At 30.8% G+C, this 71,530-nt stretch overlaps 7 protein-coding genes and 1 long non-coding RNA gene across 8 annotated transcripts; 6 read left to right on the top strand and 2 right to left on the bottom strand.

Moving 5' to 3' along the window:
- The first annotated feature begins 1,087 nt into the window (after nt 1-1,087).
- Nucleotides 1,088-3,378, top strand: LOC129886153 (40S ribosomal protein S10-1-like). The gene is made up of 5 exons (XM_055960709.1): nt 1,088-1,193; nt 1,279-1,327; nt 1,412-1,691; nt 1,811-1,946; nt 2,999-3,378. The coding sequence occupies exons 1-5, from the start codon at nt 1,191-1,193 to the stop codon at nt 3,077-3,079; spliced, it is 549 nt and encodes a 182-aa protein (XP_055816684.1). The 5' UTR covers nt 1,088-1,190; the 3' UTR covers nt 3,080-3,378.
- Nucleotides 3,379-3,900: 522 nt separating this feature from the next.
- Nucleotides 3,901-7,687, bottom strand: LOC129886154 (luminal-binding protein 5-like). Its single transcript, XM_055960710.1, has 7 exons — nt 7,354-7,687; nt 6,352-6,628; nt 6,019-6,233; nt 5,159-5,881; nt 4,897-5,051; nt 4,690-4,772; nt 3,901-4,581 (listed from the first exon to the last, which is right to left on the bottom strand). The coding sequence occupies exons 1-7, from the start codon at nt 7,418-7,420 to the stop codon at nt 4,092-4,094; spliced, it is 2,010 nt and encodes a 669-aa protein (XP_055816685.1). The 5' UTR covers nt 7,421-7,687; the 3' UTR covers nt 3,901-4,091.
- Nucleotides 7,688-10,060: 2,373 nt separating this feature from the next.
- Nucleotides 10,061-14,088, top strand: LOC129886156 (uncharacterized). Its single transcript, XR_008766183.1, has 2 exons — nt 10,061-10,212; nt 13,112-14,088. It is a non-coding gene; the product is annotated as an uncharacterized LOC129886156 (long non-coding RNA).
- Nucleotides 10,777-13,822, bottom strand: LOC129886155 (formin-like protein 11). The gene is made up of 4 exons (XM_055960711.1): nt 12,322-13,822; nt 12,034-12,224; nt 11,684-11,919; nt 10,777-11,604 (listed from the first exon to the last, which is right to left on the bottom strand). Exons 1-4 carry the CDS (start codon nt 13,815-13,817, stop codon nt 10,876-10,878), a joined length of 2,652 nt encoding a protein of 883 aa, XP_055816686.1. The 5' UTR covers nt 13,818-13,822; the 3' UTR covers nt 10,777-10,875.
- A 4,878-nt stretch (nt 14,089-18,966) lies between the features above and the next one.
- On the top strand, nt 18,967-30,571 carry LOC129886158 (uncharacterized). Its single transcript, XM_055960713.1, has 21 exons — nt 18,967-19,064; nt 19,135-19,438; nt 20,689-21,044; nt 21,925-22,116; nt 24,942-25,173; nt 26,091-26,210; nt 26,785-26,880; nt 27,072-27,114; nt 27,249-27,317; nt 27,433-27,489; nt 27,632-27,690; nt 27,961-28,055; nt 28,166-28,215; nt 28,331-28,387; nt 28,532-28,590; nt 28,862-28,944; nt 29,055-29,104; nt 29,220-29,276; nt 29,433-29,491; nt 29,768-29,863; nt 29,984-30,571. Coding segments are annotated over exons 5-21 (1,074 nt in total). The 5' UTR covers nt 18,967-19,064; nt 19,135-19,438; nt 20,689-21,044; nt 21,925-22,116; nt 24,942-25,171; the 3' UTR covers nt 30,006-30,571.
- A 10,930-nt stretch (nt 30,572-41,501) lies between these two features.
- On the top strand, nt 41,502-44,473 carry LOC129886159 (probable xyloglucan endotransglucosylase/hydrolase 1). Its single transcript, XM_055960714.1, has 4 exons — nt 41,502-41,921; nt 42,151-42,251; nt 42,732-42,925; nt 43,787-44,473. Exons 1-4 carry the CDS (start codon nt 41,732-41,734, stop codon nt 44,190-44,192), a joined length of 891 nt encoding a protein of 296 aa, XP_055816689.1. The 5' UTR covers nt 41,502-41,731; the 3' UTR covers nt 44,193-44,473.
- A 4,433-nt stretch (nt 44,474-48,906) lies between these two features.
- Nucleotides 48,907-53,564, top strand: LOC129886160 (respiratory burst oxidase homolog protein B). The gene is made up of 12 exons (XM_055960715.1): nt 48,907-49,645; nt 49,874-50,033; nt 50,407-50,455; nt 50,545-50,658; nt 50,770-51,198; nt 51,288-51,674; nt 51,788-51,883; nt 51,974-52,089; nt 52,178-52,280; nt 52,383-52,456; nt 52,546-53,060; nt 53,285-53,564. The coding sequence occupies exons 1-12, from the start codon at nt 49,177-49,179 to the stop codon at nt 53,392-53,394; spliced, it is 2,622 nt and encodes an 873-aa protein (XP_055816690.1). The 5' UTR covers nt 48,907-49,176; the 3' UTR covers nt 53,395-53,564.
- A 10,171-nt stretch (nt 53,565-63,735) lies between these two features.
- On the top strand, nt 63,736-65,547 carry LOC129886161 (heavy metal-associated isoprenylated plant protein 35-like). Its single transcript, XM_055960717.1, has 3 exons — nt 63,736-63,957; nt 64,045-64,120; nt 64,255-65,547. Exons 1-3 carry the CDS (start codon nt 63,907-63,909, stop codon nt 65,241-65,243), a joined length of 1,116 nt encoding a protein of 371 aa, XP_055816692.1. The 5' UTR covers nt 63,736-63,906; the 3' UTR covers nt 65,244-65,547.
- Nucleotides 65,548-71,530: the final 5,983 nt, after the last annotated feature.

A 71,530-nucleotide genomic window follows, 5' to 3' on the forward strand; every position in this document is an offset into this window, starting at 1 on the left:
GGATTAGAAAAATATGTGTTTTGTTGATTTCTTTTGGAATTTATCTATTTTTAAAAGAATCCTTAGAAAATTGTACAACAAAGTCTCCAACTATATTTCAATATATTGGGTATAAGAAGGGATAAGCCATCCGGCCCAGGGGCTTTTAATGGTTGGAATGAATTAACGATTTCTTCAAGGTTGGATAGTACTAGTTAGGATTTCGTTCGTAGTTGGAACTTCCTTTTGGAGAATTCATTAACACATTAATGACGACAATTTCGTTTCTTGAGAGTAGTTTTTGACAAGTTTGTTCTTGTTTATTTTGATGATATGCTTGTTTTAGACATTCCTTAAATGATCATCTTCTTAATGTATAAACTGTTTTTGAAATGTTTAAGACGGAGAAATTTGTAATACTATTAATATTAGTCACAACTCACAAACATATGATTTTTTTTAGGTTCTAATAGTAGCTAGCAACTTACAACTTGATTGGATGGTTGTTTATTTATTGTATTACACATAATTGTTATTATTGTTTGTTATTTAAATTTTATTATATCATATTATTAAGTGTCTTGTTAAGTAGTGATGAAAGTATTATTTTATGTAACGATCGATTGGATGTGATCACATTGTTACCTTTTTTCCTTCTCAATTTTCCTAAATATTAATAATTGTGTTTTATTCTCTAACTGTCTTTCTTTAGATAACTTTATCTTGTATTCTAATGTTTTTTTTGTAATATTATAAGCTTATTCTTTATATTATTGGTGTGTGACATTATTCTTTTTATCAGGCATGTTTAAGGAAAAACTATTTGACTCTGATTATAAACAGTGAGATATAATCTATTCAAATATTATATTTATTAAAATAATATAGTGCAATACAATATCATAAATTATAAAGCGTAGTGTAACGAACAACCAAACAAGTTATTAGTAGTTGTTTGGTAGCTGATTTGAAGGTGAATTATTGTGTACTTTTGTATTCAGGATCCACCAAGTATGACGGGCCAACATAATCCACCTTCTTCTATGGGCCGTTTAAGGCTTCAGCTCGAACTAAGAAAAGCCCACTAAGATTCCAAACCTAATATATAAAACCTCGCAATCTAGGGTTCAAGCAAAGATACTTTGCTGCTGAAATCGCCGGAGGCAACAGTGTGATTTCTCTAACTACTCTGCATTCTTCTTCCAGCAGCCATGGTATTTTCTCTTCCTCCATCTGAATCCATGGAGGACTTCTGTTTTATATCGAACTTTCTAATTCGAATTTGTCAATTTCTTTCAGATTATTTCAGAGAAGAACCGTAGAGAGATCTCCAAATACCTCTTCCAAGGTCAGTTTCTTTATCTTCATATCTTTCTCTGTACGTCATTCCGTAAGTTTCATTTTCTGATGTGATTTTTTGGTGTTGTTGTAGAGGGAGTGTGCTATGCAAAGAAGGATTACAACTTGGCCAAGCATCCGTTAATCGATGTGCCAAATCTACAGGTTATCAAGCTGATGCAGAGCTTCAAATCTAAGGAGTATGTTCGCGAGACATTCGCTTGGATGCACTACTACTGGTACCTTACAAATGACGGCATTGAGTTCCTCAGGACTTACCTTAACCTTCCATCTGAGATTGTACCTGCGACCCTGAAAAAGTCTGCTAAGCCCCTTGGTCGCCCCATGGGTGGCCCTCCAGGCGATCGTCCTCGGTAATTTACCTTTTCATTTTGATTGAGTAGTTTGAAATTGAGATTTTTTCGAGTTTTAATTGACTTTCCCTGTGTATTTGTTCAAAAAAACAATTACGATGCGTTAACTGGTTTTGCAGTGGACCACCAAGGTTTGAGGGTGATAGGCCAAGGTTCGGCGATAGGGATGGTTACCGTGCTGGACCTAGAGGTCCACCCGGTGAGTTTGGAGGTGAGAAGGGTGGAGCTCCAGCTGACTACCAGCCTGCTTTCAGGGTAAATATTCTTTTCTTTTTGAATTTTGAAGCCTCAAGTTATTTTCCTTTTGATAGCCTATCAGTTTCATATGTGAGCGTTGTTTCTGTCTGTTTGAAGAAAATTGACTATGTTTCTGTTGATTTTAGAATTATTATTTATTCTGTATTTGTAAAAAAGAAATGGGTTGATGCTATTGTATGTCTGAAATTTTCAATTTAATTTCTGTCATAATTAGAAAGCACTCTTAAGCTTAACAATTCTGACAAAATTTCCTCCATTTTTCCATTGAGATTCAACTTAGTTTTGGAAATGTTCCCCTGATATAAAATGACTTTGCCATATTTATCAACTGTGGCAGCTAGATGATGTTATGATTTTGTTGTTTGGCTTGTTTCTGGTTAGTTCATTTTTTAGTTTCCAAATGAAACTTAAAACTTGATGTAACATAGTTTATCTAATGATTAGCTTGAATTTGTTGGCCATGCTTTTACTCGACTTCATTCTGCTTGTCCGTATTCTATTTGCTTCAGATTAGTTGTTGGCTATAGCTATGTTGCTTGGACTCCAAAGATGTTGCCGCACCTGTGTTTGTATCCTCCAAAAATTCACTACTTTGGAATGATCCTACACACACCTCTTGACATTTATGAAGAATCCGACCAACATAGGTCTATATAAATATTAATCACTGAAATGTGAAAAAAAATCTGAGAAGATATTTTCTGATTGTTGTTTCGGTTGTCCTTTGTGTACTGCTTTATTTTGGTTTTGTATTCCTGTGGGAGAACGTAGTTGTCACAAGTGTAGTTCATTGACAAGTCAGTTCCACCTGTTAAGAAAAGTGTATTTGGTCTAAACTTGAGTCATCTCCTACAATTTTCTTCTTAGTGTTTTTTTTTTTAAATATCATGTTGTATCATGATCTTGATACCTGAGTTTTGTTATTCTTTACTTTATTGGTGCATGAATCATCATTAAATTGGCTATACTTGGTTGCATGAGAAAGTATCTTTGATGAATTCCTTTGGCGTTATTTCACCCATGTCTAAACTATCATGTTTACGCTGTAGGGTTCTGGCGGAAGACCTGGATTTGGTCGTGGATCTGGAGGTTTTGGTGGTGGTGCACCTACTAGTTCAAGCTTCTCTTAGATTCCTACCATCTTAGACTTACTGGTTGTTTCAATTTTGAAATCAGATGTTGAAATCACTTGTTTTTTCATTTTCTTGTTAAAACTTAATTTTCCAAGCAGGGCAATTCTATCTTTGTTGATCCTTAGAGAACTGTAAGTTTTGCGTCTGTCCCTTGTTCGTTTTGTGTTTTAATGCTATTGAGATATACTTGCAATTCGTGTTATTCCAATATCACTTGTCTCTGGCACTGATGTATTGGTGATGTTTTTTTTATCAGATCCCCTGTTAAAATATGAAAGTGTGTAAAAGTTCTATTACTGATGTATTTTTGACATGTTATTCTTGCACGTTCGACTATTTCTGTTCTCTTGTCATCATATTCACATAGCAATATGAACACGGTCTTGTACAAAGTGCCGTAGCCAATAGGATCTGAAATTTTAAAGGGATGGACTCGAGAGAATTTGCGGTGTAAAAATATTGTTTCAATACTAGTTTGCTCATTAGTATACGGTAATATCAGAGCTACCGAAATTATAAAGGGAAGGAGCAAAGAGGATTTGCTGTTTAGAATAGCTTCTGTTTCCGTTTGTAGCAACTAATCACCAATAGCTACTGTTGTGTTACTGAGGAAACCTTTGCAAGATCAAGATCAATCGTTGAACTACTCAATAGGGCTAGTAAAATATCATCTTAGCTTTAGGCCTTCAATAAAACCTGGAAATAAAACATTTTAGCTATTCCATAACAGTAATTCATGTTACCAGATCACAAAAATTGGCCTTAGTGAAATTATATGTAAATAAATAAACATTGTGGTTCACTATTTAAACTCGAAGTGCGTTTCACAAGAATATCAGCAGTTGTGGGATTCAAACAAACCGAAGAAAAACTGCAGATTTAGAAAATAGTATAGAACGTCAAATAAAATGGCCAAGTTTTACTCTACAATCTTAAAAGGGGAAAAGAGAAAGCTCTGCTCTACGGTGTGTGATAATCCAAGATAAAGTAATGTGTTTCTCTCTATCATCTATAATTCATCGTAAGACTCCTCCGCCTCATCTCCTGAATTTGAGGAACTTCCACCACTGTTCTCATAGGCCTTCTTTATGATAGGATTGCATACATCTTCCAAGTCTTTCATCTTCTCAACATAGTCTTCCTTCTCCACGTTTTGATTATCATCCAACCACTCCTTAGCTTCCTTAAGAGCGCTCTCTATCTTCTTTTTGTCATCGGAATCAATCTTCTCAGCGAGCTTGTCATTGATTGTGTTCTTCATGCTGTAAACATATGTTTCGAGCTTGTTTCGAGCATCCACCTTTTCCCTTACCTTCCTGTCTTCCTCTGCAAACTCCTCTGCCTCCTTCAACATTCTATCGATTTCTTCTTGACTGAGACGTGACTTGTCACTAGTGATGGTAATAGATTTCGACTTCTTAGCTGCTTTGTCTTGTGCTGTTACATGTAGAATTCCATTCTCATCAACCTGAAAGGTCACCTCAATTTGTGGTACACCCCTACAATAGATTATGAGATTATGTACTTAGATCAGAAGTTTCAATACTCATGAAAATGATTTGAGTTTTTTCCCCTTTAATTCACCAAAATTAATCATCAAAACTTACCTTGGAGCAGGAGGTATACCAGACAAGTCGAAGCTTCCAAGTTCACGACAATCCTTCGTTAAGCTCCTTTCACCTTCATATACCTAAAGGATATCCAAAAGAAAATTAAATTGTGTTAATTCTTATTCCAACATGTAAGAACAATGGCAAACTATAGTTTCATATGATATCAAAAGATTGCTGAAATGGCAAACTTAGTGATGTGACCTTAATTGTTACTGATGTTTGCTGATCTTGATAGGTGGTGAAAACTTGAGTTTTCTTGACTGGTATCCTACTGTTTCTTGGAATTAACTTTGTCATAACCCCACCAACTGTCTCAATTCCCAGACTTAGAGGAGTCACATCAAGCAACAAAAGATCTGAGGAAAAAAAAAGAATGTCAAAACCATGTTAATTATGCATACTAAAAAAGAAACACAACAAAAGAGGCCTCTGTTATATAAGTGAAGCAACATAAGTTAGTTACCTTTGGTCTCCTCCCCTCCTTCACCACCAAGGATTGCTCCTTGGATTGCTGCTCCATAAGCTACAGCTTCGTCAGGATTAACACCCTTGTTGGGTTCTTTCCCATCAAAGAAATCCTTCAAGAGCTGTTGCACCTTTGGAATTCGAGTACTCCCACCAACCAACACGAGTTCATTAATATCCGCCTTCTTCAAGTTTGCATCCTCTAATGCCTTCTTTACTGGGCCCATTGTCTTCTTGAACAAATCCATGTTCAACTCTTCGAATCTCGCCCTTGTTAGTGGTTCGGAGAAGTCAATACCATCAAAAAGAGACTCAATCTCGATACGTACTTGGTGCTGGTTACTTAAGGCCCTCTTGGCTCTCTCACATTCTCTTCTAAGCTTTCCTAGTGCTTTCTTGTCATTGCTAATATCCTTGTTATATTTCCTCTTAATCAACTTGATGAAATAGTCCATTAGTTTATGATCAAAGTCCTCTCCTCCCAAGTGAGTGTTACCATTTGTTGCTAGGACCTCAAAAACACCATTATCAATGCTAAGTATGCTAACATCAAATGTGCCACCACCAAGATCATACACCAAAATGTTCTGCTCTATCCCTTTCTTATCCAATCCATAGGCTATAGCAGCTGCAGTAGGCTCGTTTATTATCCTAACTACATTCAGACCTGCTATGGTGCCAGCATCCTTGGTTGCTTGCCTTTGTGCATCATTAAAATAAGCTACATTTGAACCAATTACTCAATCAGCAAAAACAAAAACAAACAAACAAGACAACAGCGTTTTCATGATCAAAGTTATAGCAATTATATGAAAACGCATGTTATGTATATCTTCTTTTTTTGGTCGTTAAATCTACCTGGAACGGTGATGACAGCGTGCTTAATTGACTTCCCTAAATACGCCTCAGCTGTTTCCTTCATTTTCTGCAAGATCATAGCACTAATTTCCTCTGGACTAAACACTTTAACATCGCCATCTTTAATCTTCACTTCTACATAAGGCTTGCCATCTTTGTTCACAATATTAAAAGGCAACATTTTGATAATTTTCTGAACTTCTGGATCATCAAACCTACCAAACAACACCAACAAAATCAAATCAGAACACCAAAAATCTCAAGAAACACAATCCCCACAATACAACTTTCACTACAAAACAACTTTTTTTTTATAGCTAATTATAAACTTACTTCCTTCCAATGAGCCTTTTAACATCGTATATAGTACGTTCGGGGTTAAGAGCTGCTTGATTCTTTGCAGCTTCTCCAATTAACCTCTCTGTATCAGTAAATGCAACCCATGAAGGGGTGATTCTGTTTCCTTGATCGTTTGCTATGATCTCGACATTATTCTCCCCTTTGTATACACCCACACACGAATAAGTTGTCCCTAGATCAATCCCAATCACTGTTCCAAGATTCTGTTTCTTATTTTTCTCAGCAGCTACTGTTACTCCTAAGCAAAACTCTTCCAGAACGTTAAAAAGAAAACAGTCAATATCTCATCATGTAGTAAAATTCAACTTATCATGAAGAACAAGAACAGCAGTTAGAAATATCAAGAACCTAACTACAAACAAATATATCAGGAAAATTGTGATTTTTTGGGACATAGTAAAGCCATCATTCCTGGTATCCAGAACAAAATTTCAACCAAAGACTATAACTTCACAGAAAAAAACACTGATTTATATGAGAAAGTTTCTACTTTTACTAGCCCCACAAGATGAAAACAGTGAAGATATATTGAAAAAAGCATTAGTATGCAAACAAATTACAAAAAAGATAGAAATTTCGGTAAAGTTTTAACACGTAGGCTTAACTCAAGTGCAAAAGCTAATTCATAAAAAAAAAAAGGATTGCTCAAATCCATATTAGCAGACCACAAATTCAATCTCCAACCAATATACACTTTAACCCACTATAATACCCTGTACCCCGTCATACCGGGCCCAACTAAAGTGTGAAACGATAGCCCAAACAAGGTCAGACGTAAAGGTATGACTATTAGATTTAATTCAACCCAAAAGTTAGTACAATGAGAAAAATATATGAGACTTTAACCTACTCTAACAATTTCAACTATATATAAAAACAAACTTGTGCATGTTTAGCAACACACAAACAACAAAAGTAGGGACAAAAAACAAGAAGGCTTGTAAATAAAGGTAATAAGAGTAGTTAGATAATCACCTGAAACAAAAAGAAGCAAAATCAAGAACACTAAGTTTTTGAAATTCTTTGAACTTCTCATTCTCATTAATTCTCCCTTTATATTTTCTTCTTATTCCCTCAGTTTCTTATTTCTTTCTTGATTGATGAATGCTTGTGATGATATGATAATTGAGGCTATTTAAAGTTGAAGGTCGTGAGTGAATTTTTAGTTTTGATGATATGAAGCTAGAGTGTTCTCTCCAATAGAAGAAGTTGATATGCTGCTCCTTTTTCTTGCTTCAATAGTATTTTTACACATCAATCAACCAATTACAATCTAACACGTGGGCATCCGTTCGGTTAATGAAAGTCCCCGAATGTTCTTCAGTTATTGAGCACCTAGGAATCTGGGATGTACGTCGCCTTTGTTTGTCAAAGGTTTGGAAGCTATAAATATTGAAATTTGGCAATCATATTTATCAAAGATTTAGTATACTTGATAAGGTTCACATTTGGCAATCATATTTGTAAAGATTTGATATATTTGATAAGGTTCATATTTGACAACTATAAATGTCAAAAATTTAGTAGCCACAATATTTGATATATTCACACTAACATGTTGAATTTTTGTATCTTCAAATGATATCATCCATGACATCAAGTAACCCATTTTTTCCCTATAAATAGGAAAGTTGATCATTAGTTGAAACACAAGCATATGAAAATATTTCATTGCTTTCTTTTTTTGTATTTTCATTAAGATTTATTTTGTAAGAGAGTTAGTGTTGAAAAATACTTGTCTTTCTTTGGAGTGATCTTGTGAGGTTAGAGTATTTACTCTAATTTTGTACTCTTATTGATATAGTAAAATCCTCCTCTCTGCCTGTGGACTAGGTCACACCGATCGAATCACGTAAAATTTGTGTCTTCTTTATTTACTTTTACTTTCGTTATTATCAACTCACTATTGTCTTTGCAATTTTCATTATAATATTATTTGGCTAAATTTCGCATTACCCTAATTCTCGATCCTAACATAGGATAATATAAATATATAAAGTGCTTTCTTTTTTTATTTTCTTTAAATGCATAAAAGTGTTTAATTTTGGTGCACTGTCAGTGTACATTTTTTTGTACCATTAGATAACTTAAGATAATTATCATAATTTTTTTAAAATATTATTTGCACCTTTTAAAAAGAATTATAAGTATAAGTTTAGAAAAACATTAAAGGTAATTTGAATCCTAATTATACTGTAATCTAAATTTCTTCCTAGTTTTTAGACTATTTTCTTTCCTAGTCCACCACTTTCTCTCTTTATTGTCATGACAACGACGAATTACAATTGCAATTCTTCTTTTTTCTATTTTTTTCCTTCCATTTTTCTTAAATTATTTCGTTCTTCTTCTATTTTTTATTTTTAAAAACCTTAATTCCTGAGATTCATATTTATAATAATTATAATATAATTTAAAGTTTTTTAAAAAAATTATAATATAATGTGTAATCAGAAGCAGGATTTGAAAGAGATGGAAGTGAAGGGAATTATCCAGAAAAAAATCGTGTTGTATGAGAAATACAACAGAGGAAAAATAAAATTGACACTTCAAAAAACACTTAAATTTTATGAAAAAATATTAATAAATTCTTGGTATTTAATCCCGACGAAGACAGATGGTGAAGCAGAGAGATGGAGAAGAAAGAAAAAAAATAGCAGTGTTTAATTTTTTTTTATAAAACAAATAAATAAATAAAAATTACTAAAAAAGATTTAGTAACCTATAATAATAGGTCAATTTTATCTGATGGTGTAAGAAAATAATAAACCGACAATGCATCAAAGTTAAACTCTACATAAAATCCTTTATTTTTTGTTTTCCTTATAATGTAGCCTCAATTTTATTTTGTGTAGGCACCAATTTACATGTTTCAATCGGTTTAAGGGTCGAATTTCGTATTACTTCCAATTTAGGATAACTTTGTAATAAACTATATTTAATTTGGTGAAATTATTTTTTTATACTTCATTCGCTAAAATTGTTAAATATGTCCTTTTTTATTCAAACAAAAGTTTAGCGTCTATTACTTTCTTTTTCGCTAATGATTAAACATAGGTAACTATATAAAAAAAGTTGATAAGATTTTTAGATGAAAAGATGAAAAGAGGAATATTCTTTTAAGTCAAAAATAGGTTGATGATTTTTTTTAGATAAAAAGGTAAAAGAAGGGTTAGGGTATTTGTGAACTATTCACATATGCTAGGGGTGTTTTTGATTTTTTTTTTCCGTTTTAAAAAATATTGACAAACACAAGTTACCAACCCAAATTCTTCATTGTTTGGTCAAATAAAAATTGCTATTCTCCCAAAATACTTTTTCATATTTCTCAAAATAAGTTGATTTTGTAGCTTGATCAAACATGCTAATTATTTTGCTACTTTGATAAAAACATGGTCTAAGTAAGCGTTTGACGATGTTTTATTATGAATTTGGAAAAATATAATTTTTATTTTTGTGAATAATATTTGAAAATTGAAAGGTTGTGTTGACCATAAATACAAATTAGAGTTGTTTTTAACTTTTTGCATGTAATTTGAAGTAAAAATCCTTTTTTTGTTATTTTTTTAAATTCTTAAAAATTCTGAAATAACATTTATAATTGTATTCCGAAATTTTATAGTCAACATGTTTTTCGGAGTTCAACTACAATTTCTTTTTTTAAAAAAATCCTCCTAAATATAGCTAAAGACGGCGATCTTCTCTGTTATCCAATTCAAGCTGCTGAGCTATTTTTATTGATGTTGATAAGGAGTCAATATTCTTCTTCTGAATACAAATTCTGCATTGACAAGTAAGGCTATGAATGCATGTCAGAAATCAGAAATCCTTATTAAGGTAAAGTGGTTAAATGATGATGTCTATGCCTGCTGGAGGACAGTTTCCTTGTTTATTTCAATTGGCCTCAAGGAATCTCAATCCTTCCATTTCAGAAGAGGAATATTAAATTTTGATTGTGTATCTTCTGATTTGATTACACTATGTTGGCCTGTTTTGATCCAATAGTCATGAATCCTTAAGCTTCCATTTGGTCATAGATTTTGAAGTTGGAACTTTAAAATTTGAGTTTTCAAAGTTATGATTTTTAGAACTTGAAGTTGTTTATGAATGCATTTTATTTGGAAAAAAATTGAAATTTTGTGAGGGAAAGTGAAATTTTCTTGAAAACTGGCTCATGGGAACTTGAAAATATTTGAAGATTTTAATCAAATTTCATGGTCAAACAACTATTTGAAGAAATTTTATAATTCTGATCCAAAATCTATCACCAAACGCTAGCTTAAACTTGAATAAGTTAGACACAACACTAAAGAAAATGGATTGATTTTTCCACCTTTAAGGTTTGGTTCTTACATTTGATGACCTTATTTGTACACTGTTATTAATTATGACTACGAGCTGTTGAGGCAAATAACTTTTAAATTCTTGATACAAAATCTTACACAATAGTTGAAAATTGTTAAAAGAAGAAACAAACAAAAAGCTATTAACACACAAATCCTATCTGAACGGGGCTAGAGGGTTAGGACTATTAGGAGTTTTTGAGCTTCTAAGTTCTTTGCATACATGATCTAACATGTTCAAGAAATCTCTCACAATGACAAAAATCCGGAGAGGGTTGGATTCATCTTTGCTCACATTTCCATGGAAGTATTCTGTGACTTCTTTAACACGTAAAAGAACTCGATTCTCGTCTTCCAGCAATTCCTTTAGGTTCCTTTCTGCATAATTCAAGAATGCTGTCATTGAGTGCACAAAGTTACCATTGTTTTCAACTGCAGACAAGTCATTGGTTAATAATGCTTTTATCTTGTTCATTTCTTCTGATAGATTTGAGACTGAAGTTGCTATGACATCCAAGTCCATTGTGGCTGTTTTCTTGACATTGCATAGCTCAGTGCCTAGACCAGAAACAAGATCAAGACCCATCCTTTTATAGTCTTCCTCTCTGTCTGCAATTGTTTTAATCTTGCGTCTCCCGTCTATCTTTCCCATAATGCTTTGGGAGACTTTCAAGCCTTCTGATCGAATGATTTCTTGAACGACGAAATGAAGCAGTGTAGTTTTTCCATCAGTCCCTTTCACGTCGGATAGCTTAAGTAAGGCATCAAGTTTGAATGCTCTGGCTCCTCCTCTTATCGTCCCAATGTTCATTCTGTTTCCAGTTTTCAACACAGCTTCTAGCAATTTTAAGAACAGTCTACTTGATCTGAGTTCCTTGCAAGCCTCCTGAGAGAGTAAAATGTTAAACTTCAGTCATTTTTATCAGATCAAAAGTGAGAAAAGTTACTTCTTTTATGCTAGTTACCTCTAGCATTGAGAAAGATTTTTTGAGAAGATGAACCTCGTCATCAAATGTCTCGCGATAAAGCATGGCTTCTATTCTCAAGAATGCAAATGGCACCTTAAGCATCGCCATTACAAACTTCTCTGCTGACCCAAGTTCATTGGTGTCTCCTTTATAACTTGAGAGTTTGTCCTCTTCTTCTTTAGTAGGTACCATCTTAGCCAGAGCCTCCAGTTGTGGCAAAAACAATCCGTTTCCTGTTACGAAGCAGTGATGACACTTGAATCTTTATTTCATGAAGGAAACAGAATAAAGTGCACATTAGTCCACACTATTGTGCATAGGGAGCTGAAAAAGTTAGAGTTGCTTACCTTTAATTAGTGCTTCACAAACTTGTTCAACAGTCACACCCAAAGCTTTGGACAGTATGCTTATGTTTTGTAGTCTTTTAGGCTCAAGAACATGCTTGCTTGGAGATGGAGTTTTGCTTTTCCCTTCATCAATCTTCATAGAATTGTGTAGATTGTAGCCAAAAAGCGACTCAATCATTTCCTCATCAAATCTACTCCACGAACATAAGTTTGTAAATGGACTGGATTGGTAACAAAAATGAGCCATAATAATACCTAACTTTAAGGAGAAAAAAGAAGCACTCTTACTCGAATGAGTTTGGTCTGAGCTTGTCCCAAACAGTTGATCGGTCTGGTGCAGCTCTTACTTTGTCCCAGTGAAGTGGTTTCAATTTTGGGAGTGGACTTCCATCTTTTCCTAATGCCACGTGTTGGAAAGGCAACGATGGTGGAGGGGGTGGGCCTTTTGAAAGACTAGTACTTCCACTTGTAAATGGCGGGGGACAAGGTGGGGGTAGAATTCCTCCATCAGGCTTAGCCTTATTTGGAGGTGATTGTAACAAATCATTTTCCGAAGAAGTATCTGAATTTCTAGAGGATGATTCAATTTGCAATGAAGCATGACTTAAAACTTTAGACTTCATTTTCACTGAAGAAGCAGTAGGCCTACAAGGAGATTGGGTTGGAAATATAGGCAAAGGAGGCGGTGGGGGTGGAATTGATAAGTGTGTTGAGGAGGATGCAGAACAAGTTAAGGTTTTTAATTCATCTTGAGGCATAATTTCTGAGGTCTCTATAAGACTACCAGCTGATACATTGGATAGTCTATTACTAGAAGAACGCGAATTACACAAAGAATGGAATAATTCTTCATCATCTGATGAATGAGCTTCCTCAGAAACTATTTTATCACCGATGGAAGAGTTACAATCATTTATATCACACTTCATTGAATCTGCACTTTCATAAACACAGACAATTTCTCCAACACCTGAACAATTATCATCATCAGGCATTGACACACTGATTTCCTGTTCTGGTTCTTCTTTCTCACTCAATGTACTGTTTGCTATGTTTTCATTTGAGTCAATCTTTTCAGTTACAGAACTTTTATTTACGCAAATCGGTTCTGATGATTCGAGAGCAACTTCTAGTGAATCAAGGTAAAAGAGGTCAGGGCCTGGATCAGAAGTTACCTTTTTCACTGAATTCTGAGAGCTACCATACCTTGATCTACATACACTTCCTGCTTCACTGCAGAACAGTGACACTGATCTAGTTGATTTCTTTCTTTGTTTTCTGAACTTTTTGCAACCCCAAAAAAGGGCAATTGCACACAATGCAGTTGAAATCCCAGCAGAAACAAGAACAGCTGCTAAAACTCTAGTACTACTTCCTCTTCTTTTTTCCCTTGCCTTGTGTGCAGATGGGATAAAGGGATGGTGATGAGAATGTGGATGAGAATGTCGATGAACTCGTGGCGCCGGAGAAGGAGCAGGAGCTTCAGGGGCAATTGATGGTGATGGAGAAGGTGAAGGGGCTTCTGGAAAATATGCAAAATCACCATTTCTTGGACTGAACCTGCTTAGTCCAAGCAAAGTTCTGAACTTTTCCACAATCAAGATTTGCTTTCCTCCAGAGATCTTTCTAATTGGACTTTCTTTAAAGCCATCAATACTATTCAAGTACTTTGCAGCATTCAATGAGACATCCCTAACCAAAATGTGAGTACAGCAGAAAGATACAAGAATGAAGGTGATGATAAAGAGAAAGTGTAAAAGAATCCTAAAACCATGATGACCCATTTTCTTGAATACAAAATCATGAAAGAAATCATCAACCTTTATGAAATATAAATTCAACCCAACATTCTTTTTTTTTTTTCTTTGTGATTAAAATTGTAGTGCACCAAAGAGAAAGACCAAAGTCTTTATTGCTACTCCAAGGAACCCCTGACTGTGGCAGTTGTAGGTGTACTGGACCTTCTTTATTTTCTTTCTCTGTTATTACCTCTTTTCTCTCTCCATTAATTCTCCCTGCTGAATACTATTAATAGTAGTACATCATTTCTCATTAGTACACTTATGTTCTTGCTTACTTTTCTGAGTTTTTGTCTTTATGTCTTTATCTTCTCTAGTCTCTAGCTAAACAAGAAAAAAAAATCTTGATTTGCATAATTTCATCTAGTATCCTTGTGAGAATTTGCTTTGCTTCAATTTAGTAAAACAGATTCATGGATATTTTGCATTTGAATAAACTAAGCTTTTTGAGCTAAAAGTTATAATTTCAATCTAAAAATGTGGTAGGGTCCCAATTGGTTGGACTTACCTTACATCATAGGAAGGTGACAATTTATTATGTGTAAGAAAACGAAACAGAAATCGTCCATCACTTTCTCATGTGATCCTCTCACTCAGACACAATTTTATGAAAATAAATTAGATATTTATATTCTGATGAAAAGATTCAAGGACAAAGTTAGATTCTAATGCTGCATTATTTTATAGACACTAGTCACTTTATGTTCTTAAATTAACAACAGATAATCCTTAGTGATTTCCATTGTTCACTATATCTAAGCTGCTAATCTCTATTATTAAATCACAGCCGTCATACTTTGACACTATATTATCCTCCAACATTATCACAATGTTGGGACTTACTTCTTTTTGCAGTCAATTCATTAACAGCTTTTTCTGTCATGTAAAAGTTCTCTATCATTAGTTAAACTAAAAAAGAAGGACAAAGTTTTTATTATCCATTTGTTTTGATCTGCAATATATATATATGTTAATAAGTACTATGAACCAGCTACGTTTTTTTGTTTTTTTTAGAAAAAATCACAGAAAAGTTTGAATTATTTGACAAAACATACATTTACTTAATTCACTTTTTGTTCCACAGACATGTATACAATACTTCCTCTGTTCCAATGACTCATTTTTTTGTTGGTTTATTCCAAATCTGAAAATAATTAACTTTGCTTTTCACATTTTACCCGAGAAACTTTTATAATAACACAAAAGTTATGCTAGACATGTTTAGGTCACAAGTTTAAGTTTTTTTATAAACGTACAAATGTTGTACAAGTTTTAAAGATCTCCATTTCCTCCTTTAAATTCTATTATGGTTCATCATATAAATTGAAATAGAGAAAGTAATACTAAGTAAGAAAATATGTATTTTAATATTGCATTTAAGAGTGTGACCTAGTGATCAATGAAGTGAGTTGAGAATCACGAGTCTCAAGTTCAAACTCTAGCAAAGACAAAAAAAGACAAGGTGATATCTTCCCATCTGTGGGTCAAGATACGAGAAAACTGACTCAGACACCCTAATCATTAAAAAAAAAAAAGTGTTCTATAGGTAAGAAAATAGCATCCAAGGTGCAAGGCCATATGTCCTTTTCAAGGTACACTTTTTTGTTAATTGATTAGTTAATTAATAAGAGTACTATATGTAGGTTTGAAAAGGTTACATTAAATAATGAATACTAAACACTTTTTTTTTCTTCTTGTGTTGTGCCAAACCACATGGAGTGGTGAATTGTGATAGAGAAGACCAAATGGCCGTTTCTAACCGACAACAGTGACATGGGCTGGCATATTTGGTTATTGGCTTTACGTTGCCGCTAAAAAGAAATGTTGTCATGTATCTTACGCTGCCCCGGCCCTCGCGTATTTCACTACTCTAGTTAAGCATTAAGGTTCTTGGTCTTGCCAAACTCAATTGCAAAAAGTTCTTTTTAACTAAAAGCAGAGGGGATAAGGAATTGGTTTAGTTAGCTCCATCTGTTTTTTATGCTCGTGTGCTTATGTAGCTAGTCCCTATCATGTTTGAATGGTTGGTTCAACCAATTTTTACCAAGATTATTCTATCTTATGATATATGCCTTTCTTCCTTCTATTTTCTCAATTTTCCTTTTTGTAGCTTTAGGTGTTTGTATTTATTTTTTCCCAACCCTTGGAGTAAGTAAAAAGGGAGATATTATTGATCTCATTTAGATTTAGTCATGACATTTTATATAGAAAGTAATCTAACTCTTTTTTTATTTACTAGTTTTCGAACACGTGTATTCTATGCTAATTAGTACAAATTTCATAAAATAATAGAAAAAAGAATGAAGAGATTGAGCAGATGCGAGAATTTGAAAAGATGATCAAACAAAATAAGTCACGTAATATAAAAAAAAGTCTAAAGATTGAAAATGCAAGCAATGAACAACAAATAGCAAAAGGGAACAAAAATTATCAAGAGCAAAACAAAGGTATACACAACTTAAACAAAGTTGTTATATGTACTTAATTTAAAGGGAAGTTAATTGAAGAAACTAATATAAAAAAACATATACCTTTGTTGCAGAAAGTGCTAAGAGTACACTAAATATTGACTATTTTGAAGAAGAAAGCATATAATAATTTGACAATGAAGTAAAGGATATGAAAAATTCTTTTAAATGATGGAAGCAAAAAAGAAGTAGAAAATAACATTAATTAAAAAAAAGGGGACTAATTGATGGAAGCTATGCAATGTATTTGCCTTCTTGTATTTATTATGGTAATTAAAGCATTTAGTCATTTTGTTTTGTTTTTGTTAGTGAATTTACTAACATATAGTAATAACAAAAAAAATTAATAATGTCATAACTAAAGAATAAAAGTCCAACTCTTGGAATTCAAATTATGTTATTATATAATTAAAATATTAGTATTTAATTAAAAAATTAATCATTTTATTCAAGAGGAAGGGCAAAATGATAATCCAACTTGGAAAAACTAAGTCCACGCCTCATAAATTAAAATAATTACAAATAAATACTCTTTATAATTCATACCCTCCAAAACATGAGATTCGTGAGTAAGATACCGTTGCAGTATCAATATACTGACATGGTATCATTGAGGCTGCTTCAGTCCTTAATGATACCACCACAGATTATCTATATATTGTCATAGTATCATTGATGCCTACTTCAATCATTTAGCTACATTTCCATGAAATAATCATATACTGGCATGATATCATTAAGATCGTTTCATATAATCATTAAGGATCATTTTATACAAATGTCGAATGACACCATCATAGTATATATATACTGTGATTGTATCATAAAGGTTCTCTTAAGTCATTCGATATGACATAAATGATATTACCACAATATATTCGTATATTATCATGACATTGAAAATTCTTAATGATGTGCTTTTAAATCCTCAATGATGTCATAACAATATTTTGATACTTTATCGGTATCATATATGATTGAGCTCTTTTTTTTAAAAAAAAAAAAAAATTAAGAAAAAATTATTAAAATCACAATCTTATTTATTAAACTAATTAGTAAATATATTCTTTGTGATACTCCGTCGGTATGTTGATATCATATCGGTATCATATAGGACTGAGCTTAATCCTTTGTGATATTCTATCTGTATATGATACCCTATCCGTATCATGTAGGGCTGACGTCAGCACGCGAATTTAAAAATTATTAAAGGGAGTATAGGGATAATTAGTTTGGCCAAAGGGGTATATAAAGAAATTATTTGAAAAGGAATATGAAGTGGTAAATAGTTTGTTTAAAGGGTTCATTTTGTGTAGTTTTCTAATCCAAACATGTGTTCTGCGACAAAAACTTATAAATTCAATCAAGTCAGATAATACTTTAAAATTCATTAAGGGAGAAATGTTTTTGCTAAATTCGAATTCAAAAATTCTAGCAGAGTCTAATTTACGAGTGGTTGGGTCATATTTTTGGGTTTTACCTTGACCTTTTTTTTTTTTTTTTTGACAACTTAGGTTTAACCTTGACCTTCCAAAGCTATATATTGTTGGTCCCACATGCAGTAGAAAGTCTTTTGTTAGTTAGGTTTGACTTTTGTATTTATTAGGGTTAGTATCAGCACTATCTTTTGAGTCAATCATATGGATATGATTCATTATAAGTTGGTAAATATAGAAGAATCATGTTACTATGTATTTGGCGATTATTAGTCAATTTCATGTCACTTTTAAAGATAACCCTTTTTTTTTTTTTAATTTTTGGTTTTCCATTTAGTCAAATTAATAATATTACTTCACGGAGTGAATTACACAAACAATTACAAAGAACCATATTCTAAAAACATATTATGGCGAGGGAAGTATTTTTTACACGAGCGGAGTGTTATCCCGTATGGATCTTACAATGCGGGATACAGATTTAATCGAGGCTTCATAAACTTTGAACACCGAATAAGAAATCAAATAAAATAAAAATATTATGGCAATTTTTGGAAGAAGGGAAAAAATTATCTAAAGTGCATATGGACGTAAGATAGAGGTCAACTTTTGAAAAATTAGTACAATGCAAATTAATGAGTACCATGTATCCTTCAAACTTCATAGTAGCAGTCTGACATTGACACAATAGTCAGCAATACTTGGTAAATCCAAGTCTCCATAAATTGGACTGGGCAGCAACAGCAACTTTCCCATTTTCCAGTGGGCTGAATTTGGGTCCATAAACATTTGTCCTTCAGATAGCTGCTGAAGTTGAGGACCAATTTATTTGTATGTGTTGTTTGTTGAGGGAATTTCACAAATAACAGTACTTTGAGCTCTACATATCAATCATGCGATAGTTCGTCTAATTACCAAACGTAATAATAGTGCTCTGAATTAGTGTATCGATTAGCTTTATATAAAAGCGAACAAACACAACAAATCGCTATCGCTCCAAGAGAACATATGCTAGTTAAACAGATAAAACCCAACCCCTCACTATGTATTGTATTTTTTCTAAACTCTCAATATTTCGAGTAAATACAAAACATATGTTTGCTCTGTCAGATAATTTTTCCTTGTTTATAAGTGGTTATTGATTAAACTTGTAAATAAAGTTTAAGAATAAATTTATAATTTTTAGTCAAAGATTGCTTATTTTGACTTTGAGGAGCAAATGTGAGAACCAATTTAATAAGTCTTGAGAAAAATTGCCGAAACACCATGGTATAAGAATTGAGACAATCATGGGGTAAAGGAATAACTGCACAAAACTTAATGGAAAGGTGAATGACATTTTTTTTTTGGTCAAGTTTTTATTTAATCAAACATAAACTCTAAATACAATTTTTATAGATGTATTATTGATAGGGACAAAGCTTTTACATATAGTTGTACACTAGGGTATTTTGTAAGGCTGGAGAATGACTTTTATGAAGTCTGTTGGGAGAGAGAAATAACTCACACAAAAGTGCCTGAAAACGAACACATGATTCTCTGCGGCATTTCGTCAAACAGTTGATATACAAGACAAAAAGAACGACCTCCTTTTTCTGATACTTCTCTTTCGCTGCCACGGAAACGTTTTCTTCAATGAGAAATTGCAATCTTGTCTCTGAATTTCCTTGTCTCTTGCATCATTGCCGGTCTGCTTCATCAGGTGATTGTACTTCATTTTTGATATGCTCTCTTGTTTAGTAACTTAGGGTGTGTTTGCTCGGTTATTTTCCCATGTTTGGAGGATATTTTCTTTCAAAAAATAAGTTTCTTGAAAATGACTTTCTGGGAAAACAAGTTCTACAAGGACATTGTATGTTTATTATATTCTCCCCACTCATCTAACGGTCCCAACCCCTTGATCATTCCACCCCGCCACCCTATAGTGTTTTACTAGATTATATATAAATGTTTTTGTTATAAATTTTTTTGACTTATTTAACAAACACTAGTAAGTAAGAGAAATTTATTTTCTTGGAAAATATTCTCCTTTCATACCAAACACATAGCTAAATCTTCCTGTACTATTCAGTATTGTCTGTTGTTGTTGTTAGCATTATGAAAAGCTTATGATCATCAACAAGTTGGATATGGGTATAATATTGGATCAGTAGCCATTGACACTTCTGAGGGGGGAGTGGGGCACTCACTGCTTAACTTCATCTCATCAAAGCTTCATCTGTTTTTGGACCTGGCATTCATAATCTCACCCTTACTGCCTCGAACTTTTCTAACTCCTTTTTTAAATTATCTTTTATGATGATTGCTTTGATACCATGTCAAAATTATGTAAATATCCCATCTAAAAGCTAGTTTAAGCACTTCTAATTTTGATTACTTGTCCAGTTTTGGTTAAGAAATCATTAATCGAGTGTTTATTTTACTAAATTTATGTATTTCTAATTACCCCAAATCAGATAAACTATTATTTGTTTTATCAAAATTCAATGGATTTAATGTTATGATATTGTTTACTTTATTATTCTGCTTTTTATTCTTAAATCAAAATATGTCTCAAGTATTCAAATTTAATGCAGAAAAAGAGTGAACAAAATTAGTAAGTGGCAAAACAAGTATGAAAAATATTTGTGATAGAAATCCATCTGAGCAGTATTTCTTTTACTATAACAATTTTTTATAATCCTTTCTTCAATAACACAATTTGATACATAAGTTACCTACTTAAAGCAAAAAAAAACACAATTTGATTTACTCCGGTAGAGAAATCCAACCACCAGAAAAGAAACAAAACCTTCAGAAACTTTGGAAATTGGCTCACATGTAGACAAATGTACAATAGGTTGATGATCCTTCTACTGAATTGAATGTATATACAAACTCTAATTTTTAAATCATAGAACATGAATCTGTGAAATAAAAACTGAAAGTCAGAGCTTGTTGACTTGTTTGTAGGAAAAGGTCAAAGAATTTGCTGCTGAGCAAGTTCAAGAATCGGAAGAGGGAATAGCTATGGACTTCATTGTAGTGTTGCCTTTGTGAAAATCAGTGGAAAAAAGCAAGAGTTTTGTTATGGTTAAGGATTGGGAACAAAGCCAACAAGTAGGAGATCCACATGTAGAATTTACAAGCACAAAAGGGAGCTAGGAAAAGAATGTCATTAACGAGAGAGTGTAGGACCCAAACTATGGAAGTACGAAATAACTTGCGGAGAAATGGAAAACATGAGAAGTCACGGAAGCTCGTCTTGAACACGGGCAAAAATGATAAGAGAGTATCATGGCACTATCATCCCATATTCAGAGTTCAAGGTATTTTGTTTAGTATAAGTTTCAATTACTCGCTGTTGATTCTTAGAAGATTTTGATGAAACAACAAGAAAATTGAAGTAAACAATAATGTTTTGTATTGTTCTGATAACAACTAAATTTAACAACAGTATTAAAATGTATTGACTTCCAAGAAAGTGGGAACAACTAAGTACCAGTTACAGAGCACCAACTAAAAACTACGACTCACATGACTTTGATACCAGTATAATAGAACCAATACACCTCACTTGGCATAATCACTACCTCACATGGCTTTGATTCCAGCAATTGTAGGGGGAAATGTAGCTTCCATGGCCAAAAAGTTGTAGAGACAATATTGCTTAGTATTGTTGTGAGTAAATCTTTGATTCAGAGGGTGGAAGATGTTGATGAATCTGAAGTGGGCTCTTGGCTTAGGTTCACACTTTCTTTTGTCTTACATCGAAAAGTCGTTACATCTGTGATTCCCTGCTTATGGTTGGTAACAAACCCTTTGTTGAGTGAATAGCTGCAGGTGCATGACCAATTATATGTATCAAATATGTTCAGGAGAGTTACAGGAAGTTGCATCATATATGCACTTATTTTCCTATTTATTTACACCCAAGTGCTTAGTTGCTTACACTGTCTAGTTTTGAATTTAGTATTTCGTTTGCATTTATGCACTTATTTCTTATTCATTTCAACCTTTCTTTTAGTGTTATCTTACACTGTGTATTTTCAATTCCAATGACCTTTTGGTTCTACAAATGGCTTGACAGTTTCAGTTTTTCCATTCTTGTGTAATTAATTCAGTTAATTCAATTTCAACTTAACAAGAATAAGTTAATTCACATAATTCCTTTTATTCAAGTGTAATTGTGTTTATTTTCTTTGGTAGGACGAACATACGTGAAACAACACCGCTGACAATATGGTTCATGTGTTGTTTTTATCCTAAACATGATTGTCACGCCCCCAGCTTGGTAGTGGGCGAACATTGAGGATCCATACGAGCACCTGCTAAAAATATATACTGAACTCATGCCAAAGTTGTACGCTGATAAGCAACGGAAGAAATACCAAAATTCGTGTACGTATACTGAAATATAGATAACTGAAGGGCCCACTGGGCTAACTGTACAATTAAAACAAAACTCAGTCTAAGAAGTCTCTAAAGAGTCTTTATCTAAGTATCTGATAGGGCCCCAACATACCAATTAAAGGATATACACATGTAGCCAAAATATAGGCTCTAGACATATGTCAGCTCCAAATAGAGATGGAAGGCACCCGTCTACAATGGAAGTCTGCTATCTTGAGTACCTGAGCCTGCATTTACATAAATACAACACCTTCAAAATTAGGGACGTCACCACATATAAAACATGTACTGTTATGTAAAGTAGAGTAAATAGCAAGTAGACATGTAAGAATGCTCAAATGAGTTGGATATCAAAGATGAGCATAAATATACTGGAAGCATAAAAAACCGAAACCGCGACCGACCTCAACATTCTTCATATGATGTCCTATGCGTTATTTATTTATACAAATAACACCTGGAATTCGCCTAGGTGGTAACTTCCTTCTTTCTGTATACTAGATACTAGCTGTCAGGAAGTCACAAGATGACCTACTGTAGGCAATCGATGACACCTGTATGGCATTTGTAGCCAACTGTCACATCCTTGTGTAACTAAACTCTCATAGTTTGTATATCAAGGTCTGTCTGTAGGTACGCCCCCAGGGCTCCTTCATAGTCTGCCCGCAGGCCTGTATAGTTAGGGGAATCCACGATGGAAAATTCCAACTTTGTCTATATTCTATATAGAATAGCGTCACACGATATGTCCCTAATAATACAACCCCATGCTTTAGAGTAGGCTATATTCTCATCTTGCCTGTGAAGGCCTGTAATAAGCAACTCATCATCTGAATCTGGAACATCACAGTGAGAAGCTTTTCATAACTCACAAATCATATAACTCCTAAGAGTTTAACTGAAAACACATATGATCATGTGAAACATATAACTTCTTTAACTTAGAAAGAGTACTATAACTCGATAGGCTTAGGAATTACGCATGAAAGAATCTGAATTAGTAATAGATCATATAATCTGCGACGACCTTTATAGAAAGAACCTGCGTGCCTTACGGCGATAGAGGTTTTAACTTTACATACCTTACTTCGGGGCTTTCTCTCTTACGCCGTGCCATCTACGCCCTTCAATAACACTTCACATCTATAACATAACATCATATATGGCAGTATAAGAGGCTAACCAAGAAGCACGGCGATGCCAACAACACAATACTAACTCACGAGCGACAAGCTCGGCAAATATGATAAGCAGTGTATCGCCACACCCTTCTCTTTCCCCGCTTCTCAAATGAGCTTATGACCCTCCTATGAGGTCAAGCATACTCTCTCCATCCTTACTTCTTCATATACAACCCCTTTCTTAGCTTAAACAACCATTAAAAACTTGAACTCATGGCTTCCGAACACCGTCCCGTGAGTTTTTTTATCAAATAGCGTAGAAATGCTCTCATGAGATTTGTAGATGATGAGGGTTGAAAACATACCTTTAATAGACAAACCCTATTGATTTCCTTAGCTAAACTCAGTTGCAAAAGCTCACCTTCAAACAAGAAGCGAAGAAGAAACTCAAGTTGGCAACTACGGTGGTAACATGCAAAAACACTGAGCCTGAGCCATGGGAAGTCCTTACCTTGGATCTGCTAGAAACCCTATTGCAGAGCTTATAAGTGAGATGGGTGAAGAAAATGATGAAAAAATGGCCTTTGAATCGATTTAAAAGCTTTTAAAAAGCTTCTGCCGACTTAAATCTACAGACCGATTGTCGGTCGTCAATTAATTCATGGCCTTGGATCCCCTCGTGTATCAATCCACGACCTGTAAATCCCACTGTATGTTGGGGGTGGTCCAAAACTTGATTTTTCACCCTTTTAGAGCTTTTTCACGACCCAATTCACAAGCCATAAGTTCACGACCATACTTTGGGTCGTCGATTGCCTCAACAGTGAGCATGCTGTAGTAAATGGGTATAACTTTTTACTCCGAAGTCGTAGCTCAGCCTCTAGCTTCCCATATGCTGGGAGATAAGCTCATTCAAAGTCACGGACCACTTGAAATACTCTACCATCGTAAACCCTTTCAACTTTTGTTCTAAGGCTTCCTTTGGCCTCTAACTAAGTCTATCACTTTAAATGACTTATTATAAAGGTTACTTGGTATACTTACCTGTTTTCAACTTTAGTCTTCCGATATTAGACTGATTTGTCGGCGTTTACAAGTCAAACTCGTACTAGAAACTACGGGGTGTTACATTGATCTTGCAGAATCGGCAAGAGAACTTGTCTGCAAAATTAATCGTGAAGACATGTTCCATGAAAATAAGATGTTTGGAGGAGATAACATAGAGGTTCAAACTTATAAATGCAGAAGGAAGCGAATTGCAAAGTTTTCAGTTTATGGTTTTCGTAATTATTGTTGACTAGTGTCATCATAACAATGAACGAGTCCCTCCCTCTTTTCTCATTTTTAGAATTTGTCAGTAGCCACCTGAGGAACTATTTGGTGAGAAGAAACCAGAACATCTCATCCCATGTTGTTGGACCAGAAGTGAATCTAGAATCTAAAGTAATAATATTATAATATACATAATTCAAAAATTCTCTTTAAATGTTCTATATACATAGATATAGTTAGAGCTCGAGGCAGTTTGTCGCATGCGCCTTAATTGTGGACATTTATCATGTGAAGGTAATCTTAAATATCAATCTAAAACAATTTTTCTTACTGATTAAGTAGTATGATATTTAATTCACTCAGATGCTTAAAATTTATTTTCTTTCCAATTCCTTTCTCTTCATTAATATGATCTGGCAGTGGGAGCAGAATCAAATTCTGAGCATTTTAAATAAGATGCATATGTAGCGGCTTTGGAATATGAGTAGAGATCCTAAGACGCGTTCGTGGAGGCAAACCAAGCGAAGAGCAAAAGGAAGGTTGGGTGCTTGTTCGGCGTGGCCATCCGGCCTCGAATAGGAGGGGGCAACGCTCTGGATCCTCCCTGCTTGCAGAAACGTCTGGTCATCTCTTGTTTGTTTGATTTCACAATGTAAGAACATTTCTCTTGTTTTCTTTTTATTCTCTCTGTTATATGGCTTAGACCTTAATAATGGTTTGCATTGTGTTTATTTTCAGATGTCAGCTCATAGTGTAACATTTGTTTTTTCCTTTTAATATTACTTATTTATTCTGACTAGGTCTAATTCATTTAGATCTAATAGGTCTTGAAGTACTATTTCTGCATCTCCTGGCCAAATCCACCTACATTTGGATTTAGGATTATTCGTTAATAGTTGTTCAAATTTGATAGATTTTCACTTAAAGTCTTGTAGATTATTTAAACTTGTTGTTCACTGAAAGATTCCTGTGAGTATGTCCTTTTACCACCATTTTATCCACTACCACCATCAGGGGCGGAGCCACCTTGAATTCAGGGGTTCATAATTATACTATTTATACATAGTTAAATAATTTTTTATGTATATATAGTAGATGTCGAACCCCCTTCGACTAGTTTGTATGTCTACTCTTTGGATTTTGAACCCCTTTAATAAAAATTCTGGCTCCGCCACCGACCACCATCATCAAATAGCTCCACTGTACAACTGTCACTGCAAACCATCACAGCAACAAGGAATGAAACTAGTCACCACCACTAGTCATCATCAGCCACCACTGCAAAACCACCACTACACCTCCACCAACCATGACAATCACCAATCGCCACCTCATAACTATCACCGATGACAACCACCACCATCAGTTGCCACCACTGCTAGTGTTTAAAGTGTGTTTTATCAAATAAACAATCTTTACCATACCATCTAAATAAAGGTTTTTATTCTTTTGTGGATATCATACGTAATTGTCATTTTATTAAAATTTCACTTATACCAATTTATATTAAAAAGGGCCTTACACTTCTTATCTAAGAGATTCTGACAATTTGTTTTATGCCTGAGTTAGGTCCCAAGGCAATGATAATTTCACAAGTCACTTTGAGGAGCTTTCACAAGTTCTTGACTATTTTGACTCCCAAACCTACCCAAAAATTTTGCAGGAATCGTCCATACTCAGCAGCCGCAGGTAGTAGTTATTTGGTTTTCGTGTAAATAAGTTTGTCAACACATTAGAGCATCCCTATTCATAAAAGAATACTTGGACATCTCATGTTTTTAATGCATGGAGGTTTCAAATCTCTGGACTTTCTGAGAAACACAATGAAAGGAATTGAAAGAATCCCTTTTTCAAATGGTTCGTTTGCTTTATTCAGAGTTTTAAGATGTTAAAGAGAGAGATGATTTATTTGATTTTTTTTTTAACAAAACTCTTCATGAGAAATCATATTCTATCTTCATTTGCATATACACGAAAAGGTTGTGTAAATGCATGTTAGTGACATCAAAAATTTCTTCATGAGAAATCATATTCTATTTCAAATATGTCACAATGGGTTGCATCAATATAACTCATCTACAAGTGTACAATACATTAAAGAGATGCTTTTTTCTCATTTCAAATTTTCACACACTTATAGAGTCATTCTGAACATGGATATTATCAGCTGCTATTATAATTCCTTTTTAGTTACTCGACATCTTATGGTCTATTCATATCCTTTATACTCTGTTTATATCTCTTGGAAATGTAACCTCCACAGGCAATTGAATGAACATTATCAATCACATTATCACAATAATCAATTGCCAACAGATCAGTTTGTGATGAATCGACCTGATGTGGATCCAACCTCGAGGTAAAAAGTAATAGTACGTTTTGTTTTTACTGAGAGCATATTCGGTGTAGTCATTTCTCCTAATCAACTTGAACAATATATGTGGATTCTTTCCTCTCGTTTTTCTATTAGCAACGGAGTATCCTTCACTTTTTCCGGTATTTTTTTTTTTACAATCCACTAAATGCTAGTATTAAATATATTTTACCTAGGCATGTGTTTGTTGATGCAATTACCAACGGCTTAAATTACATGGTATGTTTCTTTTGACCTCTTTCTTTCTTTTATTACGTGTTTATTTTATTTTTGATATATGTCTTGTGATAGCTATAATTGTGATTCAGCCTTACCATGCATATAACTTTTATTTTTTATTTTTTTTGGTATAGAAATATAATGCCAACTTTAATTGGACTTTAGTTCCTGCAGCAGCAAGTTCCGCCACTAATAATTCAAGGGTATGGTCTCTAATTATTAGATTTTCTCTTTTCTTGAGTTGTTAATGTAAATATAAACTTCTTTTTAATACTCCGTATCAAATAGCCCATCTTCTAATAATGCAAATAAATGCAGATTGACTATGCACATAGTAGAGTGCCAAGGATGCATCAATCATCTTCTCATTCAGGAGTATATCTCATCCCTAATTTATTTTCAGTAATTAACTAGTCTATTTTTTAAAATTTAAATTTAAAATAAATGTGTATATGTAATGATTTGAAAGTAAGTGTGCTATGTTTCTAAATGTTCATCTTTTATGGAATGAATGCAGAGAGAAGTTGTTGAGCAAGAACATAGACAGAGCAGGAGAGATTATCCTCAGGTGATCAGGTAGCATTTTGGATTAGAAAAACTTTTTTTAAAAGATATTTCCATAAACTAAAAACAACTTTATTCAGATATTCGAAGACAATCCTAATGAATTATGTATGTTTTTTTTTTCTTTTTCATTTTCTCTAAAAGTAAATCAACATACTTTCCCCAAAAAATTTTGTCAAAACCAAATCGAAGGCCTTTTAAACATCTGTTATACTGATTATGTGATGACCTGTAAAAATACCACAAAATTAAAATCATTAACTTATGTGACTTGAAATGCAGGCCTACTCCATATAAGGCATACGATCCAAGATATGCTGCCATTTGTCTGCCGGTGGATCCTAATTTACCTGCATTCAAGCGGAATCCACACTATTGTAAGTTATTTTTTATACCTTTGTATTCTTAGAATTATAAACCAAAAGAAGATCAAAAAAGAGCTAACATTGTAATATCAACTGCCCTATCTGTATCCCTTGTATTGCAGCAACGCTAAAAGCGACAAGTGATGAAAGTGCAACCACTAAAACTATAAGGGTATGGTCTCTATTTATCACATTTTCTCTTTTCTTGAGTTGTTCATATAAATTTAAACTACTTCTTGATAATCTGTATCGAATAGCTCATCATTAAATAATGCAAATAAGTGCAGACTGACTATGCACGTAACAGAGTGCCAAGGCTGCATCAATCATGTTCTCATTCTGGAGTATATCTCATCCCTAATTTATTTTCAGTAGTTTAACCTGTCTATTTTAAAAAAAAAAAAAATCAATAAATTTGTGTATGTACTGATTTAAAAATAGTTAAGTGCTATGTTCCTAATTTTCCATCTTTTATGGAATTAATGCAGAGAGAAGTTTTTGAGCAAGAACATAGACAGAGCAGAAGAGAGTATCCTCGGGTGATCAGGTAGCATTTTGGATTAGAAAAGCTTTTTCTAAAAGATATTTCCATAAACTAAATATAACTTTATTCAGATATTCGAAGACAATCCTAATGAATTATGTATGTTGTTTTTTTTCTTTTTCATTTTCTCTAAAAGTAATTCAACATACTATCCCCCAAAAATTTTGTCAAAACCAAATCGAAAGCCTTTTAAACATCTGTTTTACTGATTATGTGATGACCTGTAAAAATACCACAAAATTAAAATCATGAACTTATGTGACTTGAAATGCAGGCCTATTCCATATAAGGCATACGATCCAAGATATGCTGCCATTGGTCCTAATTTACCTGCATTCAAGCGGAATCCACACTATTGTAAGTTATTTTTTATACCTTTGTATTCTTAGAATTATAAACCAAAAGAAGAACAAAAAATAGCTAACATTGTAATATCAACTGCCCTATCTGTATCCCTTGTATTGCAGCAATGCTAAAGGCGACAAGTGATGAAAGTGCAACCACTAAAAATATAAGGGTATGGTCTCTAATTATCACATTTTCTCTTTTCTTGAGTTGTTCATATAAATTTAAACTTCTTCTTGATAATCTGTATCTAATAGTTCATCGTCTAATAATGCAAATAAATGCAGACTGACCATGCACGTAATAGAGTGCCAAGGCTGCATCATTCATCTTCTCATTCTGGAGTATATCTCATCCCTAATTTATTTTCAGTAGTTTAGCCTGTCTATTTTTTAAAATAAAATAAAATTTTCAATAAATTTGCATATGTACCGATTTAAAAATAGTTAAGTGCTAAGTGCTATGTTCCTAATTTTCCATCTTTTATGGAATGAATGCAGAGAGAAGTTTTTGAGCAAGAACATACACAGAGCAGGATAGATTATCCTCGGGTGATCAGGTATCATTTCCCATTTTGGTTTAGAAAAGCTTTTAAAATATATATTTCCATAAATTAAAAAGATCTTTATTCGGATATACGAAGACAATCCTACAGTATGTAGGTTTTTTCTTTTTATTTTCTCTAATGGTAATTTAAACATACAACTTTCCTCCAAAAAATTTTCTGTCAGAACCGAATCCAAAGCCTACATAAAGATCTGTTGTACTAATTATTTGATGACCTGTAAAAATACCACAAAATTAAAATCATGAACTTATGTGACTTGAAATGCAGGCCTGCTCCATATAAGCTATACGATCCAAGGTATGCTGCCATTGGTCTACCGGTGGATCCTTTCTTGCGTGCATTCAAGCTGAATCCCAACTTTGGGTAAGTTATTTTTGTTTTTAATATCTTTGTATTTTTAGAATTATAAACCAAACGAAGAACAAAAAGGAACTAGCCTTGTGTACTATCAACTGCTTTATATCTGTATCCCTTGTATTGCAGCCTTGCCAAGCGCGACGAGTGATGAAAAGAGTCAGATCACCAGGGAATTCAATGGCTAGTAGCAGAGGTGGAAAAAGCCAGTTTACTATGGAACATTCTCATTCGTCTTTTATAATTTTTTCTCGTCTTTTGTTTGGATCTTTCTTCTTTCTTTTACCCATTTCAATTCCATAAACAGAAAAGCGTCTGAACATTTTCATGGAAGTTTAGGTTTTGCGGTTTTGTTGTCAAATTCAAGCTATCAGTAAGCTTCTTTTCTTTATTCAATTCTTCAAGTTTAGTGCAAAACCATGTTTCTTATTCAGCATTGTTGTTATGCTTTACTAAATACTTTATAGTTTTGGAATACTCCTAGTTAGGTTTAGACATTTGGAGTAATATTGAAGTCATCTTCCGCACTTATTTTTCTCAATTATTTATGAAATGTCTCGTTGTTCTAGCTCTTCGTATGGATATGTTATTGTAGCAATTGGTAGGTTTAGTTGTGTTATTCTAATACAATGTAAATACATTTTGTGATTTGATGAAGTATAATTCCATTTGGTGGTTTGATGGAATGTAAAAACATTTTGTGTGGAAGTAATTAATGATTTTTTTGTGATGACATTATAGTTGTGTAAAGGATTGTATTTTGTACGATGTAATGCCTCTACAATTGTTGATACACCATAAAAGGGAAAATTATGTGGGTTGACTATGATAGTGTGTGATCTAGTGGTCAATGAAGTAAACTGAGAATCATGAAGTTTTATGTGTATATAAGTTGATCCAGATATCATGATTATAAAAAATAAAAAAATAAAAAAGACCTAACTTAGAATTCTATCTACAAAGAATCTACAGGTGTGTACATCTTTTCTTCCATTTTGGGAGTATTTGTTCTGCATCCCTCTAATGCTATCAGGCAAAACTGTCTGGGATCTAATAATAAAGAGACGTAAATGTTTGTAGTGTAGTCCATTGGCCTCTTTAATAATAATGCCAGCTGTAAATTATGTACATCTTCTAATATGGTCAGCCCATAGACTAAATGAAAAAGCTCAATTACAATATATCCCTCATTTTTTTTAAAATTACCCGATTTTCCTTTTTTTTCCATATTTCTGATACATTACTTATTTTGCTGATACATCAGGTTTTGGGTGTAGAATAATTAATGTTGTTGAGTTATTTATGGATAGTAACGTAATTTAAGTTAGGATTGATTGTTTCAATCAATTACCGTGCTAATTAAGGGAAATAATCCTTAAAAAAATGTAACAGTTATGAAGAGGAAGAAAAACTCAAAAAACAGAGTATAACTGCGAACAAAAAATTCAATCCAAAATTCAATTTTCATCAAGCAAATCGAGATGAATATGCAGTGCCGAATCTGATACATAACATCTTGTATTGATATAGGTTGTAGATGTATCAGAAATATTAAAGCTTGATACATGAGAATCTGTTACAAAAACAGGATGTATCAGAATCATTAAATCTTGATACATGAGAATATGATACATAAACAAGATGTATCAGAAGCACTAAAGCTTGATACATGAGAATCTGATACATAAACAATATGGATCAGAAGCACTAAAGCTTGATACATGAGAATCTGATACATAAACAATATGTATCAGAATCATTAAATCTTGATACATGAGAATCTGATACATAAACAAGATGTATTAGAAACAGTAAAGGTTGATACATGAGAATCCGATATAAAAACATGATTTATCAGAAATATTAAAGCTTGATACATAAGAATCTGATACATAAACTAGATGTATCAGAAGCAGTAAATCTTCAGAAAAAACGGTATTTAAAAAAAATTATCTATCAAAGTTGTTGACCTTTCCTTTTCTTTCAACTCCATTTTAATTGATCACCCAAAAATATCTACACATAAATATCCTGGATCTTTTATAATGCATCTTTTCTTTCATTTCTTAGCTGTTCTCTATGGCTGGTGTGGTACGTGGAAAGGAGAAAAAGTCTGTGGTGGTTGCCGAAAAATGCACTACTGCTCGGAGAAACACCAGGTCAGCAACTTGTACCATGCTTCGTTTGCTCCTTTTTGTTAGGACAGAATTTTCCTAAATGAATCCAATTTGCAGTCTGTTCATTGGAAATCAGGTAATAGATGTATCAAAAGCAGTAAAACTATGAAAATAGAGAGAATGCAGTTGAGAATCAAAAGTAGATGATAGTCTAACTCGTGTGAGTGATTTTAGACGAGAAATTAGGGATATGCTCAGTATATTCCTTAAATTTTTGGATCTTGAAGAGAACAAGAGAAAATGATTTAGAGGAGAGAGAATGTTTTTTGAGTTATGTATCCGGAAAATGAAAGGGAAAACTGAAAATAAGGGATTTTGATAAATTTTTTAAAGGATTGAAACTTTTAGCAAATATGATAATAAAAGATGTGTAGTTTGGTAATTTACATAATTTAGTCCATGGGCTGACCCATATTAGAAGTAAGGATTGAAGATATAAGTCCAACTTGTTAAAATACAGTCTTATCACAAGTGGATTCAAATGTGTTGGTGTTGGATTAGCCCAATCCACTCGCAACCCATTTAGCAATTCGTTGGCTGACTATTTAAAAGGCTAAACTATCTTATTAGACATCTATCACTACCATATATACTAGTCTTACCTCTATTTTTAAATAATTATATTTTTAATATTTTATACCATATATTATTGAAGATACAATCAGATACCCACATTCCTTAAAATTAAGATTGGTTAATTATATTTACATTTAAACTCCAAAATTAATGTCTTAATAACCATCAAATATCATTCTCTCTCATTACCTCTCCAACGCCATCAACATCTCGCCCCCACCTCCTTGTTCTCCCCCAATTTTCAACGATGAGCTTGCTACCGGCAACTCACTGCACTTATGACATCTAGTCACCACTAAAATCTTATTGGACACGACGAGTGCGATCCTAACCAGGTATCGATGTATCCTATATGAAATTCGTGATCGCATTGGGACAACACTCAAATTTCATCTCTGGCGACTTGAGGATCTTCTTCTTCAAACCTTTATTAGTTGGAGGGATGAAAAGTGAAATTTTCGATGGCTTTAGCAGAGGTCCATCGGATCTGGATGCAGCGAGAAACATCAAAAAATTAAAAGGCAAAGCAAACATCGCCATGTTGAGATGCCCTGACCAGCCACGAATGTAATAAAAAAGGTTTCAATATGTGGAGATTTACGCATATGTTTGACGCATTATTGACATACAATTATATATATTTAGTTTTTCTCAGGATATCTAATTAAATGTATATGTATCTAATAAATATATTGGAGATTTTCACATTATTGGATATTTGCGAATATATCTAACATAATTTGTTCTTTCATGTATCTGAGTTGTCATATGTGTCTGGCCTTCTATCATATATTTTAATAATATCATACGTATTTGTTATATTATTACAATGTATCTAACTATTTTCGTATGTATCACATCACATATATACATTGTGTTTAATTTAGATGCACTATTAGTTTTGTATATGTAGATACATGAAATGGATATTAGCTTTTATGATTATTCTTTCAACTTTTAGTTATCTCAAATATATTGTGTTTATTTCGAGATACATTGTTATTTAAATTTTGGTAGAAACACGAAATGTGCATTGCTTTAGTCAGTTTCTCACAAAGGGAAGGAAAGGATTTTGAGATTTTTAAAATATTTTTAGGAAGTTGTTATGCTATAGATTATCAAAAGTTGTTAAAGGAGTGATTTACTTCACTAATTGAGCAATTCTATTATGCTACATAAATAGACACACGTTTGTAATGTATCTAGCTATTGACATATCTCCGATACGTGTATTTGGAAGAGGAAGCTCAAAATTCAGAAAAACAAAATTTCGCATTTCTGAAAAGAAAAGTTGTTCACTTTGTTATTGCTCAAAAATAAATGAAAGAAATTTGAATTTTTTTAGAAGTTGTTAGACTAGATATACTCACTTTGTCAATTCCCTCAGATACATGTATATATCTAGTTAAGATACATGTATCCAACCAACTAAATGTGGTTCATAATATAATATTCGAAACTACCTTAAATATCAATTAGGACCTAGTTTAGTAGAATTTGTACCATCAGCCCACCTCAGCCCATCAAACTCCAAAGCTCGTGTGTATTTGATGGGCCTATATTGATAGCTCTGCTTAGGGCTGTACAGGACAAATCGATAAACTGCACCAAACCGACAAATCGAACCAAACTGGAAAAAAAACCGACTAGTGGTTTGGTTTGACTTGGTTTGGTGTTTGAAAAAAAAAACCGACCATTATAGGGTTGGTTTGGTTTTAACTAAAAAAAGTCAAACCGAACCCAAACCGACCCGATTATAGATATACTACTTTTAAATTATGTTATACGTAAAAATATTTATTAAAATGTAATTTATAAATATTTTTTAAAATTTTTTCATAATTTTTGTTTTCTTTCTTACATTTAGATTTGGACTTAAGTAGCCCATCTAAATAATATACAAAAAAAACTTATCTTATAAAGTTATATTATAAAGTTAAAACTTCAAACAGTGTTGTGCCTCCATCTTATATGTTGATATTTTGTAGTAGAACTCTTTTTAAGAAGCACTGCTCTGTGCTTTTTATTAGATACTATGAGAAACCCAAAAAAATCCGAAAAAAACAAACCAAAAAACCCGAGAAACCCGAAAAACCCGAAAAAACCAAAAAAACCCGAAAAATCCGAGAAAAATTGATATCGAAAAACCCGACTTTTATTGGTTTGGTTTGGTTTATAGATTTAATAACCCGACACAAATGGTTTGGTTTGATTTGTAAAAAATCTGAACCAATTCGATCCATGTACACCCCTAGCTCTGCTTATAAGAAATAAATTCATCTAGTTAAACACATAATGTTACTACTAGATAGAGTAAAAGACATTTAAAATCTGCTGGATATAGTTGTACAACATTTGTTTTTTTCATCTGAATTGGACACGCGGATACAGATAGGTTATTTCCAGAAATAATCTTAAGGATTGAAAAAGACATATTATTCCCAAACTAGTGTATTACCTCTTTAATTTGTGGTTGAACATAAGTTGACGGACTTCTTTTATATTTAGTTTTAAAATAATTTGTTTGTTTGTTTTTTAACTAACCACTTGCACCATGAGTTTTGGATTCTAGAAAATTTAGCTCAGTGAATTCTTGATAAATTATATATTTATATATAAAAAGTGATTTTTTAAATAAAAATATAGAATTTGAATTAAAACTATTAAATTCTGCTGAACCTTTAAATAAACGGTTCAATTACAAATGCTACTCTCTTTTTTTCATAATAAATGATCTAGTAATATAAATATTTTCTACATTATTAATATGTGAAAATTTATCCTTACATTTTTTTTTTATTTTTTTTAACAAACCACTTGTAAGATCCATGTCTTTCCATCTGTGAATGCCTACGTTCTGGTAGTTCTGAACATAACTGTGAGTCTGTGATATCCAATGCTTTCTTCTTATAATTATTTGTTTAATATAACATGAGATTTGGTGTAGTCTCAACTTTTCCATTAAAGAAAGACTGTCCAAACTTCATTCCCCTACAAGTCATGTGCTTTATATTATAACAAATGGGGCAGAGAAATTATGTTGTTGCTAGCTAATAGATGACATACATATTAATTAATGAACATGCTATTTTTCTTCTATTATTGTTACAAAAAGGCCAACGTGTGAGACTCATTCATTAATATATAGAGGTCATTTTTGCTAACCTTCCAATTAATTACACCTTTCGACCATCTATACAATAGGCAACTAGACTCATTAGTGCTTATTATATATACGTGAATTGTAGTTATTGATTGAGATCAACTACGTACCGAGGTCATTAATTAATGTACGCATTATTTGATTTGATCTTAGCTAACATCTACGAGTTTATATTAGTTTAAGTGTCTTGCATCTCACAATATGAATGTCTACTTGTTTAATTTTATACAAATTAAAGTGTTTAATCGTGTATATTCAAAGTTGGAGGACATAAATGTCAATGAAGCCAAGTTAAAAGCATGTTTATATATTATACCTATTCTGGGAGAGTTAGTGCTTTGATTCAAGTAACGAATTCATCTATATTTATTCTTTTAAACATATAAAGTTCGCGGGTATTTTCCATAAAAAATGTTTTTTTGCTAGAGGAAATAAACCCATTAATTAATGCAGCTGAATAGTGATTTTAGATTTGTCTTTTTAGTTAAATATGACGGTGCAAGATGTGTCAAAATTTGTCTTCACTAGGATTTGATTTTCACAGTCTTTTAATTAATTGTATTTTTGGGTGGGGCTCATTTTGATTATGTTTTTGTCGAGGGGTGTGTATTCATTTATTTATTTTTATATATTGATTTTGAGAAATAGGCATATGTTTAAGTTCAATTTGTATATATGAGTTGATAAAATTATGCTAAGGTTTTGAGCTACTTATGTTAAATCTTATAATAACTGGAAAACTAGGCATACTATCTTTCAATGACGTAATCAAACATCTCATGTTCACGAGACAGAATGATATATCGATTGAAAAAAATGAAGAAAACAAAAATGTGTTGGTTTTATCCAATTGATCAACCAAAAAGAAATAAAAACATTTTGATGTTTTAGCATATGATGTGTTTGATATAGACAAAAATACTTTAAATATTTTTATGTTCCTCAAAATTAGGAAAATGGATTTTTTAATAGGATGATAAGCAAGCTAAAATATTTTGTTAATAAGTTATATTCTATTAATGGATTTTTTAATGGATTTTAAAGTTCGATTTCAGTATTTTACGGTATGGTAAATTGGTTATCATAGTTTGATCATCTTCAAGTCTTCAACGTATATATATTCGTATAATAAATAATTATGATTTAGGCTTTTCAAGAAACGTCTTAATTATATCATACTAATATCTTATACATGTAAAAAATATTCAAAATAAAGTACAAAACAATTCTCTTTGTTAAACAACCACCCAAAAAGAATATTTAAATAAAGATAAAGTAATCAAAATTTCAACATCTAAATAATTAGTAATTACTATTTTATATATTTGCTAGTATTATATAATTACATATACATATGAATTTCATGTAACTATATACTTCGGTATGGTATTCGATATTTTTTTTATAAATACCAAATATCATACCGAAAAGCAAATTTGTTAAAAATGCATATCAAATAGACAAATACCATATCAAATATCTTAAAACCCAAATCATGATGTTAAAATTTTTAATTTCAATCTGATATTCGGCATTTATCATATCATGCCCACCCCTACTCTTGTGTATTCTTCATCCCATTCATATACATTTTTTCCCTCTTTTTAAATTAATAAAATACCTATATGATTATATTTCAAGATTAGGAGGAGTTATAGGAGTAACGAGGATACTGAAATTGCTGACAGAGATGCACTATATATTTAATTTTTAATTGCTCGTGATGACAAATAAAATTAAATGTTTTGATATCAGCTACAGCTATTATAGTCTGTTGTGCATATGGTATGATATGATACTTGACCACCCCTTTGGTCCATCAATCATGTTATGTTGTCTCTACCTATTCATGTTACTTTTTTATAAGAAAACAATATTTATTCCAAAATATATATATTTTTGGAATCTTTTATTTTTGTCATTGGGTTTAGAATGTAATTTCCAGATAAGAGGGAAAAATTAAATTAATAATAAATAGAAAAAAAAAATTGGAAGTCAATTTATGCTTTTACTGAGCCGAGGGTTTCCAGGAAACAGCCGTCTACCTTAGTAGGAGTAAGGTCTGCGTACATTCTATCCTCCCCAGACCCCATGTTGTGGGATTTCACTGAATTGTTGTTGTTGTTGTTGAAGTCAACTGGTTATGAGAGCTTTAATTTCTATGATATTATGCCTCCATAGTGATTCTCTAGTATGCACATCCTTAGAGAGATTTGTGTCTGGCCAAATCAGAATTAAAAAACTAATCCTGGTTGTGAAAAATGATTACTTCTGTCTTTAAATTAATTTAAGAATAGTTTAAAGGTTGATTAATCATCTTTGCTAGAGCTATTTAATTAACGAGCGGAGCTTGCATTTTTAGTGCTTAATTAATACATGTAAACAATATTTTTCTAAATTTGGAAAGTACATGAACAACAATAACATATTCGGTGAAATTTCATTAGTGAGATCTGAAGAGGATAGAATGTACGCAAACTTTATACTACGTACCTCGTGGAGGTGGAGAAGTTATTTTCGAAAAACCATTGACTTAAGTGAATTTGAAGAGTATGAATTAACATTAATTTGAGATTAAAAATAATAATCTAGAAATGTTATAACCACAGATATATATATATAATTCAAACTCATAGTATATACAAGTCTTTAAAGTTTTTCTTGTAATATTATTAGCTAGATTAACACTGTTTATACTAAACTGTCTTCGACCAAAGGAAGAGACATATTTTGATGTGTTGACAGTTGACACACACTACTCAGCCACCAAAATTAGCTGTAGCTTAATAACGTTAGACGACTAAGGTCAAAGGTGGTGTGTGATTATGACATGATGGACCATTACAAATTTCAGTCGAAAAGAAAATAATACTTCAGTAAAACTACTTGGTTAGAAACAAGATAAAGTTAATCATGTAATTTGTGTATGTGATCTATTTTTATTTTTTTTGACTTCTTGTTTTCTAGTCTGGAAGGAACGTCACGATTGGAATTTTTTTCTAAATCTATGTACAAAATAAGACTTGGTATATATTTAGCTACCATATAATCACAATGGCCAATGGATTCGGGAGTCAAACTCCAAGTTAGCTTGGCATAACTTAACGTAACTGATCTCAATAAATTTATAAGCCTGTCAAATCGAATTATCAATACATTTTGATAGATATACTTTATTGGTTATCAAATATTTACTGTTAGTATTTAGGGGTCATTTGGTAGGATGTATAGGAATAATTAATAGTGTGTAATGGTAATGCTTACATTAATTATATTGAGATTATTTCTTATGTAGTATTTGATTTGGTGTATTAAAAATAAAGCGTATGGCATAACTTCTATAAAAAAATATTTGTTTACAAAAATACCCTCCATACTCTTTAGCTTTGAGGAATGGGAAATATCTTGAAAGGAATTTGAGGGATAGTTAAGTCATTAATCAATCTAATACATGTGTTGAAACTCTTTGTATTACTAATACCATGAATAGTAATACACACCTCGATACACAATAGAGTGTATAACTAATTAATACATACATATGCTAAAAAAGTGTACCAAACAAAATATTAATGTTACACAAAGCTAATGTATACATTACCCTTTTTAATACACTCTATCAAACTATCTCTTATATTACTAACCATGTCAATTAATGAACTCTTATACATCGTAATTCACCCAGACTCTACGTTGTAAGATTTTACTAAATTATTATTGTTGTTGTTATACATCGTAATCCAGATTGAGGGACCTTTTCATGGAGGCAGAGTCGATTGCTTAGTTATTCATCGCTGTCTGCATTATTTTTGAGAATTAAATTAAAATAGATAGTTCCATTATTACATTATGGTATGTTAACATAAATAAGGAAATCTAGGAAACGTGGCGTGAAGTGGAACCCAAAGAAAGGGTCTGTGATTATGTCTCCCTCTCGGCCAAATTGTCTAATTGGGTGGGGTGTGTGTGTTAGCAAGAGCCAGCCTATTTTCGGCGGGCCTGCATCGATTAATTTGATTTGATTTTATGTACTATTAATTTAATTTATTAATTTTAATTTTTTAAATATATTAAAATAATAATTAATTCAATGAAATATTTTTAATCAATTTTGATCCTTAATAGTTTGGTTTTCGATTAAATCAATAAAAAAATACTTATAAAATAGAAATAATAGTAATTAACACGAAAATAACTATATTAATTCAACACAAATAGAATAACTATAACAATAATATGATTTGAAGGTTAAATGACAAAGGTAATAACCAAAAAGGTCCAATGTGAGCTCCAAACATCGAGTGGGAAACTAAAAAAAAAATCAATAAGATATTAATATTAATATTTAATATTTATATAAGGGCAAAGTAATAAATTATTATTATCTTAATAAGTTATCAATTTATTCATAATCCAATATTAAAAAATTAATATCAAATTAGTAATCTAATAATTTTTTTATAAAACCATTAAAACTCGTTAACTCAATAAGTCGATAGTAATAACTCAATTTTTCTTTAATTCAATTTATTGATCAATTTAATTTTTCAAACACCTAATTAGTTTAGCCGTCAAAATTTACGCAAACACCCGACCCATACACATGTACTTGTTTGGTATACGTGTCCTAACTGCACTACCAAACCTGTCCATTCCCCTCGTTTTTCCTTTATCTACTTGTTTTCTCTTACCTTCCTCGCCAGTTTTCTCATCTCAATTCGTCGGTAGCTACTTATTTATTATTCGCTCTATTTTAATTTATGTAATATTATTATTATTATTTGATTGAGTATAAAATTTAAAATATGCCTACAACTTACATACTTGTAATATATACTTTACATATATTTATATTTTTATGAAATACACTTATATCTCATCATCAAAAATCACCTCCAAATACCATCAACAATTACTTACATGTCATTGTTTGACATTTCTTATTTAATAAAATACTGTAGCTATAATATCTCAACTTAGGTTAATCATTTATAAAGTAATTTTATTCTATTAAAAAATTATTTAATTATTGATATTTTTATTAAATTTAAGTGACTTTAATTATTCCAAGTTGAGAGATTTTTGAGTTAAAAAATAAAAATTGTTTCAATTTTTAAGTGAATTAATCTAAGTTGAGTGACCATATGCAATAGTATCTCCTTATATCCAACATTTAACGTGAGATATAATTCTTCTGTTCCTTTTTAGTTGTCATATTTTTTTGTTGTTATTTTGTGCTGTTCGAGAGTCAATTTAACTAATTTTTAAAGCTAAATTATATTACATTAATTTAATATAATAAAATGAAAATTTTCAATATTCAAAAAATCATATGAAAAATATTATAAATTATAATATTTTTAATATCAATATGATAAAAAATACGTCTCAAAATATTTGTTAAAATTTATATCATTTGATTTTGAAATAACTGTGACAAATAAAAAAAAAACCAAAAAAAGAATTAAAAACAACAAGATTTAACAGATACTTTGATAACATATAAAATTACAAAGGTTTAAAATCTTGTTTGTTTTCTTAAATTTTGTATCTAATCGGATAAACAAAAGCACACGTTATTAGGTCGAGTGAAATGAATGGGGTCATAAAATTTTCCTTCTTGGTCTGAGGGTGACAAAGCTTTTTCTCTGATACGGGCATGTGCATGTCCCCCGTTAATTACTCCCCTAGTATGCAATTACCCAAAGGACAATTCACTAACCCCTCTTTCAACAATTATTTGAAAGGCCAATTTACAACCACCCAAAATCTCAATAAATCTAACTTTGTTTCAACCACAAGTCCAACTCAAACCCTTTTACAGCTATAAATAACCAGCCAAACCACTTACATTTTCCTCATCCCCATTGGGCCATATTCATTCTGAACAAAAAACACAGAGACAAGAGAAACAAAACAGTGGTCTCTGAGTGGGTTGGTTTTTCCAAAAACACTATCATCATGGGTACCTTAAAAGGACTTTTATTTAGTATTGTTTTGATTAATTTGTCACTTGTTGGATTTTGTGGGTATCCTAGAAGGCCAGTGGATGTGCCCTTTTGGAAAAATTATGAGCCAAGTTGGGCTAGTCACCACATCAAGTTCCTCAATGGTGGTTCCTCTGCAGATCTTATTCTTGATAGGTCTTCAGGTACTAATATACTTGCCTACCTTTTTTCCCTTTATTTTTCTAATTACATTTTTTTTAATTTTGTCAATCAACTAATAGTTATTACTTAAAAAGTCATTCTTCTTCATATTATTTTTTTCTAACAAATAAAGAAAATGACTTTCTGAGATACGCAATAATTATTAGTTGAGTTATCATCGTCGAATTTCCACATTTTCCGATATTCTAATTTTTTTGTGTGCATTTGAAGGAGCTGGATTTCAGTCAAAAAAATCATATCTGTTTGGGCACTTCAGCATGAAAATGAGGCTTGTTGGCGGAGACTCAGCTGGTGTTGTCTCTGCATTTTACGTAAGTATATAGTACTCACGATTTAATCTGTGTCTTACTTTGTTTTTAATTTTTTTCATGAAAATCTAATTTTCTATAGTAATTCCTTAATTTTGTTCATCTCAGATGGTATGTTTAAAATTAAAAAAATAATAATCATAAACTGCATTTTGATACATTATGCATATGCTCAATTTAAGACAGTAAAATTTAAACATTTTTCATTATTTTTTTAAACATCATGCCATACAGAGGGAGTTGTTCTGTTTTTTTTCACCATACGAAAATGGACACTACTTAGATCTGTATTATATTTCTTTTCTCATTTCTTCAACGACATATTCTATATTGTACTTTATCATGACTAATTTTATCTCACGAACTTAAGACCGACGATACAAAATCCATATACGCAGAGTTTTTTTGTCATTTTCTTCACAGTGAACAAATAATTTTTTATTTTTTTTGGTAGTGATGAAATATTGTTTATTATTTTTTCAGCTTTCATCGAATAATGCTGAGCACGATGAGATAGATTTTGAATTTTTGGGGAACAGAACAGGGCAGCCATACATACTTCAGACAAATGTTTTCACGGGAGGAAAAGGAAACAGAGAACAGCGAATCTATCTATGGTTTGACCCAACCAAAGGCTACCATTCGTATTCTGTTCTTTGGAATACATACCTCATTGTGTAAGTTTATTTTCCTATATTACTTTTTTTTTTTTTACTATTAAACAGAAAGCATTAATCTTTGTTAAATATTTTCATAATTATTGTTTGTAAAGTTTTTCTTCTGTGGTCCCGATATATTTCTTGGGGTGTGTGCACTTGGTTTTACTTTACGTGGTGGTCCTACAATTACAATGTTTAGAACTAGTGTGGGTAACAATTGTTGTTTAACAAAAAAAAAAAGAAGCAAAATGCACATTTGTCTAGGAATTGTTTAAGTAAAAGGATAAAAGAAGCATGAAACTTGTAAGTTCACCATGGCATAAACATTATACTAAGGACTTCTGTCATGTGAGTATGTATGTTGGTCCTTTTGTGTTAATCAAGATTTATGTTTTTGATAAATATAATTTTAATAGTATAAAGGTTAATGCTATTTATTACACATTTTAACTTATGCCTTCCAACTTGATATGTCAATAAATATTCTTCTTTAACTGCTATAAAATTGAATGATCGTCTTACGATTTTTTTTTGTCTAAGTGTCCATTTCAAAATATTTGGTCCCATATACTTTAAGCAGCTGGCGAATGGGTGTACTTGGGACAGAATTTTTGTCTTCTATCTTGCACCTAAAAGTAATGTTTCCTTGTAAAATGTGTATCTTTTTTCTTTCAAAAGTCCTGTGAAAGACTATTCACCACTTAGCTTTGAAATTTTACAATGGTTGAAAAGATGCTCAAAAGAAATGAACAACTTTTTCTTCTATTTCACATTCAAACAGTTCTAGATTATTCAACATTAGACGTTACATCAGACAATATATTATATTGGGCCTCCACCAAATGGACTGGGCTAATAAATTTTGTGTTAACATTGCAGCATCTTTGTGGATGACGTTCCAATTAGAGCATTCAAAAACTCAAAAGACCTTGGTGTGAAATTCCCATTCAATCAGCCCATGAAGATATACTCAAGCCTTTGGGATGCAGATGATTGGGCCACAAGAGGTGGGCTTGAGAAAACAGACTGGTCCAATGCCCCATTTACCGCTTCATACACGTCGTTCCATGTGGACGGATGTGAAGCTGCCACGCCACAAGAAGTCCAAGTTTGTAACACTAAAGGCATGAAATGGTGGGATCAAAAGGCCTTCCAAGATTTAGATGCATTACAATACAGGAGACTTCGTTGGGTCCGCCAAAAATACACTGTTTATAACTATTGCACTGATAAACAGAGGTACCCTGTCCCTCCACCAGAGTGCACTAAGGATAGAGATATTTAAAATTATAATCAAAATTAAGAAGGGTTTTATAAAAAGTTAATATGCATTATGTGTGACTATTTTAAGGATCCTTAAAACAACTATCTTTTAATTAAGCTATATTTCCCTAATTCTTTTGAGTGTATCATCATTGATGGAGTCATGAGGATATTATGTATGTCATGACAGGCCCTTCATGTGTCTCTTGTGTGTCATCATCATCATGAGTGATGTATTGTAATTTATTGAACTATTTGTTACTTATCTCTTAATTAAAACTATATAGTAATACGTTTTTTTATGTAAGATGTATCTTGATCATGAGTATAACTTTCATTTTAAATTGGAAAACTTATGAGTTACCAAAAAAAGTAGGTAAAAATTTCAATCTTTTAACTTTTTTTTTGAAATCTCATGATAATCCGCAGTTTTATAATTTATATTACAGTCTCTGTCATTCGAGTGAGGATTCTGTGGTGCATAATTTATGCGTACCGAATAAACCTCCATGCGTGCAAAAATTTGATTTGATTGCTAGCTAATAAATCATACTAGCTAGTGCAATTTTTAAATTTTCTCCGCGTAGTCATATTGATATTTGATGGTCCAAGCAGCAAAAAAAATATATGAAAAAGAGAAAGGACTTTTAAGTCGTTCCATCATGAATTGGTCTGCCACTGCCTGCCTGTTTATGGTTTAGTGGTTTTGCCTTAAAACAGGAGGAGCCTCTTTAACTCAATGGCTGCTTACCTTCCTACCAACTCCCAATTACTTATCCATTCTGTCACACGCTCGCTTTTATATGTATTTAAATATTCTCTAGTACTTAATAATCTCCACTAGGTTTATCAAATCATGATTACGTAATTACTACTCTTTTCGTTTTACTAATTTATTTATTTGATTTTAATTTGACACAATTAAAAAAAATAAAAAAGATTTTTGAATTTTGTGATCGTGAATATCAAAGATTCGTGTGAATATCAAAGATTCGTACAATATATTAAAATGTCTTTTAATCTTGTAATGTTGAATGTATCATGTGAAGAGTTGGAATAAAATAATTGTCACAAAAGAAAAAAAAAATATTAAATTTTGAAACTAACTTGAAAGAAAAATAAGACAAAAGAAAAAAAATAAATTTGAAACTGACTTGAAAGAAAAATAAAATAATAGGCGCACATCTAGAGTAGTAACTTTTGCATAAATATACTCTATATTTATTGAAAAATCTATTAAATATATAAGAAATATCTATTAAAAATTCAATCATAAAATAGTAACTTGATTTCAATAGTGAAAGAACCCACTTAAACTTATCTGACCTTCTGTGTTTCTGTATGGGGGTCGATTCCCTCAGAAAACATTTAAAAGAAATTCTCTTTTTTTAATTTAATATTATTGAAATCTCATAAATTTTAAATCTTGAAATCTCAGTTGATGGAATGAACTTTGAAATTTAAGCCATTGACGGCCTATTGCTTGATTTTTCGAACTTCCCTTCCAAAAAGAAAAAAAACTATTGATTTCATTTTTACAGTTCAAAATTTTATTTTAAAAAAATAATGGAATTTTGACTGTGATAGTTCAAAATTCCAAGAAATTTTAAAAAATTTCTAAACTTGAATTGATAAAAATGTTCAAACCCCATTTTAAATATCTATTCCCCTATTTCAAATTATTTGTTGCAATTTTAAAAACAGTCATCTCAAATTATTTGTTGTTTTAGAAGTTCAAAATAAATTATTTTTTAATTATGAGTGATGTTATAATTATTTAAATTATCAATGAATAGTAAAATGGTTAAACTTCTAATTAATATATTTAAGGGTGTGTAACTATGAATGACAATAGGTTATTTGAGACGGAGTACTGTATTTTCACAATTACTTTAATTTCTTCAAAGTTTATCTTCACAGTGATATTTTTAATTATATTTTAAATGATGGCTAAACTTTGAATACCAATCCAAAAAATTATTATCCCCTCCAACTTTTTCGTACAAATTAAAAATGAGGAGAAAGGACCAAGGAGAATAATTTGTTTGGGATCAATTCATGTGTTGATAATCAAATCACTTTAGTCTACATGTCACATGTGTGAGGATTTCAAAAGGTTAGGGCTTTAACTAACCCTAGACTAAAAAAAATTAAAAATAATAATGCCATTCTACCTTATCCTAAAATTTTCATTGTGTTACGGACTTAAATTTTATCATAGAAACAAAATCAGTTGTACTTGTCATCCTAGAGAATTCGTTGGTCAAAATCAGTGAGATATTAAAATAGGTTAAGTTAATAAATTCATTCGAGTATTATATTGATTGAAATGATATGAGTCAAAATAAATTAAATAATGAGTAATAGTCTAACTTGCTCAATTCTTAACAAATTTTAATTAATTTGTTTGATATTTTGTAATTTAAATTATTATTTACTAAAGTACTTTTTTTAATAATGACTATATATAACATATCAAATAACAACATAATTAAATTCTTTTTAAAAAATTTCTCATGGATCATTTTGTGTAGCGTATCAATCTAACTTTAAAATAAATTAGTTAAAATGGACTGAGTTAATAAATAAGTAAATTATTAACGCATTCAAACTTAAATGCATTAACAAATCATGTTTTGATTGGCTAATTTTGAATTTTCCCCCCATCTCTAAGTCAAAAACTACACCAGCAATATTATCAATTTATTCAGTAAATGAGATAAGACTTCAATTGGATTAATAATATAATGATTAAGCCATAAACCTAGGATTATTTGAGAGATTTGGTAAGCCTTAACAAATCACTAATCTTTGACATTCGTAATAGAAACTTGGGAAAATTGAACGAATATTCAAATATATACAAGTTAAATAATTAACATAGCTATAGTTTAGCTAACTTACAATTTGTCACTAATATTTAGCGTTATTTATGATTCAAATTTGTATAATTTGCACGTTCATATAATTCAAAATTTGTATAACTTTTGTATAATATAATTTGTATAACTGTTTGTTCAATTATACAAACTCATCCGTCAATTATACAAACGAGACAGCTTAAACTATAAATACAATCCGTAAATATATAAATTATAGCTAAAAAATATAATTAAAATACGTATAATAACTATTTGTGAAATTCATTCGTGTATTTATTTGTTTCGTTGGGTTTTTGGCATATAACACAATTGATTATTTTTAGATGTAGTAGGTGAAAAATGTAAAAGAAGTGGGAAGTTAAAACCGGGGGCCGCACCGTGAAAGAGTCAACTAAAGTTAGCCTTATATATATGAGCTGTAATGAAATAAGCAAACTATTAAACATCTTTCAGATCTCATGGCGCCATCACTTAAGATTCTTGAGGTGAACTACACACAAAATGCCATGAGAGTTTACAGTGCCATCATCCCATAATTCAACTTTTTCAATTAAAATATTAAAAATTAATCAAAATTTAATACATAGGTATAAAATTTAATATTTAACCTACATATATAGGTGAATAGGGTGGATAGGTTGATATGAACTCAATACTTTTGATATGAAAGATAAATTTATGTGTAAAAATTCACTAAAATTGTATAAGGAGTAGATATCAACAGATAATTTTAAAAATATAATATGTAGAATGTGAAAAATAAACTTTAAAAATTAGAACCTATAAAGTTTAAATCTTGAATTGAGACCGAAGGATGTTCAATTGACACACAGGCGTTATCTATCATAGGCGTCATTGAACTCCTACCCGTACTAAACATTTGCATGTCCCTTTAGAAGTGGTATTATGTTGGCGGAGTCATAATTTTTACTAAAAAGGGTTAAAATTTAAAAAAGTAGACATATTAACTAGTCGAAGGAATTTGACATTTATATATATAAATAATTTCAAATATATAAATAATATAATTTTTCATCGAAGAAAATACAAATGAACCTAACCACAAATTGGCTCCTCCCTATATGTGTGTGTGTGTTTTTGTAAAGTAGTCATAGGCGTTAGATAATTATTTTGCACCATTTTATGTCTTTCATTTTCTACCATCCAAATGCAGGGAAGAAACGAGTGGGAGCAAATTAAGCATGTTGATTATTTTAAGAAAAAAGAACTAGCTCTAAACTGTATATCTGTTTTAAGAATTATTTCTCTAACTGTAAAATCAAATTCGTAAAACATCAATAAGATAGGTCAAAAGGAAAATGAAAATAAAGAGAAGAAACATGATTAGAGTAATCATGACTGTGATGTGTTGATTCACAATTCCACAATAGAATGTCTCATATTCAACTAATTTGATTAAACCTCTCATTTATCCGATCAGACTGAACCAAGTTTCTATATATTATCTCAAAGAAGTATTAGGTACATTCATCTTTGTGAAACATTTTACATTCCAAGATTGGATAGATTTTATTTAATTACGTACTATTATCTTCTTGAATAGGACTATCACGTTCAACTTTGACCTTATGATAACATCCAATTTCAAATAGAAAAACAAATAAATATAAATTGTTTGACCACTTACATGAGTCGTTATATTTTGGAAGTCGGAGAGAAATGAGAAATTCTCAACACCCCAATAACCTGCCTCTACATTTTAACAATTATTCAAAAACAATACAAAATCCGCCCCCTGGTTTACATCCTCTGACTTTTCCCTTCTCATTTTCTTCTTCTTATATATACATCACTTTTCTTCGTGAATTTCTCAACTCAATACTCATAATTTTTTTCAATCTTTCTCAGAAAATAAAAAAAAAACATAAATTTTCTTGATTTCCAAGGAAGTTGTGACCAAAAGTTCAATTTGCTTTATGTTTTGTTCTTGCATTAAAAAAAAATAAAAAATCCTCCTTTAGGGGACGACTAATTTAAGCATCAAATGAACTGTTGCATTTTTGTTGCATAGGTCGATATTATTGGTTACTGACTTACTGATCAGTGCAATTTAAAGCTATTTCCAATTTTGAAGAAAAAAAAAATACAGAGGAGGAAGATCAAATGGAGATCGAAAACACAAGGGATTCAGATAGTATGAGGGGATCGAAAGTAGGATTCAGCGGTCCGTTAGTTAGTGGCAAGAAAAGTGCAAGGTTCAACGATGATGAATCGTACGTAGAGATTACTCTTGATGTTCGCGATGATTCTGTTTTGGTTCAAAACATTAAGGGTGTTGATCATGAAGCTGCATTGTTAGCTAGCAGGCTCGAAAAGAGGCCTAATAATAACACACTTGGCTCGCATCTTTCTTTTCATCTGAGGCAAGTTTCGAAGGAATTGAAAAGGATGACTTCTTCTAACAAGTTTGATAAAATCGATAGGAGTAAGTCTGGTGCTGCTCGTGCTTTACGTGGACTTCAGTTCATGAACAAAAATGTAGGAACTGAAGGATGGTCTGAGGTTGAAGCGCGATTCGATGAACTTGCTGTTAATGGGATGCTAACAAAATCATTGTTTGGCCAATGCATAGGTTTGTTAATTACTAGGAATCTTATAATTTGATTAATCATCATGTTGCATCCCTTCTCATTTGCCTCAGGAAAATGGCACATAAATTCTTTAAAATTGACTCTTTTCACCTAATCTTTTGGATTTATCACCCAAGTATTTGATAATTTATACAATAAAGTTTCTAATAATATTGTGACTACATAGTAAGAACATGTAATTATGAAGAACATTTTGTACTTGCAATCAGGTATGAAGGAATCAAGTAAGTTTGCTGAGGAATTATTTGATGCTCTAGCTAGGAAGAGAAGCATCACATCTTCATCAGTCACCAAGCCTGAGCTGCACGAATTCTGGGAACAAATAACTGATACTGGCTTTGATGCCCGACTGCAAACTTTCTTCGACATGTAAGATTTTATACAACTCTTTACAGGTAGAATTTCACTAATATGATACTAACGTAAGAGTTGATTTCTCAGATAGTTGCACAACTAACCAGTTATTATCTCATAAAGTAACCTTTATCGAAGAAATGTGAAAAAAACTATTAGTTGACTAACCATCCGAGAAAACAACCACATAAGACAACAAATGCTAACCATGTCTTGAACTGTAACATGAGTCTATTTACATGCCACATATCGCTGTTACTTTGAACATTATCGATTAAGTCAGCACTTCTGTCATCAGATTCTCAATAGGAAAACTTGTTTAAGTTCTGTCATTGATGAAATGGTAAAAGATATTGTTGATGACTAACACTGGAATGATCAAAAATAGGGTGGACAAAGATGCAGATGGGAGAATTAATCAAGAAGAAGTGAAAGAGGTGAGATCTCTAGATGATTATTGAACTAATTCATGCAATTGTACAAATTTGAAGAACTTAAAACTCATACTTTGTACAAATGCTTATAGATCATCAGTCTTAGTGCTTCTGCAAATAAGCTGTCAAAAATCCAAGACAATTCAGATGAATATGCAGCTCTCATCATGGAAGAATTAGATCCAGGCAATGTTGGATACATTGAGGTTCGTTACGAACCCTCCAAAACATATTTGAAACAAGAGTTTTAGTTATATTCACGAAAAATATATTCTTAAACAAGGACATGAGATTATAAATGGTTGTATCTGATGCAGCTCTACAACTTGGAGACATTGCTTCTTCAGGCTCCGAGCCACTCGACGAATCTTTCGACAAACAGCAGAGTTCTGAGTCAGATGCTCAGTCAGACGCTTAAGCCAACCAAAGAGAGAAATCCCCTTAAAAGATGCAAAAGAAAGCTGGACTATTTCATTGAAGACAATTGGAAGAGGATTTGGGTGATGGCTTTGTGGCTATCAATCTGCGCAGGACTCTTCACATGGAAATTTATTCAATATAAGCGTCGCGCTGTCTTTGATGTTATGGGATATTGTGTCTCTGTAGCAAAAGGAGGTGCTGAAACAACAAAATTCAACATGGCTCTAGTTCTTTTGCCAGTATGCAGAAATACCATAACTTGGCTAAGAAGTAGGACCAAGCTTGGGAAAATAATTCCCTTTGATGATAACATCAATTTCCACAAGGTATATTAGCGTGAAAACAGAAATGGAAACACGAAATCTTTGAACTCAGATGACTGATTTTTCGTGTTCTTGGTTTCAATTTTGTTTAGGTAATTGCATTTGGAATAGCAGTTGGTGTTGGCTTACATGCAATTTCACACTTAACATGTGATTTTCCCCGGCTGTTACATGCCACGGATGAGGAATATGAGCCAATGAAGCCATTTTTCGGAGATGAAAGGCCAAACAACTACTGGTGGTTTGTAAAAGGCACGGAAGGATGGACCGGTGTTGTGATGGTTGTCCTTATGATCATAGCCTATGTACTAGCCCAACCATGGTTTCGTAGGAACCGACTTAATCTTCCATCAACAATCAAAAAACTCACTGGATTTAACGCTTTTTGGTACTCCCATCACTTATTTGTCATAGTCTATGTCCTCTTCATTGTTCACGGATACTTCCTCTACCTCTCCAAGAAATGGTACAAGAAGACAGTAAGTTCTTAACAAAGTAAATTATATCTAATACTACTCATGCCCTGCCTTGCCATAAAATGGATCTAATATCTTTCTTCTTTTTTTCTTTTTTTTTATGAAACATTGAGCAGACATGGATGTATATCGCGGTTCCTATGATACTATATGCTTGTGAACGTCTGCTTCGTGCATTTAGGTCCGGGTACAAGGCAGTGAGGATTTTGAAGGTACATTCGGAGCCTAGACTATTGCAAGCATTAAGATCATTAATTTGATTACATGTGAATAGAATCTTTATCTGATATTCGAGTTTTCAGGTAGCTGTATACCCTGGAAATGTAATGGCAGTGCACATGTCTAAGCCTCAGGGCTTTAAGTACACAAGTGGACAGTACATTTTTGTGAACTGTTCTGATGTTTCTTCATTTCAATGGTAAGTTGAACTAAACTAAGTTCTTGATCAAATAAACTGTATACAAATTATTATTACTTCTAAAAATCATACATATTTTGTAATGTAGGCATCCTTTTACTATCTCCTCAGCTCCAGGAGATGATTACATAAGTATGCACATTCGAACTTTGGGCGATTGGACATCTCAGCTTAAATTGCTCTTCTCTAAGGTATAATTGAATTCGTAAAATCATTAATAACACCACAAAGACATCAATCTTTTGAAGAAACTTATGCTCATTTGGAAGACTAATGTACTGATCATATTTTAGGTCTGTGAGCCTCCTACTGGTGATCAAAGTGGCCTGTTAAGAGCAGACATAGCGAACTCCGACTATAAGCCTAGGTAAGGGGGTAGAGTTTAGAAATTTCCAAGTTTTAATTTATTCTTCCCTGAATTATGTACACATTTTGATTCATATCAATGTATAACAGATTGCCAAAGCTCTTGATTGATGGACCTTATGGAGCACCAGCACAGGATTACAAAAAATACGACGTAGTCCTCTTAGTAGGCCTTGGCATTGGGGCAACCCCTTTGATAAGTATAGTAAAAGATGTGCTCAATAACATCAAGCAACAAAAGGACATTGAAGATGGCCGAATCGAGAGTGACACTAAGGGTACTAAGAGAAGTCCTTTTGCAACTAAACGAGCCTACTTCTATTGGGTAACTCGCGAGCAAGGCTCGTTTGAGTGGTTTAAGGGTGTGATGAACGAGGTCTCAGAGAACGATCAAGAAGGACTAATTGAGCTCCACAACTACTGCACCAGCGTATATGAAGAAGGCGATGCCCGGTCTGCACTAATCACAATGCTTCAATCAATCCAGCAAGCTAAAAGCGGTGTCGACATTGTCTCTGGGACAAAGGTCAAAACACATTTTGCTAGACCAAATTGGCGCCAAGTTTTCAAACATGTTACAATTAATCATCCGGATCAAAGAATTGGTTAGTTATAGTTATATCATTAATTATTATTATTCTTCATTCAGATTAATAAAGTTTTGGGGTTTATCGGAAACTGTCTCTTTACTTCACAAGGTAGGGGTAAGTTCTGCCTAGACCATATCCTACTTATGAGATCACACTGAATATGTTGTTGTTGTCTGTAAAATTTATAATGTTTTGCTCCATTTTTAATATTCTCATGTTTGAACTTATGCATATGACAGGTGTGTTTTATTGTGGTCCACAAGGTCTAGTTGGAGAACTAAGACGACTATCTCAAGATTTCTCACACAAGACAGGCACAAAGTTTGAATTTCATAAAGAAAATTTCTAAGGTTCAAACTTATTTTATTATGTAAAGTTAGCCTCATAGCCCTTAGGTATTTATTTATTATGTAATATAATTATATGTTTTCTTCATTTTATGGTTTCTTTCTAAGTGTATCTTTTTAATTAACTTTTGAGATGCATGCTGAGCTTGACTCCAATTAATATGAAATGATGTTTGAAAGCAAAATACATTGTCAGCTATATAAAGCTCTAACCTGTAAAGTCATTACTGAGAACTCAAATCTATCTGGAATTTGCTTTAATAGCTTCCACTAAAAAAAATTAGGCTAACACATATATATACCTTATCTTTGAGGTTTCCTCTCTTCGATTTGAATCCTAATATGCAAAAATAAATAAGTGTCAATTTAGCCACCACTTCATGGATTCTTACCTATCTTTTATGATTGAAAAAGGAGAGGGAAAAAAAAAAGGAAAAGTTGGAAAGGGACAACATATTGAAAAAGAAAAGGAAATATTTGAGTGCAAAAAGCTAATTAGTTTGAATAAAATAATTTATTTAGTTAAAGAGAAGGGAGAGTTATATCGTATACATTTATCATATACTTTAACTAGTTTTGATCATTGAAATTTGCCAAAAAGTGAGCATTTACTAGTCCTTCAAATATTTTAACAAGTTCTCTATAGTAGAATTAAAGAAATCTTGTAGAATTTTTTTTCTACGAAATTCCAATCAAATCATAGAAACTATTACACAGAAAACAACACCAAATACAAAAATTACAAAAAAAGAAATGGAATTAAAAAACTCGAAATAGATCAAAAATAGCATAAATTGTACTTTCAAATTTGAATTCCCGCCAAATATTTTTTTTTACGGTTTCCATCAAATTGAATAGACAAAGTTTGAATATTTGAGAGTTGATAAACTAAAAGGACTAAAACTGCTTAACAATTTTTTTTAAGGATTATTTAACCCTACATCAAACATTAAAGGATAATTTTTGTCATTTTCTCAACATTTTATAAAGTATATTTATATTTATACATGATTAGGTTCTGAAAAAAAGGCGATATTCATGGATCTTTTAATTAGACTTTTTAAGTATATCCTAACTCTTATAATGTCTTCCTCATATCTTGTTGTATATAAAAAATCAACTGTGCCCACAACTAGAACTAATATAACAAGTGCCAAATTAAGTGGACCTTCACTAGCATAGCAAGGTTAGAAGTAGACAAACTTTACTTTCCAATTGAACAATTATTATTTTTTTGGCTTTTAAACCTAATTTCTTAGTAATAATTTAGTCTCAAATTAAAGGTCATTAATTCCAAGAGTACGGATTTTTAACTAATAATGAGATCTTACATATCCTATGAACTTTTGGATATTTAAAAAGTGACCAAAACATTAAATATTGTCTTTTTTACAAAAGAGTTAGCTTTTATCAAGTCAAAATATCAAAGTATTATTCGATGTTCATGGCAATCACATACATTTTAAAGAGCTCCAAATCATCCATGTTTGAGAAATACGCCATTAATGATCCTTGAATCACACACAAAATTTAAGATAGAAGAATCAAATAAATTCATAAAATTGTACTCACAATCTTGATAAATAAAAGTACTTCTATTTATTTAAGAAAAAAAACTACTAGTGAATTGAAACATGCAATTAGTCATTTTCTTGGGATAAAGTTCAATTATAAGGACACCCCGATATACAAAGCATCTTGCATTAGTAGGATTCGAGAAAGGGTTGTAGTTATTTTATGAACCAATCTGCAGTTTACATTTGGCAACGATTTAATGCGACATGTCAAGTGGCATTAAAATCTGAATTTGGACCAGCCAGCATATAAGTGACAACAATCATAGGCCAGAAGTATAAAATTTCATGTCTATGCATTTAATTAAAAGTGAATTTAAGTTATATATTCTGATAATGTGTCCAAAAAAGTCGCACTATCAACTTAATTTAATATGTTATAGCAGATTTTTCTTTTATAAATTTTTAAGTTACCGTATCATGATTGCTATGAAAATTTTTCTAATTGTTGTAAATGAGTTAACTTAAAACTCTTTAGAACTTCATCAATAAGAATAGACACGAAAAAAAAAAACACAAACATACTACTTAAAAAGTAAATAGCCTTCAACATAGAATATTTGTAGATTTGGGAAATCTTAATAATTCAATTGATAGGCTATCTGAATTTTTTTAATTTATTGGTTAGAATTCGATTACCCATCTTTTAATTTCCTCCCCCATTCCCACTCCGCTCTCCCCCACGCCCCTCTAAAAAACAATTGTAGCTTCTTTAATATCTTTGAACAAATTCAGTTTGCATATAAAAATAAAATGACTAATATGTGAGAAAGGAAGGAATATGATACATTTTAACTTGTAAAATTATATACTATACATTGCATATTTGAAATTATCTCATGTATATGGTCATACCAGCAATCAATCTACGAATATAGTGTTTTTCAAAGAATATATATATTTCATAACTTGCATTAATGGATCCCTGATTAATTAAAATTCATATTGTGTAAGACTTATTTATGGTGAAAGAGTTGCTATGTAACAAGTTTTTTTTATTCATAACTAAACTCAAAGCCTTTGTTAAGTGTGTAGTGGTCGATTCTACGGACATAATAGTATTATTTTATGTTCATACGCAACTAAAAAAGAAAAAGAAATTATATCAACAGAATAAGGATTTCTTTTCTGAGGTTAGGATATATTCAATAATTTTGATGCCCTTTTATTTCACAAAATATTTATCTTTTTCGGGGATTTAAATTCTAACCAAAAAGAGAGTGTCAGTATAATTTCTTTCTTATAATGATTCCAACCTGCTAACTGAAGAACTTATTATTGTGAAAATCGTACATTGTCCCTTCCTCACCACATGTGCACTGTCACATACTCGTTGTATTGATATATGATTAAATTCATATTTGTATTCGAAAGTTGGATATTGAAGATAAATTGCTTTTTAACAAAAAAGATTACGTATCCAATCGAATTTGGTGTTGAAGATTATAATTAAGAATGAAAAAATAAGTACCGCTAGCTATCACAAACATGTTGGTAGAGTTTGTTCTTCTTCGATAAAGATTGCAAATCTCATACGAATTTAAAGTCCAGAAAAGGAAAAAGATAAAGAGAAGAAATTTGATAAAAGAGGAGAGCAAGTACAAAAAAGAAAAAGGATTCGGAAAGGGGAAAAAAAGAGAGGATATTTTCACTTAATATTTGGCTAAACAAGTTTAATTTTAATTTGTATTTGTATTTTTTGTTTTTATATAAGTAATATGTGATATTCAAATTATATTTAGAACTATATTACCCTCAAATAAAAAGTGACAATACCAATTTAATAGAATAAATTCATAAAAGGAGTTTAGAACTAAACTGTTTTGACTTGAATAACCAAAAAAATGTGATAAAGATGAGAGCACATAAAATAAATATTCATCAAATTTTAAATGGTTTAGCTTTTAATGATTCGTTAAATTTATGAAAATCAGATGTAAAGAAACTAGATGTGTATCCAGCTCTCAAACTACATAATCCTCGTCATTAGTCAACTAATACTGATTGTTGTCCTCCTACGAACCTTGTATCAATTAAATAAAGGTTTAATATCCTCAATTAGAAACAAAAAATCAAAATCAAAATTCATCAATATTTAAGGGACTAAAAGTAATAATTTCCCAAAAGAAAAGAAATAGCAACATGCATAGAAACATGAAAAAAGTAGGAAAAGAGGCAGCAGTTTATTTTAAGACATATAAACATATGTTTCTTGAACAATAACTACTTGACATAATATAAGCTTAGTAGAGTTTATCTAAAATAAATTATGTAACAACATGTATTACAAAAACATTAAACATTATATTGATTATAATCGCGCATTAAGGTAAGCGACGAGAAAAAAATCCTATAAATGCAGATATGGTCACGTTGTTTAATTTCTACCTAAAACTATTTTTTTCACTTATTTTTTTTAGTATAATGGTGAAGACATTCTTTTATCAAAAATTACATCGTGTAATTAGGTAATAGTATTTTTATGTATATATATATATATATATATATATATATATTTCATGTTGACATCATGACTTTTTCGTGGATTTATTTCTTTATAATTTTTCATTTCTTAGTTAAAATTTGAAAATTGTGGCTCCGTCAATGAGTATTTTCTATTTAAAACTTGATTACTCACTAGTTCAAACTGGATATGATATTGCTTTAATGTGAATAACGAACATTGAATGAGAAACTAAAAGAATTTGATTACTCAAGTTTTAAAAATAATGATTTTGGGGTTTTCAAGGATTGAGGAAAATAAATTAGGAATGGGTTGAAAAAAAATATCAATTGGAGAATTGTACTAATGATGAGCAATTGAAAAATTCATTGTGTCTGCTAGCTCATAGAGTCTATCATTAACTATGATGGTTAGTGTTTAGAACAAGAACTAATTGATTTACAAATAATTAAAGATTCACTTCATATGGTTAATGGTTTTGTCCAAGTAATTAAAATTATTGACACACGTTATAAACTCTATGTTTGAGGTTATTAATTGTACTCAACTAATCAGGGCCCATATCATGTGTTAGTTGCATTTAGGAAAATTACGTAATTAAACTCTTTTATTTACCATATTTTTTATTAGTCCCATCCATTTCAAAAAAATTCAAAAGTCCCTTCTTTCTACTTGGATACATTAATTTAGTAATTCAGATACATTAATTCTGATTCATAAATTATCTCTATGTTCAATGTATCATGCTTTAAATGTTACCTGCTGATATATAAAACTCTAATTAATGTATCTGGATAACTGAATTAATGTATCCGAATTACCATGTTTTTAAGGGATTTCTGTAAATGAAAAAAGGGAGAAAATGGTAATTAGCTCTTTACACTGTGTAATTTACGTAAGTTATACTTGTATTTAAGCATCATTAATCCCTCTGAGGGGTGTCAAAAGAATAAGAAAATCCGATCGAATTTAACTGTGTCGAAACGATTTATATCATTTTTTTAATAAAATCATGGACTTTTATTTAAGTGTATAACCGTTCCGAACAATTGGAATGGTTCTTTTTAATTTTTTTTAAAAAAATCAAAAAATTATCAAACCGTACCGAATAACCTTACACATATGTAAAGTTTATATATTAACAATATGTTAAATTTAATATATAAATATATTTAATAACATTTTTCAAATATAAATATAACCTAGGTCGTAGGCCTTTGGTGACTAGATTTTGGATCTTTACTCTTTAATTATCCTTTAATATATTAGATTTAAAATTAAAAGATACTATAATAGATGCTCCATCAAACAATATGACAAAATCTATGCAAGCACTCCTATTAAATTTTTAAGACCAAACAATACTGCAACAATGTTTTACATTCTTGACTTCTTTATGAAGAATTGAGGTGTATTTTAATAATAGTAAATTTTGAAGTGATAATTTAAAAGTTAAAAAAAATGAAAATTAATTGAACCATCGATATCGAAATGAAACCGAGATGATTGTAATGTTTTAAAAAATTTAATTTTGATTACAAATTATAAAATATCCGAAAAATGGGATGATATAATTTTTTAAAAATAACCGATCGAACCGTCCCATTGACACCCCTACTTCATCCGTCCAACAATACTAGTACTTTGCACAATTCTTAAGAAATTATAAATAAAAGAAAAAATTTAATATATCATCCTTTGAATATAACAAATACATTGTTTTGAAAAATGTAATAGAAAAATGACTACTAATTAATGATAAAGGTAAATTAGAAACTGAGTTAAAATTATTTATTGATTTCACAAATTAAACAAATATTATTGAACATCTATTTTTAATAGAATAGACAAGTAAAAATGTACTGGGGAATACATTAGAGCTTAGCAAATTAGTTTAGGAGGCGGGTAAAACCTTAATTACTTGTATTCCATAATTTTGCTAAATTAATGAAAGCAAGATTTATGCTTTTTATGAACGCAGTTTCTTTTAACCATAATTAGCTTATATTCATACTCATTTTAATTACAATTAAATTTATATTGTTTGATATAAATATTGATGCAAATAAATATTTACCACAAATGAAGTGTATCGTCTTCTCACGAAAAAAATTATTTACCATAAATTTATATTGCTTGATATAAATATCAATGCAAATAAATATTTACCATATATCCTCTTATAGAAAAAGTTGAAGTGTTTCGAGAAAAAAAAAATCCACTTGAAGAAATAATTAGGGGTGTGTATCGGTTGGTTAGATGAATTTTTAAGTATTATCAATTTGATTTATCGGTTTTTAATTTTTAAATATGTTAAACCAATAACCAATCCAATAAGATATTTGTTATCAGTTTTTGATTTATTGATTTTTGGTCTTTATTGTTCGATTTTCAGTTTAACCAATAAGAAATGTTTCAAAACAAAAATAGAATTTCTACAACTCTAGCCACTTGCAAATCGTAGCCACCGCTGTTATTAGTTCTTTAAATTTTGACATTGTGAACCTAAATTAATAACAACACCTAAATGATAAATACAATGTAAACTGTGAAGTAGTGCGAAATATGAATTGTGTAAGGTACTCACAATCTAATATAATGACTATATTAATATCTTTTGTTTGATACTTTGATATTTATGTATGAGTACAAATTAAAATAGTAAATTATTATAATTTTAATTTTTTTCAATTCAATTTAATCGATCGATTCATTTTCGCACACCCCTAAAAATAATAATACCATTTAGTTAAATTTTGATTATATTGGATTTACTTTTGACGAAAAAGATGAGCTTACAGATTCAGTATACTTCAAAAACACTTTATTATTTCTTTTAAAAAAACTATTGATCCAAAATAACTTCCTTTTTATTTGTCCAAATAAAGCTTTTTTCTACTTTTATACGTACTAGTATTAATATTTTTTAAAAAAACACACACAAAGCAATCATGTTAGAGGAATATGTTCATGAGTCATACAATGACAACAGTGCCAGATTTTGATAAGGAAATTTCAAAATATAAAAAAGTAAATGGTAAAAGAAGCTAAAAAGTTCAACATTTATTGTATAAACATAAAAAATAATTTTAATCATATATAAATAATATAATTTTTCGTCAAATGGGTTCGAATGAATCCCACCCTATTTAAGGGTGGGTGTTCGGTAGTTGGTTCAGAATTTTCATATTTTGAGTTTGGTAATTTGATAATCGGTAATTAAATTTCAGTTTGATACGATATTCAGTAATATTGTATTAATGTTGTAGCCGATTGTATTACAAAATTAATACTATTGCTCCACTTATTTATATTTTTTTATGTGAAGGCACAATATAATAGAAGATCATTAACAAATAAGAAGACATCAAAAAAAGGAATTTGACACAATAAAAAAAACATATGTATTTGGATTGTTAATGTTTAGTTTTATTTTTCTCTTTGGACTTGTACTAATGAGTTATGAAGTTGTTGATATAAGCCTTCATTAATTAATTAAATAATTCGATATGTGAGAAATACTGAATATTAATTAATGATACTAATATCTTATACCAATTCAAATTCAAATACCATAATTCTAAAATTTTACTCTCAAATATTATATCGAATATAAAATTATTGAATACCAAATATAAAAAAATTTACTTTGATTTTAGATATTTTATGCCCGTCCCTAGTCCTACTCCTCCCTCGAAAGCGAAGACATTGACGTATCTGATAAAATCAATTAAACCATAATCTTCCAAATGTTAAGGAATTATATTAGAAACATATTCCACATATACACGTTTTCTTCTTTACTGTCGAGTTTCCAGTACGGTTTCTTCATTGAAAGTGGAATTCAAATCTTCAATTATTACATATTTCTCATTCGTAGAAATCAAAGTCTTAACCCAAATATATAAAATGATTATTTTTTTTCCATTCGTACAAACGCATGTAAATGAATATAGTATTTTTAAGCTACCTTTTTTTGTCTACATGCTGCATTTACAAAAGTTGATGGAAAAGATAAAGAAAGCTAAAGCAAAGCTTTTCTTTTAGTTTTCATGAAGGACTATCCGAAATTTCCATGTTTTCCAATCGCATGTTTAGATGAAATTTCCCACTAAATTAAAATTTTAATTATGTTATTTTTTTATTTAGATGTATAAATATCATCTCATTAATTAATAATTTCGTATCAAATTTCAAGTCAGATACATGTATCGAAGATTCTAAATGCATATATCTTTGATAACAAATACATAAGGAAAGAGGCAAACGAGGGAAAATGGCGAGCGAGAGAGTCAACATGTATATTTTGATACTAGAGTTTTTGAAATGCAAATATATAGGTGAGCAACAGAGGAAGAGAGGCGAGCGAGAAAATTAAAGTATCTCATATACATATAAATCACGCTTGGATACAGTGTATTTGAAATAGATTAAACTTAATTTGAATCACATATATTCGAGATAAATCAAGTAAATATGGTATAGAAGGCAATTTCAAAAATTATAGTAAAAACACGTAATTAAATCATAAATTAGTAGATTTGTATTGTTTGCTCTATTTCAAATCATTTGTTATTTTTGAAGTTCAAGATATAAATAGTTGCTTTAATTTTTTTTGAATTTGATTCTTAGAAATATACAAACACTTTAATACAGTAAAAAATTAATGATAAATATTGATATTTAAGTCATAAATATTTAAGCTATAATTAATGTTTATATAAGATGGACATTTTCTGTTTTAGTCGGTGATTAAGAAAATCATTAAGAAATTGATTATATTTACTATTTTGCCATTTTTTCATATCAATGCAATATACATATAGTATATAAATAACTAGTATTGAAAATTATTCAGATTCAAGAGGTCATACTAGTATTAATTATAGGTTAAAATGAAAAAAATTTAATTAATTCTATCTTGATTTAGTAAGTGATCAACTAATATGAACATATATTTTTAGTAAGATGTCGTATAATATGGGACGAAGGAAATATAAAAGAAAGAAAATTTTGTAAGGAGTGTAGTATTTGCATGAAAAATTAAGAACCTAATTGAAAAGCCACTCTGATAATTGAATTTGGTGTAATTGGGTATAATTACACTCTTTGGTATGTTTGGTTGGTCATGTAATTACATGGTATGTAAGTAATTGAGTGTAATTGGCAGGGAGTAATTACACTCTCCAATTCAGAGGGAGCGGTTGTGAATTTGCGTAATTACAAGCTGATTACTTTTTAATTATTTACTTTTAATTCTATTTTATTTTTTTTGTTTTAATTTATTTTTATTACTATTTTAAATTTTTATTATTTTACTATTCTAATATTTTCTAAAAATTTATTTTTTATTTTAGATAATTTATATTTTATTTCGTTCTCATTCTCAACATTTACTTCATGTGATTTCATTAATTTTTCATATTACCCTTTTTTTAATTCTATGTTTATTTTTTTTCATTAGCATAATTCTATTAGTTTTCTAATTTTTAAATTAAAGTAGAAGTTGTTGTTGAATAAAGTTATAGACTTACGGTTTTCTTTTCTTTTAAATCATATTTATGTACGTTATGTTGAACTTTGACATAAGAATAGTATTATATTAAACCTTTTATTTTGAATTTAGAACTTATGTTATATTTTCAGTTTTATTTATTTTATGCGTGTTGATTTGAGATTTCATATTGCAAGTCATTTATTTTTTACTTAAATTTGATAGATTATCTTTTTGTCAAATGATTTTATAATTTTATGACTTATATTTATAATACTAATATTTTTGTCATACATGCATTTCATGATGCTGAAGAAAATCTTGTATTTTTAGTTTTTATTATTAATTGAATAACAATATACTAATTTAAAAAATATAAATATATTATTTTTATAATATTAGTAAGAACGTATGTATATTAATTAATATATTTTCAAAAGACAATATATATGTTAAATATTTAATTTAATATCATTTATAAAAATTCTTATTTGTCTAATATAAATTTTAAATTTAGATAATTAACTTTTATTTTTAAAATTTAATATAATCTTATAATTATACTTGTGCAATCAAACATTATATTTATAATTATATTATGATAAATAAATAAATTATTATAATTACTAAATTACGTAATTACAAAATTAATAATTATTATCCTAATAATTACATCAATTTCAATTACATAACTTTCCAAACAGTATCTAAACAAAATGATTCCCGAAATAATGCTAAACAAAATTAGATTCAATTAGTCCGTTGGTTAAAAATCGAAAAGTCCCGCAACTCACAGTATAAATTACACTCCGTGTAAACACCCACATAGCTTTCGCGCTTCACTCACTTTCCCCTTTTCCTTTCTCTCTTTAAAAAGAAAAAGAGCCAATCTCTCCCTTGCACACTTTCTCTTTAGCAAACAATTCCTGTTTTGCTTCTTCACACAAATTCCATCTTCTTCTTCTTCACTAATAGTTTAGCAATGGCAGCACAAGACAGACCAGAAGATCCCACTCAACTCCTTAACTACAAGGTTTGTCATCTTAACTTCTTTTCCATTCAAATTCTCCTTCTTTTTTGTGGTACCAACATTAGTTTCTTCTGTATAATGTTTCTACAGACGTGGGTATTGAAAGTTTCCATTCACTGCGAAGGTTGCAAAAGGAAAGTCAAGAAAATTCTCCAACAAGTCCATGGTAAATACAACCATATCCCATCTTTGTTTTTCTCTTGTTAATTTGTCTAAACAAAAAAAAACAGCTTTTGAAGTTTATGTATTTTGTTAGAAATTTGTAAAGTTTACATTATTGAGTCTCGATTTTTTTTTCAGGAGTGTATGCTATAGATATTGATCTCAAGCAACAAAAAGCAACAGTAACTGGCAACGTAGAAGCAGAAGCTCTCCTTAGGAAACTACACAAGTCCGGTAAACACGCCGAATTAGTACCACAACAGTCTGATCACAAGGAGAAAAAGTCTGCTAAAATCAAAAACAAAGAGAAGCAAATTAACCCACAAAGCAAAGAAGCAGAATCAACTAGCCAACCCGACATCAGTACCCACAAAAATGTCGAATCAAATGAAAAAATTGCAATACCCATAGAACCTTCTGTAAAAATTCAAGATGCCAGTGATGTAGTACCCAAAAGGAGTGAAAAATCCAGCACCGGTTCAGCTAAACCGGAGGAAGAAACCGGCACCGCCTCTGGTGATGAACCGGCGGTGGCTGAAAAAGATAAGAGCGATGAAACAGTAAAGGAGTCGAAATCTGAAGGGAAAAAACCAGAAACCGACTCTGTCGGTAAACAACAAATTCCGGTGGCGGCGGAGAAAAAAGGTACTGATAGTGATAAAGCTTCTGCTAGTGGCGAAAAAAGCGGTTGCCCAGTTGGTGAAGCGAGTGGCAGTACTGGTAAAAAGAAGAAAAAGAAAGGGCAAAACAGTAACAACGCAGAGGGCACACCATCAATAGTTGCTCCGGCAGGTCCAGAATTCGAAAATCATAATATGGGACCACAAGTCTATGCTCCAACCAATGATAGCCTTCCACGTCACCCAGCTTATAATTATTATCCGCAACAGGGCCCACAATTCTACGCCCCACCACCAGCATACGTCGTTAGCTACAATACAGCGCAACCTACGGCCAACTATACGGCGTCGTATTATGCTCCGGCACCTCCAACTTCGTATGCGTATACGTATTCCGGTCCTGTAACGGTACCTCCACCGTCTGATGTGGATACGTATCCACGCCAACCGTTGGATTCGTTTGAAATGTTTAGTGATGAAAATCCGAACGGATGCTTTATTATGTAATGCAATTACCAAATCCTACGTATTATACGTAGGATTTTTGGTGTATACGGGCTTATACTACTTGTATAAGCACAAGTATTATGTAGATATAAGTATAAAAATGGAGAAATTAGGGTATAATTTAGAAAATGCCAGGTGTTAGTGTTGGGGGCTTTAATCTTTTAGTGGGTCGTTGCTTCTTTGTTGAATGTTTGTAGCTTTATTAAGTAGACATTTTCGTTTTTTAGTCTGAAAGTTGCTTAGCCTTGTAATGCTTAGTTGTATTTTGGCCTTTTTGCCTCATTCATCTCCTTTTTCCTCTCTATTTATGTGTAAGATTTGTCAATTTGTCTTGGTTAGATGAATAACTTAAGATTAAGTGTTTAACATTAATCACGGAAGAACTAATAAACTTGGATCTATAAAAGAACTTTGATATATTCCTCACTTTCCAACCTTCTGTTTCGTCAGGCGTTTTTCAATTTCTTAGTCAGAATGAATGGAGGTATTTTGTCTAAAAAGTAGTCACTCTTAATAATTAAGAGAAGGAAAGTTTATTATGATAAACTCTCGACTCAAATAAGCAGAATAAAATAAATATAGAGAATAACAAAAGCACCAACAGATAATATGAAAATCAAAGCAAAATACAATGAAAATAAGAGAAACTAATAGTGGTGATAAGAAAAATTAGACAACGCGATTATCAATTAATTTCCTCCTGCGTACTTTTTTATTTAAGGTTCTTGCCTAATCACCTCTCTATAATATTTTTTCAAGCATATCTCTATCTCTACTTAAATCCATCATAATTAATCTATCACATTTCCTTAGTAGATATTCATACATCTATTCAAATATTTGAACCATCTTAGCCTCTTTACCATGGAATATATACCTAATTGATTAGTATGTGATCTTTACATAAACCTACCATTTGACTATTGGAATACCAATGAAGTTTGGTATTAATGATTACTGTACCGAGCTTTTTTCCAAAGTATAATTCCTAGGGAATGGAATAGCAAACAATTTAGCAATCAATGTTAAATCAATTTAAGGAGTTTGACTTTATATTATAGAGGAAGTAGTCATTTCGTTTTCTTTTATTTATCAAATTTTAACTTAGCATACACATTAAGTAAGAAATCAATAACTGATGTAGTGAGTTTTTATTATTTTATCCTTATTAAATATTAAAGTCATAATTTAAATTTCAAAACATTTTGGTACTCTTAAATTTATAAATGGATTAATTGTTTAAGATTTTAAAAAATTCTACATATTTTAAAGATATTAACACGTTTAATAAATTAAGAATATAATAAATAAATAAAATTATACTTTCTTGATTTGTCAAATTTGATAATTAAAAAAAAATTAGAATTTTTTTGTTAATTAAAAGAAAACAGAGCGAGTATAACAAGTTGAAATTTATTTTTGTCCCCATTTTATATTAGTGAGTATGTGTGCTATCAATAGTTGTTTAGCACGTTTCATGTGAGAGCCGGAATCTATGCTCATGTAGAACATGAAAAAATAATGTTGCAACAATGACGTTATGAGAGTTTTTTTTTAGTTTTATAGATAAAAAAACTGAAAAAATTAATTTTTTTAATTCACTTTATAAATGGTCAAAAAATCTTATGTCCTCATATAAAATAGGTGCATTTCAGTATTACAACTATCAGGTTTCAACATTTGCGATATTCATTAAACATTATATTACAAGATTATAAGTACTTCAACTGAAATATTGATTCACTTATAATTTTCTTTTATATTCGTAAGTCTTTTCGAGTAAAGTTCGTCATATGAGATTCATGCATAAATATAAATTTAATATACGAAGACTTCTTTTCGAATAAGTCAAATTTATTTGGAACTTTACATATCCATTCTTTTCTCATTACTCCCTTCATTTCCTTTTTACTTATCAAAATTTGATTTGATATACTTATTAAGAAAATAATAAATAGTATATGAGTTTATCATTTTATCTCTATTAATTGATAGAGTATTCAACATATTTACTCACTATATTTTTTAAAGAAATTAACTTCATATTAATAAATTAAGGGTATAATAAAAAGAAAAAAATTGTCCTTTCTTGATTTGTCAAAAATAACAAATAATAAAAAAAATTAAATCAAGAAATATTTGACAAGTAAATAAAAACGGAAGACGTATTATTCAAAAATTAGTCTCTCGGCTCTTTATTTTCACTTCAAGTTTTGATTTTTGCGGATGAAGAAATGTCCAAAGAGGTCAAAGGGCTTCTTATTTTCTAGACAAATCCTCCTACATCTTATACACAAATACTAGTTTATTAAAATAAGTAAGAAAAATACTTGTTAATTAAAAATATCTTTAAATTAGGAAATACTTCCATCGTTCCATATTAGATAAGCATTTTATTAAAATTTTTTATCTCATATTACTTGATCGCTTATTAAATCAAGATAGAATTAATTAAATTTTTTCTATTTTATCCTTATAATTAATATAGCCTTTTGAATGTAAACGATTCTCAACACTAGCTATTTTTATACTCTATGTATATTGCATTAATATAAACAAAGGACAAAGTGGTAAAGTTTTTCAATGTATTAATAATTTCTTAATCATCGTGTAAAGTTGGAAGTACCTATCTAATATGGAACGGAGGAAGTATTAATTATTTTAATGACAATTAAAATGATATTAACTTTTTATTTATTTATTATTTATATCACGCCAGATGTTCAATAAATACAAGCTATTTAATACCCCAAAGATTCTTATTTAAAACTTTTTATTTCAAATTCAACTCAAATAAAGGAATTCATGATAAAAATGAGTATACCTCTGCATTAATTTAGTTGCTGTATTTGGGCCATCAAATCCATGAGAGTCTTTATCTGATGTGTAAAGTGAATTTGGTGATGATCAAAATTGTTACAAGAAGATCGACATAAGTTGTGGGATGGTTGGATCTCTTCCTTTCTTAATTAAAAAAATTTTAAATTCAAACTCTTAAAATGAAAATAATCCTCTTGAGAACATTAATTTAAAAAATGATGTTGCCATTCAAATTTAATTGAACTTTAATATAATTTTTTTTAAAACTTGAGGATAATCTGTCACTGCTACAAGCTCTGTCCTTTGAGTAAACATGAGCATTTTGTGCGCATTGAATAAAATTCTCCATTATATAATAATCTACAAACAACACCGTAAATATAAATTGCACTAAATAAGCGCAATATAATATATATATAAATAATTATCTTCTAAACCAACTAAGTTATCCCGAAGAACCGCTTCAATACAGTTATCGAACACCAAATTATTATTTAAAAAAAAAGAAAAGGTAGGAGTAGTAAGAGGTCCTTGTTTTTGGTGATTCTTTAGGGAAGAGACAGTCTTCATGAAAAGTCACAAAATACTAGTTGAGGTTTTGATGGTTTCTTTTGTCTTTTGTCGTTGTTGCTTAATCTAATTATGACACTAGCCACTTTATTCGCTTTCCTTCTCTCCTCCTCCACCTCTCTCAGTATAGCTAGATTCTACTCTAGGTTAACTAGACATATATTTGTACGTTTCAAAATATTTCGTCATATTTTACTTTTAGATAGTTAACTTATATGAATTTTAATTAAAAAATATTTTTATTATATTGATAGAAAAATAATTATAATTTATTATATTTCTGTGTAATTTTTGAATAATTAAAATAATTTCAAAATATTAAATGACTGTATATAATAGACTCTTGTGATTCAATTTTTTTTGAACTCTGCACATAGGAGGAGTTTAATGCACTGGACTGTCCTTTTATTAAATTATTCAAAGAACATTTTACAATTATTTATTATAATTCATGTAAAAATTAACTTGACTATATAACTTTTTTTTGTGATGACAATATGCAATAAGTATATAATATAAACTCTTTATACCCTAGCTAGTCAATGAGTATTTTTATTTCTTAGTTGTAATGGTGTGTTAGTTACTTTGAATCTTGAGAGACCACTTTCCCCATGTGATCCACAGCACTTGCTGTTGTTTGTTTCTATCCATCACTTCTTTTAACAAAAATAAAAACAAAACAATTACTTTCCTTTTGTCTTTTGAGTAGTGACAAAAAAAAAAGGTCCCATTTTGACTCCAAGTTTGACTGTTTGATGCCCTATTTTAAATGCTTTCAGTTACTATATCAGAATTTCTTCAGATCTGATTCTAGTTTTAGTTTTAGTTTTAGTTGGATGCTGGTCAAAATCCAGAATATCCATATCTAAACTACCAAAAATAGTTCTCATTAAACTCATATATGGATGAAATATTCAGTAGATAATGTCACTGTCACCATTAGTTTTTAGATTTTATATTTGAAAAAATTATCTTTAATTATAATTGTAATAATTTGCAAAAAAATGATTTTAAATGTTGAAATTTCGTAAAAGCTTTGATAGGAAAATTGACCCTCAAAAGTGAACCGCACTTGTTGAGTGAGTAGGGAAGAGTTTAAAAGAGAGTTTTTATTGGCTCAAACATCACATTTTCCATGAAAAGAATACATCAATGAATGGCATTCTTGGAATTGCCTAGTACCCACTCATCCTTGGAAATCAATGAATATTTAGTGCAATCTAAAGTATGAACGAGTCGTTTAGGGTAAGGGTAAGGTATAATAATGTCGAAATAAAATGTAGTATTATTTTATTTGAAATTATTAGATATTTCTTGAAATATTTATTTTATTATTTATATATTAGTAATTAAATAAATTATCTTTTATAGATGATGTAATAACTTATTTTGAAATAATTTATTCCGAAATAATTTATAAAGGTCAAATTTAAGAGAAAATTATTAGATAATTTTTTTCTCCCATTTAGTTAAGATGGATTTATGTGAAAATTATAGTGTAATTATATATTAGAGACATAATACATAATATAATAATTATGATAACATGTTTATTTCTCATCACATAATCAGAGTAATTTTCGATGTCATATTTGATTTCACAAATAAACTACACAATTTGATATTCTTTATTTATATATATATATATGAAAAAGGATCAAATATACCTCTATATTATTAAAAATAATTTATATATATTTTTGATTATACTTTTAGTTCATATACTCCTCTCGTTATATTTTGACATATATATACTCCTAATTTTAAGAGAGGAACACATGTTAACTTAAAAATCAAATAGCCCACCCATAATTTTAAACACCAATTTCTTTGAAACCCACCCATTTAATCAATTTCCTCCGGTGACCCACATTTGAACCAAACCCATTTTGATAAGTCATCTTCTCTATCTTCTCTGTCTAAAATTTCCATCTCTCAACCACCATGAAAGCTCACCGTAAAACTCAAGAAGCTTACAGTGAAATGGGACAAATGTTGGCCAATGCTTGGGGAGCAGCACTTGGCTTCCCTCCTGATATTTCTCCAAGTATGGCAATGGTTGGTTTGCCTCCTTGAGTTTTACAGTGAACTTTCATGGTGGATGAGGGCTGGTTTTAATGGAAATTTTAGACAGCGAAGATGACTTATGAAAATGGGTTTGGTTCAAAAGTGGGTCGCGGGATGAAATGGGTTAAATGGGTGGGTTTCGAAGAAATTGGGCATTTAAAATTGGGGGTGGGCTATTTGATTTTTAAGCTGACATGTGTTTCTTCATTAAAATTAAGGATATATATGAAATAAAAATATAGCGAAGAATATATATAAAATATTTTTAATAATATAGAGGTATATTTAACCTTTTTTTGATATATATCAATATAAAAAAATTAAAATTAAAAAGAAAATACTTGTAAAGTGATATGGTAATTACAGAGCGAAATAACTATCAATTTGAAGCATCCCCTTAAGAACTAGACTGTGTAATTTCTCCCTTTTTATTACATTTAATTTTATATTAATTAAATAATTACTTGACCAGACGGACAAACAGATCAAATTATGAAATTACTTCAGAATTTAATTATAAGTTTTGATCCTTCCAATCAGGTCCTCAAACTTTGATGGCAAAATTATTAGCTAGTGTTTCGCTCCAAGTTCCCAAATATTTTTGACAAGTAATTTTTGGGTGAAGTGTTACAATGTTTTTGACCACAAATTTTCTCAAGAATATTTAATTATTTTTAAAAGTATTATTTTGTACTCGTAAGTTATAAAAATTATTAAAAATACCCATAAATTCGTGTTATTATTTTTTAATGAACATGTTTTGTTAAAAAAAAACTTATAACAAAGTTGATAACAATCAACAACAACAAAATAACAATATGGGCAAGAGA

The sequence above is a fragment of the Solanum dulcamara genome, chromosome 4, assembly GCF_947179165.1.
Source record: "Solanum dulcamara chromosome 4, daSolDulc1.2, whole genome shotgun sequence".
Taxonomy (NCBI): domain Eukaryota; kingdom Viridiplantae; phylum Streptophyta; class Magnoliopsida; order Solanales; family Solanaceae; genus Solanum; species Solanum dulcamara.

Excerpts from the sequence above, each read along its gene's own strand:
- LOC129886153 (XM_055960709.1), top strand. Across the intron at positions 1,328-1,411 it reads CTCCAAATACCTCTTCCAAG|AGGGAGTGTGCTATGCAAAG; the intron begins GTCAGTTTCTTT and ends GTGTTGTTGTAG. Across the intron at positions 1,947-2,998 it reads ACTACCAGCCTGCTTTCAGG|GGTTCTGGCGGAAGACCTGG; the intron begins GTAAATATTCTT and ends TTTACGCTGTAG.
- LOC129886154 (XM_055960710.1), bottom strand. The coding sequence starts at position 7,420 with ATGAGAATGAGAAGTTCAAAGAATTTCAAAAACTTAGTGTTCTTGATT. Across the intron at positions 6,629-7,353 it reads TTTGCTTCTTTTTGTTTCAG|AGTTTTGCTTAGGAGTAACA; the intron begins GTGATTATCTAA and ends ACGTTCTGGAAG. Across the intron at positions 4,773-4,896 it reads AAACATCAGTAACAATTAAG|GTATATGAAGGTGAAAGGAG; the intron begins GTCACATCACTA and ends GATATCCTTTAG.
- LOC129886155 (XM_055960711.1), bottom strand. The coding sequence starts at position 13,817 with ATGGGTCATCATGGTTTTAGGATTCTTTTACACTTTCTCTTTATCATC. Across the intron at positions 11,920-12,033 it reads TTGTGAAGCACTAATTAAAG|GAAACGGATTGTTTTTGCCA; the intron begins GTAAGCAACTCT and ends GCTTCGTAACAG. Across the intron at positions 11,605-11,683 it reads AATCTTTCTCAATGCTAGAG|GAGGCTTGCAAGGAACTCAG; the intron begins GTAACTAGCATA and ends TTACTCTCTCAG.
- LOC129886158 (XM_055960713.1), top strand. Across the intron at positions 27,490-27,631 it reads AATCATCTTCTCATTCAGGA|AGAGAAGTTGTTGAGCAAGA; the intron begins GTATATCTCATC and ends GAATGAATGCAG. Across the intron at positions 29,277-29,432 it reads ATTCATCTTCTCATTCTGGA|AGAGAAGTTTTTGAGCAAGA; the intron begins GTATATCTCATC and ends GAATGAATGCAG.
- LOC129886159 (XM_055960714.1), top strand. The coding sequence starts at position 41,732 with ATGGGTACCTTAAAAGGACTTTTATTTAGTATTGTTTTGATTAATTTG. Across the intron at positions 41,922-42,150 it reads TATTCTTGATAGGTCTTCAG|GAGCTGGATTTCAGTCAAAA; the intron begins GTACTAATATAC and ends GTGCATTTGAAG. Across the intron at positions 42,926-43,786 it reads TGGAATACATACCTCATTGT|CATCTTTGTGGATGACGTTC; the intron begins GTAAGTTTATTT and ends TTAACATTGCAG.
- LOC129886160 (XM_055960715.1), top strand. The coding sequence starts at position 49,177 with ATGGAGATCGAAAACACAAGGGATTCAGATAGTATGAGGGGATCGAAA. Across the intron at positions 50,659-50,769 it reads GCAATGTTGGATACATTGAG|CTCTACAACTTGGAGACATT; the intron begins GTTCGTTACGAA and ends TATCTGATGCAG. Across the intron at positions 51,675-51,787 it reads AGAAATGGTACAAGAAGACA|ACATGGATGTATATCGCGGT; the intron begins GTAAGTTCTTAA and ends AACATTGAGCAG.
- LOC129886161 (XM_055960717.1), top strand. The coding sequence starts at position 63,907 with ATGGCAGCACAAGACAGACCAGAAGATCCCACTCAACTCCTTAACTAC. Across the intron at positions 63,958-64,044 it reads CTCAACTCCTTAACTACAAG|ACGTGGGTATTGAAAGTTTC; the intron begins GTTTGTCATCTT and ends ATGTTTCTACAG. Across the intron at positions 64,121-64,254 it reads AATTCTCCAACAAGTCCATG|GAGTGTATGCTATAGATATT; the intron begins GTAAATACAACC and ends TTTTTTTTTCAG.